General features: G+C 46.0%; 2 protein-coding genes across 4 annotated transcripts in view; both read left to right on the forward strand.

Moving 5' to 3' along the window:
* The first annotated feature begins 23,786 nt into the window (after positions 1–23,786).
* nolc1 (nucleolar and coiled-body phosphoprotein 1) lies at positions 23,787–49,917 on the forward strand. 3 transcript variants are annotated; one of them, XM_080215767.1, is made up of 14 exons: positions 23,787–23,956; positions 28,131–28,186; positions 30,285–30,418; positions 31,916–32,055; positions 33,410–33,620; positions 34,147–34,244; positions 36,088–36,274; positions 36,975–37,193; positions 38,067–38,168; positions 41,032–41,955; positions 43,960–44,096; positions 44,710–44,745; positions 45,682–45,771; positions 49,361–49,917. In XM_080215767.1, exons 1-14 carry the CDS (start codon positions 23,795–23,797, stop codon positions 49,517–49,519), a joined length of 2,655 nt encoding a protein of 884 aa, XP_080071893.1. In that variant the 5' UTR covers positions 23,787–23,794; the 3' UTR covers positions 49,520–49,917. The 3 variants fall into 3 exon arrangements, with proteins under 3 accessions (XP_080071893.1, XP_080071895.1, XP_080071894.1); XM_080215769.1 differs by having other exon boundaries at positions 45,711–45,771; positions 49,361–49,476; XM_080215768.1 differs by lacking the exon at positions 36,975–37,193.
* A 15,266-nt stretch (positions 49,918–65,183) lies between these two features.
* The window catches only part of LOC145360506 (2-hydroxyacylsphingosine 1-beta-galactosyltransferase-like), an 18,337-nt gene continuing 11,431 nt past the window's right edge, over positions 65,184–72,089 (forward strand). Inside the window, exon 1 of the mRNA XM_080215762.1 lies at positions 65,184–66,014. Within this exon, the coding sequence (XP_080071888.1) occupies positions 65,184–66,014 (831 nt within the window). The remainder of the gene's footprint in view (positions 66,015–72,089) is intronic.

The raw sequence follows: 72,089 nt of genomic DNA on the forward strand, positions 1-72,089 counted from the left end.
CCCAGAACAGATGTGTGGGTTAGGTGGATTGGCCATGCTAAATTGCCCTTTAGTGTCAGCAGGGCTAGCTAGGGTAATTGCATGGGGTTATGGGGATAGGCCCTGGGTGGAACTTGGTTGGCGCAGAATCAATAGGCCGAATGGCCTCCTTCTATGGTTAGCTGAGTTTCTGGATTAATAGTCCAGCGATAATACCATTAGGCCATTACCTCCACTAAGGATCCCATTAACCAGATGACATCAACTGCATAAATGCCGTGGCTATTAAACCAGGTGTGAGCTGGGTATTCTGTGACAAGTGGCCCACTTCCTAACACCCCAAAGCCTCTCCACTACCTGTAAAACAGACATCAAGAGTGTGACGGAATAACCTCCACTTGCTGAGATGGTGCAGATGCAACAACACTCAAAGAGCTCAACACAACAAAACAGCATCCATCCATCACCTTAAGCATCCACTCTGACACTACCACTGCTCTCCAGCTACAGTATCTGCTGTCTGCAGACTGCATTGCAGCCAAGGAGTCTTTGACAACAACCGTAAAACTGGCAACCCCTACAGCTGAAAGATCAAGGGAAGCAGGTGACAGGAACACTTTCACTTCCAGCTTCTCTTCCAAGTTATACAGCATCCTGACTTGGACATATACCACTGTCCTTCATTGTGGCTGATTTTAAAATTCTGAAACTCCCTATCTCCGCCATAAAAGTTCCTTCAGCACACTGCAAAGAACAAGGAAAATTACAGCACAGGCACAGGCCCTTCGGCCCTCCAAGCCTGCACTGACCATGCAGCCCGACTAACTAAAGCCCCCTACCCTTCCGGGGACCGTATCCCTCTATTCCCATCCTATTCATGTATTTACCCAGACACCCCTTAAAACGTGAGTTTTGCATCCACTACCTCCCCCGGCAGCGAGTTGCAGGCACCCACCACCCTCTGTGTAAAAAACGTGCCTTTAAACCTTACCCCTCGCACCCTGTGCCCCCTAATAATTGACTCTTCCACACTGGGAAAAAGCCTCTGACTCTCCATGTTCAAGATTAAGGTTTACCGCCACCTTCTCATTGAGACGGGCAGTAAATGCTTGGTAATAATTATATCCTGGTATGTATTTTCTTTAATATCCCTATATGTCAGTTCAGAGCAGCACTGGCACAGGTTCACTGTTTATCCTTTTGGTCACAGTTGACGTGCCTCTTGGGAAATCCAGAGGAAAGGCAAATTACTTCTAAGGGAGGAGGCACTTATCCAGTGTTTATGGATGCCTAGCATACGTAGAAATCCTCAGTTCAGAGGCCAGGCAGGAAAATTGATTTAAAGATATCTCCGATAAATCCATTGTTATCCCAAGCCAGAGGAAGGGACAAAAACACGTTCACTTGCCTGTGTGATCTCCCTCCAAAATACCCAGCAGTACTGAAGGATTTGTTTATTGTTCAGTACTGTGTGATCCTGTACATTCCTGTTCCAAGCTATTCATCTATGTTTAATTAAAGCATGGTATAATTGCTTAAGCTTATTTATTGATTTGTTGGCTTAGTTTACCAACAAATAACTCCTGAATACATCAATTACATGACGCTGGCAATTTAATATTTGAGAAGTCTCCATTTCAAACGTCCGTCATTGTGTGTCCTAACTCTCGCAAATTACATTTTCAGGTTTGGTCAGGTTCATCTATCACAGGTTGTGAAGGCTCCACGGTTGGTTTGTGCTTTTTTTATTGGTACATGGTACTGCACAGACGTGTTAGCTTCTGAAGGATTTATGTTAATGAAGTCTCCCTGCAATGTGCATCATCTAAATACACGGTGCAAAAAAAACATGGCATTTTGAGCCGCTGGTTAGATTCTTTTGAGGTTGACTTATTTGTTGCGTTGGTAAAACTGTGGAAAATGTAAATACCGCCATCTCATGGACAATGTGAGTCAGTGATTCCCTTGCTGAACTTAAAGCAAACAAGTAAGACAGATATTTACAAATCATAGAATCCCTACAGTGCAGAAAGAGGCCATTTGGCCCACTGAGTCTGCATCGACCACAATCCCACCCAGGCCCTATCCCTGTAGCCCCCCCTCCCCCCATACTTATCCCACTAATCTCCCTTGACACTCAGGTCAATTTAGCGTGGTCAATTCACCTAACCCGCACATGTTTGGACTGTGGGAGGAAACCGGAGCACCCGGAGGAAACCCACGCAGACACGGGATGAACGTGCAAGCTCCACACAGATGGTGACCCGAGGCTGGGAATCGAACCTGGGTCCCTGCCGTTGTGAGGCAGCAGTGCTAACCACTGTGCCACCATAAATGGCTCATTCCATTCACATGCTGCCATAATTATGCTTCAAAGACATGAGGAAGTAAGATAAGTTTATATAATTTTCCAATAGCCTTTATTTGTGTCCCCTAGGGCATTGAGATTATACAGTCACTGAATATACAGAATAGAATGTCCCTTCTGCCTCTTAACTGGAGCTTTTCAAAGTATTTACTCCAATCTAACATCCCTGTGCTCTTTTATGTATTTCCTTTATAAATGTCCTCAGTTCTCTATTTAAGAACAAAGAACAGGATAGCACAGGATCAGGCCCTTCGGCCCTCTAAGTTGCATTGATCATGATGCCCTAAGTAAACTGAAAAAAAAGTCTGCTGTTCCTTGGTCCGTATCCCTCCCTATTCATGAACCCATCCAGATGCCTCTTAAAAGTTGCTAATGTGCCTGCTTCCACCACCTCTTCTAGCAGTGCGTTCCAGGCACCCACCACTCTCTGCATGAAAAACTTTCCCTTGCACATCTCCCTCAAACTTTCCCTCTCTCACCTTAAATGATAGTGGTAGTCTGTAGGTGGTCTTGTGGTGAGACCCTGTCGCTAACTCAACCGAAAGCTTCTTCCGGAAAAAGTTCCGGTCCTTGATGACCAAGGAAAGTTTGTTCAAAATATGGCCAAGCAATTTGTATGTCAACCCGCAAATGTGGCCAACACCTGCCAATGGCAGACGGAAAAAGAGGATGAGATTCGTGGTCAGTCAAATGCTGGAAAGAACATTGGAGCCTCCAACATTAATATTCATGGCTCCAGGCAACAACTTGCACGTAAAACTACAGGTTGCCACAGCAACTCAGACTCACTGGGTGAGCGGTAACGCACCATCACGAGTCTCTACCCCAGTCAATAGATTTAACAATGGATTTTATGTCTTGATGAATAAAAACTTTCATCTAAGCTTCATTCTTATATGTCCCCTTCTAACTGACCCACAACCAGTGGGAACTAGTAAAGCCAGTTAAACATTATCCGATAGAGTTGATCACAGAATGTCAATAATGAAGGTAATTAAAGCTAACTCATTTAAATGCAGTTATTTATTCTTCAGATGTGGACTGCGCTTGGAAAGCCATGTTAATGCCCACCCTCACTTGTCCTGTAAAGGTGGCAGTGAGACTTCACCTGCAGCAATTACTTTTATAGCTGTGAGACCTGCTCGATCATGGCAGAGTGCAGCCAGAATCAAGTGCAAGATTAGAATTACTCGCAAGTCCAACTAGTTAAGGATAATTGGTTCCTTCCCCTCAAGGACATTGGAGAACATTTTGAGATTTAAACCATTTTAAGGTGAGAGGGGAGAAATAGAAAAGGGTCCAGAGGGACAAATTTTTTCACACAGAGGGTGGTGAGTGTCTGGAACGAGCTGCCAGAGGTAGTGGAAGAGGCGGGTACAATGCTATCTTTTAAAGAAACATTTAGACAGTTACATGGGTAAGATGGCTATAGAGGGATGTGGGCCAAACGCAGGCAATTGGGACTAGCTTAGGGATTTAAAAAAAAGGCGGCATGGACAAGTTGGGCTGAAGGGCCTGTTTCCATGCTGTAAATCTCTATGACTCTATGATAATCATAGAATCTCTACAGTGCAGAAGGAGGCCATCAGCCCATCGAGTCTGCACCCATTCTCTGACAGAGCCTTACCCAGGCCCTCTCCCCCACCCTATCCCCATAATCCCATACCATGGCTAATCCATTTAACCTAACCATCGTGGGACACTAAAGGGCAATTTGGCATAGCCAAACCAACCAACCAACCTGCACATCTTTGGACTGTGGGGTAAAACCACAGCACCTGGAGAAAACTACGGGGAGAACGTGCAAACTCCACCCAGACAATCACCCAAGGCCGGATTTGGACACGGGTCCCTGGTGAGGTAGCAGTGCTGACCACTGTGCCACCATGCTGCCCAATCAGTCCATAAAAGCTTGTATGGTCATCTTTCTCTGGTGCAGGCTCGTACTTTATCAGATATATTGACATCAGTTGCACAATTTACTGCAAGGTGAGCTGGTAACTACAACTCCGATTGAGTCCAATATCACAACCACAGCACTGTTGTACCTGCTGTTTAAATGTGAGATGTGACTTGTACTCAAATGTTCCTTTCTTTGTACAGTCTGTGTTCTTAAATCAAATCCCTTCATTGCAATGTTTGAAAACCTCTTTGTCTTTGTCTCAGGCAACCTTCATTTTCACCTTCAGGATGTTTTGTGCATATTATTTCATCATGTAATAGGGCCTTAAGTGAAGAAGACTGTTTTGTGTACATGAAGTAATTCTGGCCTGTATCTATTCATCCCCTGCAGCACCGATCTGCCTCAAATTGGCCAAATTAGCAAACTTACTCAGACACAATGGGATGGCTAAACAATGTTGGGGGAAGGGGGTTGGAGGCAACTTGAACACATGATCCAGGCTGCCACTCCACTAAGTACTGAGGGAGTGCTGCACTGTCTGAGGTGCTGTCTTTCAGCACCTGGGAGAGGGGCTTGTACCAGATGTAAGACACCAGGACCTGTGGGTCTGGGCTCATTGTCAGCACATCAGCAATGATTGGCCAAGTAAGTCGTGCCAGCTTCCCCAGGCCTTTAGAAGCAAATTACTGTGGATGCTGGAATCTGAAACCAAAAGGGAGAATGTTGTAAAATTTCGGAGGTCTGGCTGCATCTGTAAGGAGAGAAAAGAGCTGACATTTCGAATCATAGAATCCCTACAGTGCAGAAAGAGGCCATTCGGCTCATCAAATCTCCACCTACCACAATCCCATCGAGGTCCTATTCCCATAACCTCATGCATTTACCCTAGCTAATCCCCTTGACATTAATGGGTAATTTAGCATGGCCAATCCACCTAACAGGCACATCTTTGGAGTGTAGGAGGAAACTGGAGCACCCGGAGGAAACCCATGCAGACACGGGGAGAACATGCAGACTCCACACAGACAGTGACGCAAGCTGGGAATTGAACCCGGGTCCCCGTTGTTGTGAGGCAGCAGTGCTAACCACTGTGCCGCCTTGTTGAGTCCAGATAACCCTTTGTCATTGTAGCTTTGACAAAGCTCTGACAAAGGGTCATCTGGACTCGAAACGTCAGCTCTTTTCTCTCCTTACAGTTGCTGCCAGACCTGCTGAGACTTTCCAGCATTTTCTGTTTTGGTTCCCCAGGCCTTTTCTTGCTTGCCTCGCGTGAGGACAAGAGTTCTGTTTTCTGGGCGCTAGCGGCAAGTTCTAAAAAGATGCTGTAAAAGATGGAGGATGTGGAGGGTGCTTTCTTCAGATCTGGAGCACAAGGCAAACAAGGTAAAGCATTCATAAAATCTCAATCGTGGCCTTTAAGAAGCCATGGGGGATCACGATTGTATTCAAGTGTCATATGGGCTTACTTTTAAACATTGCCAGTGAGCTGGGTTACAAAGAGATTGTACAATTGGGTTACAAAGAGATTGCTCAACAGGCGGCCTCAGACACTGAGTTTGTAGCTCCAGCAGGGTGCATTTTTGTAACTCTCAACCTTTCTGACCCACTGATGGCCATATTAATACAAAGATGTACGAGTGGATCTTGCTGATGGAAAAAAAAACTCATAAAACTCAACAGATTATACCGTGCGCTAATAATTGAGACATTGTACCACACAACCCCAAATGTATTACTAGGGTTAGAGGAAAGTGATTTGAGTGCTGCAATGTCCGGTGATGATCACCACAGACTGCAAAACAGGAGCTCCACTAATCAGTGTTCTAACATTAATTCATGCTGTTTCAAAATGCCCATGTTCTTCTTCGTGACATCTTCTTAATCCGCTGGAAACGTCCTTCAATGTTTGAGAGGGGCAGAATGCAGACATTTTAAAACATGTTGCAAATTAAATGCGAACTGCAAACTAAAAGTGTAATTACACACAGAGGAAGAAAAAAAATAACCAAAACTCTTCCCGCTGGTAAAACCAATTCTTGGCAATGATGCAAGACTCTAATTATGAGGAATTTGGTGTAGGTAATCTCAACAATTATGAGTGGAAGTTCAGAGATGCAGACATTATTTTCCCAAGCCCTGTGCTAAGTATAGCTAGCTTTCAGGTTAAAGCAAATACTGTTGGAACACCAGAGGGTGATGAATGTGTGGAATTCACTACCACAGAATGTAGTTGAGGCCAAAATGTTGTCTGCTTTCACGAAGAAATTAGTTATAGCTCTTGGGGCTAAAAGGATCAAGGGATATGGGGAGAAAGGTGATGAGGATACTGAACTTGATGATCAGCTATGGTCAAAATGAATGGTTGAACGGGCTTGAAAGGCCAAATGGCCTCCTCCTGCTTCTGCACAGAGAATAGAGCCAACATTTCGAGCTTGAGTGACCCTTCATCAGAGCTGAGAGTACATTGGAGAGACCAAACACAGATTGGGTCACCGTTTTGCAAAACACCTTTGGTCCGTCCGCAAGCAGGACCCAGACCTGCCTGTCACTTGCCGTTTCAACACACCATTCTGTTCTTTTGAAAAAAAAAGCCCTGACAAAGGGTCACCCAGACTCAAAACGTTGGCTGTGCTCTTTCTCCACACATTCTGTCAGACCTGCTGAGATTTTTTAGCATTTTCTGTTTTTGTATAACTTTCAGCTTATTTTTCCCAGAAAGTAATACATCTGTTCATTTGAGTTCCTTGTTGATGCAACTAGATTTGAAGTTGGTGAAATGTTTATATTAGCTGTGTAATAACTCCACGGAGGCGAAAGTCCCATCACCAAGTTACTTTATTTACACCATACATCTATACACAGCCAGCTCTCTAGTTGCTCCCTGCTGAATGCAGACTGAGAGCGTGACACATCTGCTTTAAATAGGGAGCATGAGGCTCCCTGATTTAACCTTCAATTAGGACTCATCAGGTAGTTCTTTTTGTGTACCAACCAAATAAATAAAATCAAATTAATTCAGGGACAACTTAAAAACGGCAGCTCCCTAAAAGGAGGGGGAACTGCCTGAAACAAAAATCAAAGCAGAAAGAAAACTTAAAATATCAAATTAAAATGTGATTATTGGGGTCGATAATACACCGCAGTCCCTGTGGTGCCCAGCAGGTGCAGAAGCCGAGGGGCTCATCATGTATCTCTTTTAAGGTACCAACTAATTAAACAAAATCAAATTAACTTAGGGATAAATTAAAAGGAGCAGCTCCCCAAAAAGAAAGGGGAACAGCCGGAAACAAAAACAAATCACAAAGGAAACTTAAAACATTAAATCATAATGTGATTTTCGGGGTTTATAGTACACCCCAGCCCCTGCGGTGCCCAGTGGGCACGGAAAGCGAAGGACTTATCAGGTGGTTCATACTCTAGCAAGCCAATCTCATTAGTCTGGCTGAAATCATCACAGCCTGTTAGACCCTTGTCTTGCTTTTGTGTCCAGGTTTGTTCTGTAAAAAATTTAAATGGAAACAACTATGCATTTATTGAGTGCCTTTCACAAATGTGCCCTTCAGTTACTGGAGTACTTACTCAGTTAATACTGAAATGCAGGAAATTCCGACACCTAAGTTGCACTTAGCAAGACTCAGAAAGTTTTAAAAGTTTATTTATCAGTCACAAGTAGGCTTACATTAACACTGTAATGAAGTTACTGTGAAAATCCCCTGGTCGCCACATTCCAGCACCTGTTTGGGTACACTGAGGGAGAATCTAGCACGGCCAATCCACCTAACCTGCACATCTTTTGGGCTGTGCGAGGAAACCAGAGCACCCTAAGGAAAACCACACAGACACGGAGAAAATGTGCAAACATCATACAGACAGTGACCCAAGCCAGGAATCGAACTTGGGTCCCTGGCACTGTGAGGCAGCAGTGCTAACCATTCTGCCACCAAAGCACAGGGAATAGGAGAAGCATCAAGACCCATGATTTTTATCCTGGGCACTGTCCAACTGCCCTCTCAAGTGGACCTGAAACATCCCACGTCACTATTTTGCAGAAGAATAGAGGAGTCCTCCTTGGTGTCCTGGCCAATATTTATCCGTCAACCAATATCACTGAAAAACAAATTAAGGGGTGAATTTTCCTCTTCCACCCACCATGGAAGTCATAGTGGGCAAGGGCGGGCCATGGAAATGTCCGTTGACCTTGGATAGGATTTTCCAGTCTCGGGGCAAGCGTGGCTGGAAAATGCTGCCCTATATGTCATGTCATGCCCAGCAATGATATCATATCCCTCACTTTCAAGATACAGACTGCATGCAATTTGACATTTATATCTGAACAATACGTTCTTAAAGTGCTCGCTGGGAGTCAAGTGATTACTGTTTGCACAAAGAATAAGCCCGTTCTTCTGGAAAGTTCTCCACAGCAAATGGGTTTCCTGGGTGCAAACTCCCATACCAGCTCAAGAGATCTAAAGAACAATGGCTAGCAGACATGTCAGGGCTGTGAGGGTGAAATAGGAAAAAAAAGTCTTCCAGTCCGCTGAAGGTAGCTGGTATATTGATCAGGTATCCATCATTTCCCTTTTAGATATCAATTAATTATTCCCAGCTTCAACCCATTATGTGGGACAATGACCACTGATCAAAACTAACTTGGGATAACAGATCTTATTACTCCACCTGAGAGCCCCGCAAGTCAATCTGAATCCATCAGCAAAAAAGGAACAAGTGCTCCAGTCAGAAGAACAGAACCTGACTAAAGACCACTCGATCCAGGCAGTAAGTGGGGGTCTAATTTGAAAAGATTCACTTCTACAGAACTCTGGTCATCACCTCATTTGGAGATCCAAAGATTTTCAGCTTCCATCCATCTTCAAGAAACTATGAGAGAGGATCCATTCAGGCCTACGGTATTTGCCTCCTAAAGGAATGTTTATCCACGGAATTTATGTTTTTTTTTGGTTAATAACAAGTATATGCTTTGTCTTTAGAATCTATCTTTACTCATCTGAATGTCAGTGTGTAAGAGGCAGGGTGTTCCACTGCGTCCACATTTCAGGGTCTTCTGTGAATAAACGTTATCTATTTTTCTGATTTAAACTTAACTGAAAGTCTGCTCTGTGTCAACTGATAAAGGTGACAACTCTTAAAAGGTAAAACACTCCTTTTAAACACACATCTTGTTGTTGGCAACCCAGAGGTGAGGAGAAATGAGATAAATTATCCCTGATGTGGATGTGCTGGCTTTGGACTGGGGTAAACACAGTAAAAAGTCTGACAACACCAGGTTTAAGTCCAACCGATTTATTTGTTAGTAAACTCACTAGCTTTCGGGTTAGCCCCTTCGTCAGGTGAATGGAGAGCCCTGGCCCCAGACAGAGCATATAAAGCACAGACAGTTTACAGATTACTGATTAGAATGCGAATCTTTACACCTAACTTGCTGTTCAAGTCTTAAAGTGGCTGACAACGTGAGTGGAAGGAGCACTGATCACAGGTTACAGAGATGTGTATTGTCTCCAGACAGTACAGTAAGTGAGGTTTTGCAGACCCAGGCAAGTCATGGGGGTTACAGATAGTGCGACATGAACCCAAGATCCTTGTTGAGACCATCTTCATGTGTGTGGAACTTGGCTATCAGTCTCTGCTCAGCGACTCTGCGCTGTCGTGTGTCGTGAAGGCTGCCTTGGAGAACGCTTACCCGAAGGTCAGAGGCTGAATGCCCGTGACCACTGAAGTGTTCGCCAACAGGAAGGGAACAGTCTTGCCTGGTGATTGTCGATCAATGTTCATTCATCCATTGTCGTAGCGTCTGCATGGTCTCCCCAATGTACCATGCTTCGGGACATCCTTTCTTGCAATGTATCAGGTAGACAACGTTGGCCGAGTTGCAAGAGTATTTACTGTGTACCTGGTGAATGGTATTCTCACATGTGATGATGTCATCCGTGTCGATGATCCGACATGTCTCGCAGAGGTTGCTGTGGCAGGGTTGTGTGGTATTGTGGTCACTGTTCTCCTGAAGGCTGGGTAGTTTGCTGCGAACAATGGTTAAATTATCCCACCATCCAAGACCAAGACCACAAGAAAGGGTTGCGAACATAGCCCAGTCCTTCATGCAAACCAGCCTCCCATCCATTGACTCCGTCTGCACTTCCCATTGCCTCAGGAAAGCAGTCAACATAATGAAGGACTCCCTACACTCTCTCCCACCTTTTTCCGTTGGTAAAAAGATACAAAATTCTGAAATCATGGACCAATCGACTCAAGAACAGCTTCTTCCCTTTTACCATCAGATTTTTGAATGGACCTACCTTATATTAAACTAATCTTTCTCTACACCCTACCTATGACTGTAACACTACATTCTACTCCCTCTCCTTTCCTTTTCCCCTATGTACTCTATGAATGGTATGTTTTATCTGTATAGCAAGCAAGAACATAAGAACATAAGAAATAGGAGCAGGAGTAGGCCATCTGGCCCTTCGAGCCTGCCCCGCCATTCAATAAGATCATGGCTGATCTGTCGTGGCTCAGTTCCACTTTCCCGCCCTCTCCCCATAACCCTTAATCCCCTCTCTTATCAAAAACCCATCAACCCGCTTCTTAAAAATATTTAGCGAGGCAGCCTCCACCACTTCAACGGGCAGAGAATTCCAGAGATTCACCACCCTTTGAGTGAAGAAGTTCCTCCTCAACTCCGTTCTGAACTGCCCCCCCTTTATCTTGAGGCTGTGCCCCCGAGTCCTACTGTCTTTTTTGAGCGGGAAGAGTCTTTCCACCTCTATCCTATCCATCCCATTCATCATCTTATACGTCTCAATGAGATCTCCCCTCATTCTTCTAAACTCTAACGAGTACAAGCCTAGTTTATTCAGCCTCTCCTCATAGCTCAACCCCCTCAACTCCGGTATCAGCCTAGTAAACCTCCTCTGCACTCCCTCCAAGGCCAAAATATCCTTGCGCAGGTGCGGCGCCCAAAACTGCACACAGTACTCCAGCTGCGGCCTCACCAATGCCCTATACAGCTGCAGCAAGACCTCCCTACTTTTATATTCAATCCCCCTCGCTATGAAGGCCAGCATCCCATTCGCCTTCCTGACCACCTGCTGCACCTGCAGGCTGGGTTTTTGCGACTCATGCACAAGGACCCCGAGGTCCCTCTGCACCATCGCCTGCTGCAGTTTTTCGCCACGTAAGTAATAGTCCTTCCTACCATTCTTCCTACCAAAGTGGACCACCTCACACTTGCCAACATTAAATTCCATTTGCCATTTCCTGGCCCATTCACCCAGCCTATCTAGATCCTTCTGCAGACTCTCCACACCCTCCACACAATTTGCCTTTCCCCCAATCTTGGTGTCATCAGCAAATTTCGACACCCTACACTCGGTTCCCTCCTCCAGATCATCTATATAAATGGTAAATAGCTGAGGCCCCAGCACCGACCCCTGGGGCACCCCACTAGTCACCAACCGCCAATCCGAATAGCACCCATTGACCCCCACTCTCTGCCTCCTATTTGACAACCAATCCTCTATCCACGCTAACACCCTACCCCCAACTCCATGTCCTCTGACCTTCTGCAGTAACCTCTTGTGAGGTACCTTATCAAACGCCTTCTGAAAATCCAGAAAGACCACATCCACCGGCTCTCCTCTATCCACCGCCCTAGACACATCCTCATAGAACTCCAGTAAATTTGTCAGACACGACTTCCCTTTAATGAAACCGTGTTGCGTCTGCCCTATCAAGCAATTCCCTTCAAGATGCCTCGCAATTTCCTCCTTAATGACGGATTCTAACATTTTACCTACCACAGACGTTAAACTAACCGGCCTGTAATTCCCCGCCTTTTGCCTGGCACCCTTCTTAAACAACGGCGTAACATTAGCCGTTTTCCAATCCTCCGGCACTTCCCCGGAATCCAGCGACGTCTGGAAAATAACCACCAAGGCATCCACTATCACCTCCGCCATTTCTTTCAGAACCCTCGGATGCATTCCATCCGGTCCTGGGGACTTGTCCACAATCAGCCCCTCCAGTCTGTCGCGCACCACCTCTCTAGTAACAGTAATGTCATTAAGACCCTCCAGTCCTACCACCTTTCCATCGCTAACACCCGGCAAATTATTCACGTCCTCCTCCGTGAAGACAGAAACAAAAAAGTTATTCAAGACCTTAGCCATATCCCCATCCCCTACCACTAGGTCCCCTTTCTCATCCGCTAAGGGACCAACGTTCACCCTAGCCAGCCTCTTCCTTTTTATATATTTATAAAAACTCTTGCTATCCTTTTTTATATTAAGTGCTAGCCCAGCTTCATAGCTTCTTCTACCCTCCTTTATCAACTTTTTTGTCAATCTTTGTTGACATTTAAACCTTTCCCAATCCTCTTCTCGCCCACTGCTCTTAGCTACTCTAAATTCCTCCGCTTTTAATTTAACACTTTCCTTCACCTCCTTCGTTATCCACGGCTTATTACCTCTCTTCCTACTGTCCTTTTTAACCATCGGAATAAATTTCTGCTGAGCACCAAGAAAGATCTCCTTAAAGATCCTCCACTGCTCCTCAGCAGACCTACCTTCCAACGCGCTCCCCCAGTCCACATTCGCCAATTCTTCTCTCATCCTACCGTACTCCCCTCTATTCAAACAAAGGACACGTGTCCGGGAACCCACTTTCTCCTCCTCCATCTGCAACAGAAACTCCACCATACAATGATCACTCTCTCCAAGAGGATCCTTCACCTCAAGGTCCCTAATTCTACCCGCCTCATTACATAGCACCAGATCCAAGATAGCTCGCTCCCTCGTCGGCTCCAACACACACTGTTCCAGGAAACTATCCCGGCAGCATTCCAAGAACTCCTCCTCGAGCCCACCTCGTCCAACATGGGTCGACCAATCAATATGCAGATTGAAATCCCCCATAACTACTGCCGTCCCATTCCTGCACGCCGCACTTATTTGCGCGTTAACAGCCCGCCCCACCTCCAGATCATTATTCGGGGGCCTATAGACGACACCCACCAGCGTCTTCCTCCCTTTGCTGTTCCTAATCTCCACCCACAACGATTCCACTTTCTGCTCTTTGGCTCCGATATCATCCCTTGCTACCACCTTGATGCTGTCCTTAATCAGCAGAGCTACGCCACCCCCTCTTTCCTCCTGCCTATCCTTCCTAAACACTTGATAGCCCTGTACATTCATCTCCCAGTCCCTGTCACCTTGCAGCCACGTCTCTGTAATGGCCACCAGATCGTATCCATTTGTGTCGATCTGCGCCACCAGCTCATCCACTTTATTCCGAATGCTTCGTGCATTCAGATAAAGCGCTTTCATCCCAGCCTTCTTCTGGACCCTATTTGCCGTAACGCCACCACTTGGGACATCCTCAGCCTCTTCCCTTACCTGTACCCTATCCTTAACTGTAGACCTCCTAACATCTCGCACCCTCCCCCCCCCTAATTAGTTTAAAGCCCTGTCTACAGTTCTCTTTACTCGATTCGCCAGCACTCTGGTCCCAGCACAATTCAGACCAACCCCATCCCGCCCGAACAAGTCCCACCTACCCCAATACTGGTGCCAATGCCCCATAAATTCGATCCCATTCCTCCCACACCAATCTCTGAGCCACCCATTCACTTCCTTTATCCTGTCAACCCTACGCCCGTCTGCACTCAGTTCAGGCAGTAGCCCAGAGAAGACCACCTTGTCGGTTCTACTTTTTAATTCCATTCCCAGCTTCTCATACTCCCTCCCCAGATCCTCAGTCCGCACTTTGCCTACGTCGCTGGCACCCACATGTACCACCACAACTGGGTTCTCACCCTCCCACTCCAGATTCCTCTGCAGCCCAGCTGCGACATCCTGTACCCGAGCACCAGGCAGACAACACACCCTTCTGTGCACTTTGCCATTGTGACAAAGGACAGTGTCAATACCCTTCACCCCACTATCTCCAATCACTACTACGTTCCTTTTCCCCTTCTCTTTGCCTATGTCCTGCTGCATCACTGTACCGTGTGCAGTTTGCTCACCAACCTCACCTGCCTCGTCCTCTTCCAGACTGGAAGCAAGAACCTCAAACCTGTTATGCAGATTAAGAGGCTGAGGCCTCCGCTCCTCACCCCCCTTCCTCCTCCCAGCAGCCCCCTTTTGTTCCTGACCCTTAGATTTAGACAGTCTAGGGGGGGTGGATGTCACTTGCACCCCATTGACAATGACACCCTCTCTCCCCCTGGTGAGCCTCAGTGTCTGTAGCTCAGAGGCCAGCTCATCCACCTTGAGCTGGAGCTCCTCCAGCAACCTGCACTTACTGCAGACATGGCCACTGGGAAGGACCCTGGGGTCCACCAGTTCCCACATCATACAGGAACCGCACATCACATGCCCCTCCATTATTCAATATAATTTGTTGTGGGAAAAAATATTTTCCTTGTTTTTTGCTGTAGTAGTTTTGAAAAAAAAATTTTTTTTTTCCTTGTTCTTTCCACCTGGCCTTTTTACCTTCCAGCCCTTTTTGATATTAAGCCCTAATAGCTCACTCTGCTTCCCTCTCACTCCGCTGCCCGCTCCGACGCTGCCCGCTATCTACACCAGGCCTCCTTTTAAACTTGGCGCTGATTTAAAGCTGATGGGCCACAACTGCCTGATAATCACTCCCTCACAATTCTTAAAGCAGTAAATACAATAAGTAAATGCTTTAAACAGTTCTACAAAGAACAAAGTGCTTTAAACTTATTTTAAACAGGTTTTTAACAGGTAAAGTCTTAGCTTTCTCTCTGATGCTCCTTCCTCGTCTGCTCCAGCAAACAATGTAAGGCTTCACCGTGTGGACACTTGATAATTAAAGCTGATGGGCCACAACTGCCTGATAATCACTCCCTCACAATTCTTAAAGCAGTAAATACAATAAGTAAATGCTTTAAACAGTTCTACAAAGAACAAAGTGCTTTAAACTTATTTTAAACAGGTTTTTAACAGGTAAAGTCTTAGCTTTCTCTCTGATGCTCCTTCCTCGTCTGCTCCAGCAAACAATGAACTTTTCGCTGCATCCCAATACATGTGACAATAATAAGTCAAATCAAATCCCTCTCCCATCTATAACAGTTATCACATTGCTCTTTGTCGGAGTTTGCTGTGTGCAAATTGGTTGCTGCAGTTCCTACATTACAACAGTGATCTGTCCGCACTTCAATAGTACTTAAGTGACTGCAAAGCATATTGGGGTTGTTCTGAGGCTGTGGGAAATGCTATATAAATGCAACGTCTTTCTTAAAGATATGTCACACAGAAGCTTTTAAGGGAACGTTTATGGGAGGCACGGCTAAAGCGTTGTGTATTGGGAGGTATTTGCGGGTACAAAGATGTACCAAGATGGAAGGATTTGGGGAAGAGCACTCCACGGCTTGAGGCAAGATGACTAAAAACTGGAGGTTGAATCATACTTGCAGGCCTTGGTCCCTGACTGGTAACCTTGCTTTGCCTGACAGCTGCAATTAATCTTGACTGCTCATGTGCGCTAGCATGGTGGATCAGCTAATAAACAAAATAAGTAGACATTTGAAAAGATGATATTTGTGTAAATATTTATTAGATTCCATGAATACTGGTAAATGGTGTTTGAAAGACAAGGAGTAAGTTTCAGGTAGTTAATTTCAGGAATCTTTGCCCTGTTATCTACATGGATATGTGAAAATTCATTACAGTCCTTTTCAAAATAGTAACATAACATCATCGAACCATATTGATAAAGCTGCAGGCATACTTAATCAAATAATCCCTGCCTGTAACAAATCAGGTTCTTACTGGTGACAGGAAGAACTTGTTTCTTGCCTGTGTCGAGGAGCAGATGGTCCAATTAAGGCTGCAATATGCCATAAATGTCACATTTTACAACACAAATGTTTGAAAAGTGCTCACACATTTCAAGTTGCATTCCGACAGCTGAATGTTTTATTTTGTAATGAGAATACAGTGACTTTTCAAAGCTTTTTTTCCTGGTGGAACACTCCAAGTGTTTTGTGACTAAAAGGTTCCCTCCCGCCAACCTTACCTACCTTGCCGGCAATCAGGCATCTCAGGGTTTTGCACTGAATCAGCTGCCACTGTCGCCAAGAGTCAGTGTCTATCATCGGAGAGAAGGGCTCAGTTCACTTGAAAAGCAAGTTTCAAAGGGCATGGTTTATTTCTATTGACTTGTAAAAATAAAGTCAATATTTCCATATAACTTAGGTAAGTTTTACAGATCTATTGAGATAATTATAATAATTTGATTGTTAAAAATCCCAGCCTTTTAGATCTGCTCTGGGAAGAATAATTTTTTATCAACATATTGCTAGTAGAAACCTGGTCATCAGGGGTGAGGATTTCTCAGTGTTGATGTATGTGGTGTAGGTCTGGCCTATTCCTCACTCCTGCACTGTAGTGAACACCTGAGCCTTCTTCTGCTTTATCTGGAGGTCTGAAATTGTCGGTGTTGACAGACTCGATATAAAAACCTCAAAAGTGGGAAAAACATGAGTAAAATCACTCTCATTCTGATGGCCACTTTAACTGAGGCTTTAACATGCTTTGCGTAGACCTGTAGTGCACAAGTGCCAGGTGTCATTACGTGCTGAGATTCTACCTGATGTTGATTGGCCATAGTAAATTGCCCCTTAGTGTCAGGGGGACTAACAGGGTAAATAAATGGAGTTATGGGGATAGGGCTTGGGTGGGATTGTGGTCAGTGCAGACTTGATGGACCAAATGGCCTCTTTCTGCACTGTAGGGATTCTATGGATTCGATGATACCTGTCCCTGGTGTTACAAAGGATGGGTCTAGCCATGTTGAAGCAGTTGGGTCATGCCATACCACTTATCCCTAATGGAAAGGTTTATGCAGAAAAAACTTCTTTGATCACAAGTTCGTTAGGCAGTACTCTGCACGTAAAATTGTGGAGGCTCTGTGGGTAGATGGGTGGATTCTGTTGGATGGTTCCATGAGCAGACTGACAAAGTCATTTGGAAAAATGCCTCATTGCCAGAACTTTCAAACAAGCACCAAGACAAAGCTTGAGAGGTGTTGAGAAAGGACCACCCCATCAGATCTTTCCTACACACCTGGACTCCTCATCCCCTCTGCACGTTGTCCTCAAGGGAGCTCTGGTGGGGAAGAGACCATTGTACCCACCCTTCTGAAATATGCCTTTGCAAGGAAGGTCTGGAGAGGGAAGCAGTGTTTTTTGTCAAGGTTCATCCCGAGCAGGTCCGAGACACAGGGCTGTGTTCCCCAGGGCACATACTGAGGTGAACACCAACTGCGGCTGGAGGATCAATAACTTGGTGAAAGATGGGCTGCCTGAAACTTACTGGTCTTCCATTGCAATGAGTTGTCCTCAACCTAATGTTGCAGGCTGGACATTCCAAGTTCCAGGACTCCATGTAGAGGGAGGTGAAGCTTGAGGTAGTCACCGCAGAAAGGCAGCTTGCCTCCATCTTCCCAAGGGCAATGACAGATGAGCAATAAATATTGGCCCCATCGATGATGAACAAATGAATAATAAAAATAAAATGAAGCAGTTTTGCCTGTCAATGGAACTTGATTAGTTCTGTTTAATGCTGTGTATCCCATCCTTGTATTGTGACAGTCCGTTCGGCTAACACCCTGCTAGCGAAATGTGTGACCCAGTAATGAAAGGGCTATCGCTAGACCAGTTGCACTTTGCTCCTCTTCACGGCACACATTAAACTGTGTCTTTCAGCTTACTTACACAGGCTCAGTAATGGACACTGTAATTTGCTGACAGTATGAATGGAGTAGGAGGCAGATGGAAAATAAAAGAGTTTCCAAGAATTCAGAGTTGTTATCCGAAATGCACTGCCTGAAAGGATGGTGGACACAGTTCAATGGCAGCTGTTAAAAGGGGATTGAGTAAACGCTTGAAAATTAAAAATGCTGGGTTGTGGGGAAGGAACGGAGTACTGGAATGAATTGGACAGCTCTATCATGGAGCTAGCACAGGTGTGATGGACCAAATCATAGAATCCCTACGGTGCAGAAGGAGGCCATTTGGCCCATCGAATCTGCACCAACCACAATCCCATCCAGGCCCTATCCCCATAACCCTTCATATTTACCCTGCTAATCCCCCTGACACTATGGGGCTAATTTATCATGGCCAATCAACCTAACCCCCACATGTCTTTCGGACTGTGGGAGGAAACTGGAGCATCCAGAGGAGCCCCACATAGACACGGGAGAATGTGCAAACTCCACACAGGCAGTGACCCAAGGCCAGAATCGAACCGGGTCCCTGGCGCTGTGAGGCAGCAGTGCTAACCACTGTGCCATCGTGCCGTCATTGTAACTGTCTGGAAAAAGTAGCACAGCATTAGGTTCTACAAAAATATTAAAGAGGAATTGCTGGTAAAGATCACTCAGTCATCATAGCTGTTTTATCCAGTGTGTTATTTTGCTTCTTATTTTCTGATATTTTGTGTGGAGCATAAACTCTGGTATAAATTAGTTGGGTCAAATGACTATAAATTTTACGTATCAGTAAATCATAGATGATGCAATGCAGAAGGAGGCATAATGGTTGGCACTGCTGCCTCACAGCGCCAGGGGCTCACGTTCAATTCTGGCCTCAGGTCACTGTCTGTATGGAGTCTGCGCATTCTTGCCGTGTCTATGTGGATTTCCTTTGGGTGCTCTAGTTCCCTCCCACACTTCAAAAGACGTGCTGATTAGGTGAATTGACTAAATTCTCCCTCACGAACAGGCAGCGGATTTTGGCGAATAGGGGATTTTCACAGTAACTTCACTGCGGGTGATTAGCAGGTAAATATGTGGTGTTATGGGAATAGGGCTTGGGTGGATTGTGGTCAGTGCAGACACGGTGGGCCAAATGGCCTTCTCCTGCACAGTAGGGTTTCTGTGAGTCTATGAATCTTCAAACTGTTGTGTTGCAGCTGTGTAGTGTTCATATGAAAGCAGAAAACGCAGAAAATACTCAGCAGGCCAGTTAACATCTGTGACAAGATAAACAGTATCGACATTTCTGGTTGATGGACTTTTGTCCTGAAATGTTAATTTGTTGTTCTGTCCGCAGACCTGCCAAGTACATCTGGCAATTTCTGTTTTTATTAAAGATTTCCAGTATTCTCGGTGTTTTGCTTCCACATTGGGTTCAGTTCAGGCTGCACACTGATGGGCGTGTTCGGTTCCATTCACCTGAACAAAGTGGAAAATTCTCGCTGTGGATCTGGAGAAGGATTTGGAGGCCAATCCTGAAAAGCCTCAGCTCTGAATTATTAGGAAAGGTTATGAAATCTTGGGTTCTTCAGCTTTCTAATTGGAGCAAATTTCAAGAGATTTTGCAGGAGTATAAATGGCAGCGAATGCATTTCATGAAGTGGATCACTGTTTCGAGTTAAAACTCAACTACAAGTACAAGGAAATTTTGGTGCAATCTGGTAACCATTTACAAATGATATCAAAGAGTGATCATTAACTGCAGTGGTCTTATGGTAGGCCAATAGGTGCAAAAGCTAAACAAAGACATAATGAAGAAAGGATCAGAAAGATGTACTATCACAATTTATATTTATGTCACACCTTTACATAGAAGCCTTATTCCCATATAACCCACCTCTGGACACTAAGGGGCAATTTAGCATGGCCAATGCACCTAACCCACACATCTTTGGACTGTGGGAGAAAATCGGAGCACCCGGAGGAGGCCCACACAGACGCGGGGAGAATGTGCAGACTCTGCACAGACAGTGACCAAACTGGGAATCAAACCTGGGTTCCTGGCGCTGTGAGGCAGCAGTGCTAACCACTGTGCCACCCTCACGTGAGAACAAATCCCAAAGTTCTGTACATCAGCATTATGAAGCAAAATTTGACTCTGAGCTGCATAAAGCAATTTGTCAAAGAGGTAGGTTTTTGGGGAAAGCTCTAACAGAGATAGAGAGGTAGCAAAGTTTAGGGAGAGAATCCCAGAGCTCCATTATCCCTTATGAACCCCATTTACTCAGCCTATCATTATAGGACAATTGCCTCATCCTAGGGATCAATTTACTGTCCCTGCACCATGCCGCCTACAATGCAAGAATGTCCTTCCTTAAATATGGAGACTTAAATATTGGAAAGGGTGCAGAGGAGATTTACCAGGATGTTGCCTGGTTTGGTGAGAAGGTCTCATGAGGAAAAGCTGAGAAACTTGAGGATGTTTTCGTTAGAGAGAAGGTTAAGAGGTGACTTCATAGAGGCATATAAGATGATCAGAGGATTAGATAGGGTGAAACGTGTGAAGCTTTTTCCTCGGATGCAGATGGCCAGCACAAGGGGACATAGCTTTAAATTGAGGGGTGATAGATATAGGAAACATGTCAGAGGTAGGTTCTTTATTCAGAGAGTAGTGAGAGCTTGGAATGCCCCTACCTGCAACAGTAGTGGATTCGCCAATATTAAGGGCATTTAAATGGTCATTGGATAAACATATGGATGATATTGGAATAGTGTAGATTAGATGAGCTTTAGATTGGTTTCACAGGTCGGCGCAACATCAAGGGCCGAAGGGCCTGTACTGCGCTGTAACTTTCTATGTTCTAAACTGCGCACATACTATTGCAGATGTGATCTTTCCACAGTTCCATACAACTGTAGTGAAATTTCTGAATTCCTCTACTCTGATCCCTTCCAATAAAGGCTAACATGTCATTTGCCTTTCTAATTGCTTGCAGATACCTCAGAGGGGTGTTGGGGCTGGAAGAGATTAGAGAGAGACAGGGCAAAATCAAAGAGGAGCCAATGTAAGTCAGCAAGCTTCCCATTCCACGCACTACTGAACCAAATGGGATTTTATGACAATCAACAGTATTCGTAGTCACTATTAAGACTAGCTTTGGATTCCAGATTTATTAACAAAATTAAATTCCACCAGTTGTTCTTGAGAGTCCTGGAGGACAAGTCCACTGATTTCCACAGCTACCTTAACTGCAGCTCTTTGCACCCCACATCATAGAATCCCTACAGTGCAGAAGACGGTCACTTGGTCCATCAAGTCTGCACCAACTCAGCATTCTGCTCAGGCACACCCCCACATCCTATCCCTGCCATCTTGCACATGTACCATGGCCAATCTCCCTAACATATACATATTAGGACACTAAAGGGCAATTTAGCATGGTCAATCCACCTAACCTGCAGGGTGCAGAATAACACATTTCAAATCAAATATACCTATAGTTAAAAACAACTGCATATTTGTACATTACAATCTTTGGACTGTGGGAAGAAACTAGAGCACCCAGAGGAAATCCGCACAGACACAGGATTCCTTCCCATTCTCACAGTTCTTTCGCCTCCGTCACATCTGTGCCGACAATGCACTTTCCAAAACAGTGCTGCCAATATGTTTTCTGTCTTCCTTAATTGGGGTTTCCCACCCACTGTGGTTGACAGGGCTCTCAAACTCGTTGAACCATCTCCCGCACTACTGCACAATCTGTGCCCTCCCTCCCAGAACCAGGATAGGGTCCCCCTTGTCCTCCCTTTTCACCCTACCAGTCTCCGCATTCAAAGGATCATCCTCCGCCATTTCCGCCAACTCTGGCATGGTGCCACTATGCAAAACATCTTCCACTCACTCCCCCTGTCAGCATTCCACAGGTACTGTCCTCTCCGGGACACCCTGGTCCACTCCTCCATCACAACCAACACCTTACCCCTTGCCCATGGCGTCTTCCCATGCAATCATAGAAGGTGCAACACTTGCCCCTCTACCTGCTCCCTGCTCACCATCCCAGGGCTTGTTTCAGATGAAGCAGTGCTTCACGTGCACCTCTTATAATCTGGTCACAGTAGCACAGTGGTTAGCACTGCTGCCTCCCAATGCCAGGGACCCAGGTTCAATTCTGGCCTCAGGTGACTGTCTATGTGTTGTTTGCACACTCTCCCTGTGCCTGCATGGGTTTCCTTTGGGTGTTCCAGTTTTTTCCTTCAATCCAAAGAAGTGTGTGGGTTAGGTTGATTGGCTATGCTAAATACATGAGGTTATGGGGTTAGGGCCTAGGTGGGATTGTTGTCACTGCAGGCTCAATGGGCTGAATGGCCTCTTACTGCACTGTAGAGTTCTATGATTCTACTGCATTTGCTGCTGTCAACTGTACAGAACTCTGATGGAGGGGCCATCCTGATCTAAAACATTGGTTCTCTTCTCTTTCCACAGATGCTGTCAGGCCTACTGAGATTTTCAGAGAATCCTTACAGTGCAGAAAAAAGCCATTCGGTCCATCAAGTCTGCACCGACAACAATCCCACCCCTATACCTGTAACCTCACACATTTACCCTGCTAATCTTCCTGACACTCAGGGATAATTTAACCTGGCCAATCCACCTAACACACACACTTCTCAGAAGACTAAGGAAATTTGGCATGACTCTTGCCAACCTTTACAGATACACCATAGAAAGCATCCTTTCTGGTTGTATCACAGCTTGGTATGGCTTCTGCTCTGCCCAAGACCGCAATGAATTACAAAAGATCCTGAATGTAGCCCAATCCATCAGATAAATCAGCCTCCCATCCATTGACTCTGTCTAACTTCCTGCTGCCTCGGCAAAGCAGCCAGCATAATTAAGGACCTCATGCACCCCGGACATTCTCTCTTCCACCTTCTTCCAATGGGAAAAAGATACAAAAGTCTGAGGAAACTTACCGACGACAGCTTCTTCCCTGCTGCTGTCAGACTTTTGAATGGACCTACCTCGCATTAAGTTGATCTTTCTCTACACTTTAGCTATGAATGTAGCACTACATTCTGCACTCTCTTGTTTCCTTCTCTATGAACGGTATGCTTCATCTGTATAGCGCGCAAGAAACAATACTTTTCACTGTACATTAATACATGTGACTATATACTAATACATGTTACTACATGTTAGGTTGATTGACTATGCTAAAAATTGCCCTTACATGTGTAGGTTAGAGGGATTAGCGGGTAAATATGTAGGGATATGGGAGTAGGGCCTGGGTGGGATTGTGGTCGGTGCAGACTCGATGGCCTCCTTGTCTTGTAGGGATTCTACGAAACTATATGGAGGAATCCAAAACATGGACAAGAATTTTAAATTCTTCTCAGGTGTGTAGGGAGAGAACAGTCCTGAGCTGCGATAGTCATCTTGTCGTCGGTGCAGACTCGATGTGCTGAATGGCCTCTTTTTATATTGTGGGGATCCAATGATGTGACAACAATAAAGCAAATCAAAAATCACATCTTTGGATTTTTTACAGCATTTTCTGTTTTTCCATTGTTGCTCAGCATCAGACTGGGACTGAGGCATGCCTTGCCCAATGACACCACCACTGCCACTAAAGCTATGAAAAAAAATCCTGGAGTGCAAGTTGTTATTGTTGTTGTTGTAATGCTGCCGGCTCCTCCCCCTCCCGGGGGAAATTAGACTTTTCGCGCATGCGCGGGGATACCCGGACGACCTTCCGGTGATGTGCGGTAGCCCACTTCCGGCGGGGGGACCCCCGCGCAGGCGCATGAGAGCAGTGGAGAGGAAGAGGGGAAAGGCACCCGTTATCATCGTGAGCAAGATGGAGTCGCGTGTGGTGCCCAGCGACCTGTACCCGCAGATTTACGGCTTCTTGCTGCAGAACAAATTCGACAAGGCCGCCAAAGAATTCCTCAAGCAGTCCAACGCGGTGAGTGAGCCTTAAAAACCCAACCCCTGCCCTCCCCCGGCTCCACGTTGCTCTCCACTTAACCCGGCTCCACACGTGGGGCCTCCTCCAGCCCGGCTCCCCCTCTTTCACCTCAGCCAGCAGCCCAGGGAGGGGAAGGGGCATGCGCAAGAGCGAATGGAACGTTGCCCGGGAGCACGCGGCGCCGGGAATAGAACACGCGCCGCTCCAACGTTCCAAACCCCCGTGGCGCGAGCTCCCGGCGAACGTTTCATTCATCCCGGGCAACGTTCCATTCCCCCGCCCCTCCCCCCATTTGCCAGGACCTGGTGTTATACTTACCTCGAGGGAGTTGGGCAGTGGGTCACCTCACTGGGTTAGTAGCACGGGTTCGATTCCCAACAGGAAATTTAAATTTGACTGTCAAAGTTCGGATTTTTAAAAACTTTTTAAAAAAATTAATTTGTGGGCCGTGGGCTGGCCCAGCATTTATTGTAAAAAAAAGTCTCACAACACGCAGGTTACAGTCCAATTAATTTATTTAGTGCCACAAGCTTTTGGAGCATTGCCCCTTCATCCAGTAACGGTATCTCTATATCACTGCATTTATTGCCCATTCCTAGTTGCCCTTGTTGGTTGCTGGAATTATCTGTAGGCCAGCAGATTTCCTTCCCAATAGGACATTAGTGAACCAGATGGGTTTTTCCAACAATGATTTCAGTAGATTTTTAATTCCAGAATTTTCTTCTATTGAATTCGAATTCCACCATCTGCCGTGGTGGGATTTGAACCCAGAATATTAGCTGAGTTTCTGGATTAATAGTCTAACGATAACACCACTAAGCCATTGCCAATTTGTTATTGTCACATGTATTGGCATACAGGGAAAGGTATTATTGTTTTTTGTGCACTATATAGACAAAGCATACCATTCATGGAGTACGATGTGGAGATGCTGGTGTTGGACTAAGGTGGGTACAGTAAGAAGCCTTTCAATGCCAGGTTAAAGTCCAACAGGTTTATTTGAAATCAGGAGCACTGCCCCTTCATTAGGTGAGTGATGAAGGAACAGTGCTCCGAAAGCTTGTGATTCCAAACAAAACCCATTGGACTTTAACCTGGTGTTGTGAGACTTCTTACTGTTCATAGAGTACATGGGGAGAAGGAAAGGAGAGTGTGCAGAATGTAGTGTTACAGTCATAGGGTGTAGAGAAAGATCACCTTAAGGGGAGATAGGTCCATTCAATAAGTTGGAATATAAAAATATAATTAATTAAAATTTGGAATGTGAGAATGTTTAACTACAAAGATAGCGAAGCCCCAGCTGGTTCATTTTTGTCCCTTTGAGAAGGAAGTTCACCATTTTTAGAATCCCTACGGTGCAGGAGAGGCCATTCAGCCCATCGATCTGCACTCAAGCCCTCTTCCCCTACCCTATTCTTGTAACCCCATACATTTACCTTGGCTAATCCCATCTGAGCTACACATTTTGGGACACTAAGGAGTAATTTGACATGGCCAGTGCACCTAACCTAGGCACCTTTGGACTGTGGGAGAAAACTGGAGCACCTGATGGAAACCCACGCAGACATGGGGAGAACGTGCAAACTCCACACAGACAGTGACCCAAGGCTGAAATCGAACCTGGTTTCCTGGCGCTGTGCTGCCTAGATTTGGCCTATGTGACCACATGGTAATGTGGTTGGCTCTTAATCACCATCTGAAATGGCTGAACAAGCCACTCAGTTCAAGGGATGGGCAACAGGTGCTGGTCAGAATTGCCTATGTCTCATGAACGAACAAGGGGGGAGGTAGAATCTTGGCTCAGATAAATGAATCATGTACAATATACCTTCATCACGGGGGGGGGGGGGGGGGGGGGGGTGTGACGGTTTAGAACGGAGTTGAAGAGGAACTTCTTCACTCAAAGGGTGGTGAATCTCTGGAATTCTCTGCCCGTTGAAGTGGTGGAGGCTGCCTCGCTCAATATTTTTAAGACGTGGGTTGATAGGTTTTTGATAGGCAAAGGGATTAAGGGTTATGGGGAGAGGGTGGGAATGTGGAGCTGAGCCACAACAGATCAGCCATGATCTTATTGAATGGAGGGGCAGGCTCAAGGGGCTAGATGGCCTACTCCTGCTCCTATTTCTTATGTTCTTATGAGTAATACCATACTCCTTTATCATATGTGCACTTGTTAGTCATAAGTTGTTTAAGTTTTGGGGGCGAGGGGATTTTTTTTACACAAACTGGGACTGACTTGATTTTGCTGTCTATAAAGGTAGTGGAAGTAAAAAAAATCAGTTTCGCAAGGATGCTGGTTGGGCTCGTGTGAGAATGGGACTGACTGGATTGTGCTTCATGTGTAATAATTAGCCCATCTCTACACCAAGGCAGTAAGGTTCAGCAGAATAAGATTGTTTAGTGCACTTATGCCGTTTGTTCTGCGTGCAGAGGGGCCACCGCACAGCAAGGAAAGATGGGCAGCTGGGAGTTTGGGGGATGGTGACATAGTCAAAGGAGAGAGGTGAATAGGGCAATGGTAATCAAGTCAACAATTGAGGCACCATTGGTGAAAAAAATCTAGTTTGACTTCAGCATTGGCGGGACAAATATTCAAATCTCTAGTAACTCCTGCAACCATCTCAATTTATCAACCCTCCTGGCTTACCCTTAAGAATAATTGAAACTGTCGGATCATAGAATCCCTACAGTGCAGCAAGAGGCCATTTGCCTCATCAAACCTGCACCGACAACAATCCTACCCTGTCCCTGTTATTCTACATATTTACCCTGCTAATCCCCCTGACACTGAGGGGCAATTTAGCATAGCCAATCTACCTGCACATCTTTATAGTGTGGGAGAAAACCAGAGCACCTGGAGGGGAACTCAGAGTTGCAGGAAGATCTAATGTGTGTGTTTCAGATCACTTACTGTCTCTGTGTGGTTCTGATTTCCGTCATCCCTTCAAATGTTTGATGTTTACTTTTGGACTGTGTTGTTCTGCCTTTTCCTTACAACTCTTATTGACTACGGGGCAAATTATGGAAACAGGGAAAGCAGTTTTCACAATCAGTCTATGAGTTGAAGCCACCATGTGCAGTGATTGCAAAGGGCTGGAAGTAAGTGGTAGTGCAGATATTAACTGTAAGCTTGTTATTGGGGGGAAAATATAGAAAGGAAGGATGCCATTTGGCCTATCATTCCTATGCCAGCCAACAGGGAACCATCCAGTCTAATCCCAACTTTCCAGATTTTGGTCTGTGGGTGACAGCATCTCAAGTGCATATCCAGTTACCTTTTCAGTATGAGGGTTTCTGCAATCTGTCGCCCATGCAGGCGGTTGGTTTCAGATCCCAACCACTTTCTATTTCTGAATCCTTTCTAAACCGAACTAGGGACTTCCCAATTGCTCTATTTTAATCCCTTCTCATTTTGTACATTTTTTTGGACGACACAGTGGTTAGCACTAGGAACTTGGGTTCAATTCCAGCTTTGGGTGACTGTCTTTATGGAGTTTGCACGTTCTGCCCCGTGTCTGCTTGGTGTACTCCGGACGCTCCGGTTTCCTCCCACGGTCCAAAGTTGTGCCAGATAGATGCATTGGCCATACTAAATTCCTCTTTAGTGTCCCAAGGTCAAAGGGTAGGTGGGTTAGCCATGATAAATTGTCCCTTAGTGTCTTGATATGTAGGTTAGGGGGATTAGCAGGATAAATACACGGGGTTATGAGGTGTTCTCATGCAGAGTCGGTGCAAACTCAATGGTCCAAATGGCCTCCTCCTACCCTGTCGGGATTGTGTGATTCCAAAATGGTCTCTCTTCAGCCTCCTCTGTTCCAAAGAAAACAACCCTATTCTATCTAGTTTTTCCTCTTAACGAAAGTTCCGCCGTCCAGGCAACATGCATGCAAATCTCCTCTGTACCTAGGGCACCTGTGGTATTGATCTGACAATTACTGCACACCAGTTTTTCTCAGGATTGAGCCTTTTTAAACTAAAGAAATACTGGCAATACTGACCACTTAAATCTAACACACACACATTACCTTATGTCACTGACTGCAGTTTCTACAAAGCAGTCTTAAATGTTGTATGACCAGTTCTACAATCAGATGAATATTTTGTCATTTCTCTGTAAATTTTAATGTTGAAATTTGTTCATTTAATTCTTTATTTCTCTTTGTCTTTGTAGAAAGTTCCAGATCTAAAGTCGCCATCTCTTGTGGAGATCTATGACTTCTGGGTGAAGTAAGTGCTCAATTATGGTGTTCAATTTGTTTTGGGTTCGACCTCCTGAGGCTGCAGTGTGGCAATGCTGCATTGTTGGAGGAATCGTAGAATCTCTAAGTGCTGAAGGAGGCCATTCGACCCATCAAGACTGCATTGACAGCAATCCCACCCGGGCTCTATCCCCCATAACCTCACACATTTTCCCCCTAATCCCGCAAACTTGGGTCACTCGGGCAATTTAGCATGGCTAGTCAACCTAACCCACACATCTTGGGACTGTGGGAGGAAACCCACGCAGACACGGGGAGAACATGCAAACTCCACACTGACAGTGACCCAAGCCAGGAATCGAATCCGGGTCCCTGGAGCTGTGAGGCAGCAGTGCTAACCACTGTGCTAAGCTCGAGTTTTACCTTTCCATTGCTACAATGAGCTGCAGTCTTAGTGGGTGTGTATGAACTGCAGCTGTTTTCAAAGTGATGGGCAGAAATGCCTTCACAAGTTAGTGCGTATCACAGTAATTCACTGTGACCTGAATATCGCAATCAGCAACAAAGTGATGGTGCTCACTGCTGACCACAAACAAAGCTACTTGCGTCTGGCAATCTCTGGCATGAATTTCACCATCCCTGATATTACTTTAATTCCAGCATCAGCTCAAGGGGACCTCTGGTACCTGATGTTATCAAGCAGGGTAGGCAACCAGTCACAATGAAGAATTCTTACAGACTGCAAACTCGGTTTTAAAAACTACCGACTGTCCTTTGCAAACAGCAAAATAAAGATTGGGGTATATGTAGGGCAGAAACTAAAGTATCATAGACTTTATTTTTAAATGCTTTAAAGAAGCTACAAATTTTTCTTTTGTAATAAATGTGCATGACATTCCACAGATAGAACACTTCATTTTTAAGGGTAGCTTAGGTTGTGAAGAGTTAATGATGAACTTAGTATCTGTTACAAAACACAGTTTCACCTCATCCTTCAAGGCACAACAGACTCGTGGGAATTTAAAACAAGAATGATGGCATAGTTGCAGTCGTTTAGATCAGTTCAGAAGGTCGTCAATTCTATGGAGGGTGGCAGTAACTGTAGACATCCAGCAGTTGCTGCGTAAGTGTGTTTGCCTGAAGCTGCCGTTAGTTTCTGTACTGTAACGATGCCGAAAGCTGACAATTTTGCTGTCATTACAACTGTACAATCACAGGCCACATGAAATACTCTGTGGTACGTGGGAAATGTGATAAGATGATATAATCTTCCACTATTCATGGGCCCGAGACTTTTGCTTAATGGTCTGGAAGTGATGCAAAAAAAAATTGCTTTACAACCTAATAACTATGAAAGCAAAGTTTAATGCAACAGTTAACTTGCTATTGCTGTTGCATTTCGATGACCTAGAAGATGGTGTTTTATGTTGCATTTACTGCTGGGGCCAGGTTTCCACCTTTTGAATGGAAAAAAAATATTTTAAATCTTCTGTAAAAAGAAAATATACCATTCTTGAAAATTGATCGAAATGTGAGTTGCATTGCATTCTCAACTAAACGGTAAATCTTGTCAGGGTAGATCATAGGATGGCACAGTGCTTAGCACTGCTGCCTAACAGCGCCAGGGATCTGGGTTCAATTCCAGCCTCAGGTCACTATCTGTGTGGAGTTTGCAGGTTCTCCCCGTGTCTGTGAGTTTCCTCCTGGTGCTCTGATTTCCTCCCACGGTCCAAAAGTGTGCGAGTTAGGTTTATTGGCTAAATTGACCCTAACTTCAAGGGATTAGTGGAGTAAATATGTGGGGTTACGGGAATAGGGTCTGGGTGGGATTGTAGTCGGTGTAGACTAGTTGGGCCGAATAGCTTCCTTTGCCCTGTAGGGAATCTGATCTGGGGGCATTTTTCTCGACTGGAAGATCGTTCAACAGAAGCGCTATTGGAGAGTTAGGCACTGGTGTCTGGGTGTCTAATTTATAGGGCTTCTGATTTTTAGTTGGATCATCTTAATGTTTAGAAAATTTGGGGGAGTTTTGAGCTCTTCAATATCCACCCTGAACTGCCAGCAGTGGAACAGTTTGGTCTTCAGTACGCTGGATTGTTAATCTTTCTTTTAATTAATCACAATAGGTCATCTGACGTAGCAAAGAAAAGGAAGTCTGCCCTCGACGGCCCTCCTGCAAAAAGGGCAAAGAAAGATGAAACCTCCAGTAGCTCTGAGAGCTCAGACAGTTCGGAAGAAGAAAGCACGACTAAGAGCCCAGGTATATCTAAATATGCCAAACTTTATCAGAAAAGCAGTGTTGCAGACTCGAGAACAAAACAAATTTATAGCTGACTACTTTGTGGTCAACTGTTGGGTGTGATTTCACAATGGGGCAGCACTTGGTGAACAAGCCTGAGTGTGCTAAACACCAGTTAACCAGTTTAAGATACTTTTACGTTTGCTGGAAGCAACATACACAGGAACCTGTTCTCTGCTGACAACAGGAATATGTTCAAGTCTTTTTGAATTATCCAGGAGCTTGGGAATGCTGTCGTTCGTCCTTGCTTTCTCCATGGCAACACCTTGGTCAATCAAAGTTGACTTGCCACCCTGTCAGCGTCCTTTTGCTCCTATGGTGTATGTTGCAGTGATCATTACAGTTGCCATTCTTTTCTTTGTCCTGATGAGTGCAAGATAAGAATCTTCAACAAGATGTCTATTTTCATCCAAATTCACAGTTAACCTATTGCTAGTGCACTTTTGAGCAGTGTTTCTTAGAATGGGGTGCCAAACCTCTTTTTGCTTATTTTTTTTACACAGCCAGTTTCAAGTTTCAAGCCCCCAGCCCCCCTCATTAATGGATGTTGCGGTTCACACATGAGACACTGTGTGGTTGTTTGAGCCACTTTTGAATGTGCTTTTGTATTAATGGAAGAGCTGTTGGTTTCCCTGCTTTCCTGGCCAACATTCTTCTTAGCAGCTGACTGTTTGTGTAACTGCTTCCAGGATAAGGCTGGTGAATGGTACCTGTATGCGAAATGGTTACCTTTAGGTCCATTGTACAAATCTCTGCTTCTTTGCCATAAGATAGCATATTAGTATATGTCTACTAGGCTGCCAAATACTTCATGAGTACATGATCGGGCAAATTAGAGGATATGTAATAGGTTGCTTAATCCATATCCTGGTAACTGAAATATTTTGCACCAAGTTAACTGATGTCTGGAGCAAGGTAATAGTGCTGTTATCTATCCCTGTGGCCATAGGATAGGAATGGGGAATCATAAGAACTAGCAGCAGGAGTAGGCCATTTGGCTCCTTGAGCCTGCTCCGCCATTCAATAAGATCTTTTCATGGACTCAGCTCCACTCACCGTAACCCTTAATTCCTTTACTGTTCAAAAATCTATCTATCCTTGCCTTAAAAATTACCAGGGCTTTTTGATTATAAGAGCGGACCTCACTGTGGTGTACACCATAGTTCCTGCCAACAGTATGTATAGGTGGTCACTTATGAATAAAAGGGAACCCACATGAGTGCGGGGAGGGGAGGGTTGCTTGTTGATTGTCCAAGACCTACAGAACGTGCTGAAATTGAGATTTCCCGTCTAGTGGTAGATGCAACAGTAAAACACAAATTGCTTCCTGGCAAAAGTTTCAACAAATTGCATTTGTATAGCACCATATGTCACAAAGTGCTTTATAGCCAATGAGATACTTTTTGCATTGCCACCCTGTTTGGCTGACAGTTTTAATATTGCTCTTTCCTCTTCTAGTGAAAAAGCTGCCCACACCTGCAGTAACCAAACCTGCAGCTAAAAAGGCTGCTCCGAAGAAGGAGAGTAGCAGCAGTGAAGAATCAAGTTCTTCGGATTCCGAGGAAGAGCAGAAACCAGCGCAGATGGGAGCACAAAAAGTAATTAGAACATTGCTTCTTTATGGGGCAGGTGACAGATCTTTTGGTCAAAGTTGACTGGCTGATGAGCCGTGCAGTAAACGTCATGGTTTTTCCTGTCTGGTAGCGCCACTGGTGAAATATGTCTTAAAACCATAACCTGCATGTCTCTAGAGTAAACAGCAAAAATAGATCTTGCGTATAAATTGTGTCTTTCTTTTGGCTTAATTTCTTCCTTTCTGCAACTGGTTGTGCGATCATCTTGTCGAAGGACAAATGTGTGGATGCTGGTTATCCCTTGTGATGTTTTTCCAAAATGTTGAATGTTAGGGAATGCTTCACTCCCATTCCTATCCTTGTCTAGTGTCCAAAATAAGTTCAACACAAATCACCAGCTTTTTTCTGTTTGTTCTTAGATAGCAGTGGCGCCGGCAAGGGGCGGCACAGTGGTTAGCACCGCTGCCTCTCAGCGCCAGGGATCCGGGTTTAATTCCCGGCTTGGGCCACTATCTGTGCGGAGTCTGCACGTTCTCCACGTGCCTGCCTAGGTTTCTTCCGGGTGTTCTGGTTTCCTCCCACACTCCAAAGCTCTGCTGGTTAGGTGGATTGGCCATGGTGGATTCTCCTTCAGTGTACCTGAACAGGCGTTGTTGGACTGTGGCAACTAGGGGATTTTCACGGTAATTTCATTGCAGTGTTAATGTAAGCCTACTTGGACGCAAAATCATAAAGCTTGGGTGGAGGAGAGGGGGCGTTAAGTTTCAGCTTAAATAGTCCATGATTTGACAAAAAAAAATTATTATTGTGAACAGCTAGGAGGCTGTGTTGATAGGGAGATGAAGTAAGGTGAGGGAGGCATGTGTAGTGTGTAAACACCGGCATAGACCATTTGGACTGAAAAGCCTGTTTCTGTGCTGTAAATTCTATGTAGCAATTAGATCATACAGAATCTTGTTAGAACGGGGTTTATTTTGTCATTTATTCCCTATTCTTGATAGGGGCGGGGGGAATCAAACATCCTGAGATGAATCATAAGATGATTGGTTTTTTAACCAGATCCTTGGGATGGCGATAGTTCCCTATTACTTTCTCCATGGCAACACCTCAGCCAAAGTTGACTTGCCATCCAATCAGCAACCTTTTCTCCTCTAGTAGAAGTTATAATGATCAGTAGAAATTTGACATTCTTGTCTTTGTCCTGATGAGTGCACATTGAAAATCTTTGCCAAAAATGTCTCTTTTCATCAATATTCTTAAGTTAACCTATCGCCCATGCACTTTTCAGCAGTGTTCATTAGGTACCTTGTGAACATCTTGTAACTTTTCAGTGCAGGGGATTATTTCACTGTTATCTCTTCTTCACTCACTCCATCAGAAGGCCATCCCTGCCAAGCATCCAGCTCCTGTTACTAAAGCACCTGAAGTTGTCAAGCCAGCTGCCAGAAAGAAAGATGCGAGTTCCAGCAGTGAAGATTCAGACAGCTCAGAGGATTCAAAACCAGCTGCAAAGGCCCCCGTAAAACCAGCTGCAAAGGCCCCCGTAAAACCAGCTATAAAGGCCCCCGTGAAACCTGCTGTGAAACCAGGTAGAAGCAACAGTTGATTGTTGATTGCCAAGGCTGGAATAAGGCAGTTGGAATCTAATCGGGTTAGGTTAATTGGTCAGCGCGATGGCACAGTGGTTAGCACTGCTGCCTCACAACGCCAGTGGCACGGGTTCAATTCCTGGCTTGGGTCACTGTCTGTGTGGAGTTTGCACGTTCTCCTCGTGTCTGTGTGGGTTTCCTCCGAGTGCTCCGGTTTCCTCCCGCACTCCAAAGATGTGCAGGTTACAGTGATTGGCCGTGCTAAATTGCCTCCGGTGTTAGGGGATTAACGGTAAATATATGGGGTTACAGGGGTAGAGTCTGGGTGGGATTGTGGTCGATGTGCTGAAAGGCCTCCTTCTGTACTGTAGGGATTGTGTGTTACTGTCCCTGTAAATGCATGTTAAGTAACTAGCGTAATTCGCCTTTAGATGCCCAAAACTTGGATTGTAATAAATTATGTTTTTCTTTTACAAGCAGCAATTGTATTGCACTTTCTCAATCATTCCCTGTCTTCTACTTTCAGCTTTAAAAAGTACTAACCAGGCAGCCGAGGAGAGTAGCGAGGATGATTCCGGTGATGACTCTTCTGATTCTGACTCTGCGCAGAAACCCCCTGCACAAGTACGTCATTTTATATTGGTCATAATGATCTATGATACTGATTACTGTCAGAGTGCCATATATAACATTTACACCTCAATCAAGAGATCTGATTGCCGGTATTGTTAGTAGCTGCTGTCGGTGCACTCTATCATCTTTATTAGCCCTCTTCCCTATCTTTTCACTCCGTTCCCTCTTCCCTCTCCCACGTTACGTAGACTTAGAAGGTGATTACAGATAGATAGAAAACAAGTTAACTTACACTCACGGAAATCAGTTACTGTATCACTAAAGTTTTGTATAGTGTACACATCTTAAATATATTTAAGTTCTTGGGATTTAAATGGCACCATGTTTATTGCCCGTAGCTAGTTAGTCTGAGAAGGTCAGAGAAGAACAAAGGAGGAAGCAGTGTGGCCCATCCTGTCCATACTAGCTTTTTGAAAGAACTCTCCAGTTAATCCAAATCCACTGAAAATCACCAAGGCTTCTTCAAAGCAATGCAAACCCCTGACCTCAAAGGACAAGGGAGCAGTCACATGGGAACACTTTCAGCTGCAAGCTTCTCTCCAAGCCCCACACATCAGTCTGACTTGGAAATATATTGACTGTTCAGTGGCATAGTGGTTAGCACTGCTGTCTTGCAGTGCTAGGGACTTGGGTTCAGTTCCAGCCTTGGGTGACTCTTGGTGCAGAGTTTGCACCTTCTTCCCATGTCTGTGTGCTCTAGTTTCCTCCCACAGTCCAAAGATGTTCAGATTAGGTTGATTGACCGTCTTAAATTTCCCCTTATTCAAAATGTCTGGGTGAGGGGAATTAGCATGGTAAATGCATCGGGTTATGGTGATATGGTGAGGGATGAAACTGGAAAAGACGCCCTGTCGGAGAGTTGGTGCAGACTTGATGGGCCGAATGGCCCCTTACACTCTGTGTTTCTTCACAATTGCTGGGTCACAGGTCCTGGACCTTTCTCCATGACAGCACTCTGGTTTACCTATACCACGTGGACTGCAGTGGTTCAAGAGGGCAGCTCACCCCTTCCCTCGTCCAGGGCAATTAGGGATGGATGGGCAATATGAATGCTGGCCTATCCAACAAATGCCCATGTCACGTGAAAGAATGAAGAAAAGTATCCTTTCACAAGTTAGGCTGTGCATTCCAGAGCACATGTTGCTGTGTCTTTTTTTAAAAAACACAATTGAGATGTAACCACTAATTTGTCAAGGTTTATCATAACTTGATTTATTATTGTCGAGTGTATTGTATACAATAAGTATTGTTTCTTACGTGCTATACAGACATACCATTCATAGAGGAGGAAAGGAGAGAGTGCAGAATGTAGTGTTACAATCATAGCTAGGGTGTAGAGAAAGATCAGCTTAATATAAGGTTGGTCCATTCAAAAGTCTGATAGCAGGGAAGAGACTATTCTTATGTCAGTTGGTACATGACCTTGACTTTTGTATCTTTTTCCTGACGGAAGAATGTGGAAGAGAGAATGTCCAGGGTGTGTGGGGGTCCTTGATTGTGCTGGCTGCTTTGCTGAGGCAGCGGGAAGTGTAGTAACTTCCCTAAAGATGAGGGTGATAGGCTGCTGCATCCCACAGTGGTGTTAACTGTGGCATTCCAGGAATTGGTGCTAATGAATGAACAGTGATTGAACTCTCAGGTCAGGGTGTCGCGCTTTGAAGCAGTGACGCTCCTGTGACTATGCTGCCCTTGTTCAACTCAGTGGAGTGGCAAAGCTTTGAGATGGAGCTGGGGCATTGCACTGGCTTCAAGGGCAACACCTCAGGAGAGGTGGCATTGCAAAATATTTCTTTCCTAATTGCAGCCGCTCGTTTTTCTCCTCCATCCTGTGTAGAAAGTGGTGCCCAAGGCGGCTGCGCCTGTGCCTGTCAAGCCAGTGCCGGCTGCAGGAAAAGCAAAGAATGCGACACCAACGACTCCCACTAAAGCAGCAGCAGCCAGTGCAAAGAAGTCAAGCCGTGAAGAGGAATCTGACAGCTCAGTTGATAAGGCACCGCCTGCAAGAACAAAAGCAAAGCCAGGTGAGCAGGAGCACTGCGTTACACAGGTTATAGTAAGCTGTTCCCTTTATAATTACTGTGTTAATGACAGGGTTGCATCTGGAATTGGCATGGGTGTTGATAACATGAGAAACAGACGTTTCGGCATTCCACTGAAGGGTCGGTCTTTAAAAATGTGTAAATATCAGAGTAAAGCAGAGTGGTTAGCACTGCTGCCTCACAGTGCCAGGGACCCGGGTTCAATTCTGGCCGTGTGTCACCATCTGTGCAGAGTTTGCACATTCTCCCTGCGTCTGCGTGAGTTTCCTCCCACCGTTTGAAAGACATACTGGTTAGGTGCATTGTCCGTGCTAAATTGCCCCTCAGTGTAACCTGAACAGGCACTGGAGTGGGGCAACTAGGAGATTTTCACAGTAATTTCATTGGGGTGTTAATTTAAGCCTACTTGTGACACTAATAAATCTTAAAGTGAGTTGTCATTTACGATGTAGCGGAGTGATCAGTGCATGGAAATTGATAAGGACAAGCTGTGGCTCAGTGGTGAATCATTTTTCCCATTCGCACACCTTTTCCTTCATGATTGAATAGCCTGCCAGAACTCGCTGAATGTTGGACACTTGGATAGATGACAGGAGTTGTCCAGCAGGAATTTGGCATTTTTCAGAGAGGGAGAAAACTCGTGCAAAAATGTTGACAGGTAGCTCGATCTCCCCCCTCATAGGTATTTACAGTGCAGTACCACCTCCGCTGCTATTTGAGAGAGCAGCTAGGTTCAGGAGGACACCACGGGCGTACGCAATCAGAAAGACGCCTGTGGCGGCAGTGGCGCCGGCGGCTACAAGCAAGAATATACCGGTGGCACCGGCTAAGAAGGAAAGCAGTGAGTCATCGGACGACAGTTCGGCTAGCGGTACTGAGGTGGCACCCATGAAGCCAGCCAGTAAGTGTCATATAGATTGTTTCGCGCTGTAAGCAAGAGTTGTCTTAATTTTGAAGATTATTGTCCAGCCTGTTTACTTTTCAAAAAAGAAGATTTCCTCCGCCTAACCTTCCCCTGTAAAAGTTGAAGTGAAGTTTTTGATCAGCTTAATCCCTTTCTGGTTGCAGTTAAAAGCTGGTGGTCAGGGAATGAGGAATTTGTTCTGATTTTGACCGGCCTTGACAAGGCTGCATTTATTATCCATCCTTCTCAGTTTAAAAAGCAAAAGTTTATTCATTAATGTCACACGTCGGGTTACATTAACACTGCAATGAAATTACTGTGAAAATCCTCTAGTTGCCACAGTCCGATGCCTGTTCGGGTACACAGAGGGAGAATTTAACATGGCCAATGCACCTAACCAGCACGTCTTTCAGACTGTGGGAGGAAATTGGAGCACCCAGAGGAAACCCACGCAGAGACAGGGAGAATGTGCAAACCCCACACAAACCATCATCCAAGCAGGGAATTGAACCTGGCTCCCTGGCGCTGTGAGGTAGCAGTGTCAACCACTGTCCCATCGTGCTGCCTGTTGGTGAGCTGCCTTGAGTAATAATTTTTTTGCAACTGTTAGGTTCATTTACAGGATATTGATTCAGCTGTGTAGCCTGGACTGGAGTTAAGTGCAGACCTAGCAAGTTTCACTCCCTGAAGGACATACATGAAAGTTCCCCTTCATGGATCCTTTTCCTGCTGCCATTCTCTGAGTTAACAGAATTATCAAATGTAGCGTGATATGCTACGGCCACTGCTTAACATGCTTAAGAAGGAGATCGAGTTTTGTGTGCCTTGCTTGGTCTCTGACTGTCCTTTGATTTTTTTTTCCACTTACAGCTAAAATTACACCGGCAAAACCTCCTGTGCCACCCAAAAAAGCAGCTGCTGCTCAGAAAACCGCAGCCAAGAAAGAAGATTCCAGTTCTGAAAGTGATTCTGGTAAGAAAATGCCATTGCATCAGTCAGAGAAGCTAGCTGGCATTCTGGTGCTGTTGTTAAAACAAAGTGGGAAGTCTGATCTCCCAGGAGAGGAGATGGGAGCTCTTCTCATTTGCACCCTGCAGATTTGTCATTTAGTTAAATGCTGATGCTGTCACTTAAACACGGAAACGAATTGATGATGTCCCTAAATGTTAGGGTTTGTGTAATATAATGCTGCAATCACACAGAAGGAGTGAGATGGCAGTTGGGGCTGTTTCTCCATTGAGTCCTGAAGCCTCTGATGCGTTGAAGATGCAGTAAAATGGAGAGGTGGGAGCATGTCACTGGATTGGCCACCCAGAGGCCCAAGCTAATCCAACCACAGCAACTGCTGGCATTTCACTCAGTTAATAAATCTGGAATTAACTCACCTAATGGTGAGTGTAAAAAAACATTGTCTGTTGTAATAAGAAGGTGATTTATTAATCAACCTTACCTGGTCTGGCTCCAAATCGATGGCAACGTGGTTGACTCTGATCTGCCCTCTGGCTAGCCATTCAGTTGTATCAAACGACTGGCGCCTGAAGAAAAGAATGAAAATGGACAGACCTAGGCACCAGTAAAGGCAATGGCACACCCTAAACTCTGAACCCTGCAAATTCCTCCTTAATCAAATCTGAGGGCTTGCGCCAAAATCGGGCGATCCATAGATTAGTCGAGCAACAGCCAGCCGTAGTTAAATTCGGGAATGCATACTTAACAGACAAAGTTCCAGACACCACCATCCCTGGGTATATTCTGGCCCACTAGTACAACAGACCCACCAGAGATGGCAAGTGGCGGGGTAGGATACATTTCAGGAGGGAATTGCCCTTGGTGTCCTCAATGTTTGACTCTGCACCCCCACAAAGTCTCTAAACCATCAGATCAAACATGGACCAGGAAAGCTCCTGTGGGTTACCATCAACCCTCATCCCTCAGCTAATGAATCAGTGTTCCAAGTTGAACACTGAGCATGGTATGGCCATGCGTGGGAGACTTCATTGCCAACCAACAAGAGTGGCTTGGTAAAAACACTACTGACCAAGCTGGTCGAATCTAAAGGGTATAGTTGCTAAAGTGAGTCTTCAGCAGCTGGTGAGGGGACCACCTTAATTGACCTCATCCTTATCGATCTACTCGTTGCAAAGACAACATGATCTGTCCGTGACACTACTGGTAGGAGAGACCACAGCACAGTCCTTGTGGAGATGAAGTCCCATCTTCACATTGAGGATTCCTTCCATTGTGTTGTGTGCCATGACCACTGGGGTAAATTTCAAACACATCTGGCAACTCAAAACTGCATCTGTGAGGCGCTATCAGCAGCATTGTATAAAATCGCAATCTATAACCTCATGATTAGCATAATCTCCAGTCACCCATAGAACTAGGGGTTCAGCCCTGGTTCAGTGAAGAGTGCAGGAGGGCATGCCAGGAGCATACCATTGAATTGTCAGCCTGATGATGCTACATCAAAGGATTGCTTACATGCCAAACAATGCAAGCAGCGTGCAATAGAGGGTGGCATGGTGGTTAGCACTGCCGCCTCACAGCGCTGAAGACCTGGGTTCATTTCCAGCCTCAGGTCACTGTCTGTGTGGAATCTGCACAGTCTCCCCGTGTGTGCGTGTGTTTCCTCCAGGTGCTCCGGTTTCCTTCTACAGTCCAGAGGTGTGCGGATTAGATGGATTGGCCTTGCTAAATTGCTCCTTAATGTCAAGGGAACGAACAGGGTAAATACATGGAGTTACTGTATACAGAATATATGCAGGAATGGAATGGGACCTGGTTGGGATTTTTGTCAGTGCAGGCTCAATGGGCTGATTGGCCTCCTGCACTGTTGGGTTTCTAGAAAGATCCCACTACCAGCATGCGGGCAGTTTCATTCAGTGTAGAGTCATAGAATCCATCGTATAGGGTGAAGCCATTTGGGCCATTGATACTGCACTGACCACAATCCCACCCAGGTCCTATCCCCATAACCCCATATATTTACCCTAGCTAGTCCCTCTGACGCTAAGGGGCAATTTAACATTTCCATTCCATCTAGCCACACGTCTTTGGAGTATGGGAAGAAACCGGAGCACCTGGAGGAAGGCCACACTGACATGGGGAGAACTCCACACAGACAGTCACCCAAGCCAGGAATCGAACCCGGGTCCCTGGCACTGTGAGGCAGCAGTGCTAACCACTGTGCCACCGTGCCATCCTTTTTAAATTGTTCTGTGTGGCCGCACATATGTGATGATTAAAATGAGTCACCATGTCTTGGTCTTCGCGGGAACTGGCCAGTTACAGTGCAAGGGGTGATGAGAAGAGTTAATTTTTTTAATCTCTTGCTGTGGATTTCAGCACTGAAGAGAAAACCCATCCAATAACTAGGGGAGCCAATTGTGTGTGTCCCCCAGCGTAGTCTGTTCCACAGAGCCTGGTTTCCGCAATGTCTGAGCACATTCACTCCAAAATGTATATTGTGCTAACTCTGTTTTCACGCTGTCACAACCAATAATATACAGTTAAAGTAACCCAGACAATATTCGCCCAGTGTCACTTCCATGGACAGTACCATTCTTATTTTTATTTATAAAGGAACATTGTAGCTAACAGACTGGGCTCAGAGGTAGCATTGTCTTTGAGTCAGCAAGTTGTGACTCCTAGAAACCAGAGTTACGCGATGTAGTGTGTCAGTTCCCTCTGAGTGGTGAGTCTTGGTTTCTCGTTTGTTGCTGTTTAGGGGGTGGCATGTGTGTGCGTGTGTTTACCAGCATATCAGCTTGTTGTAATTCCTTGTTACTTTGTGAATTTGTTGGATTAATAGCCGTGTCTGTAACCTCCCCAGATTCTGAAAGTCCTGATGAAGAACTTAGAGAAAAGGTTTTGGCAGAATTGGCGCGGAAAGCTAACGCGAAGACTGCGCCGAAACCTGACGCAAAGTCCACACCCAAGTCTACACCAAAATCTGCAGCCAAGTCGACACCGAAATCTGCAGCCAAATCCACACCGAAATCTGCAGCCAAATCCACACCAAAACCTGCTGCAAAGTCCACACCCAAGCCTGCACCAAAAGCAGTCGCGAAACCTCCAGCTCAAGCAGAGAGCAGTTCCGAAAGTGACAGCTCCAGTGATTCTGACGAGCAGACTGTGGCTACTCCGGTCATCAATCCAGCTGCTAAATCGGCCGCTGTGCCTGTGAAACCAGGGAAGCAAAATACTCTGGCGGCCAAAGCGGCCGCTGCTGACCAGAGCAGCAGCTCTGATTCCGATGACTCCAGCAGCGAGGAGGAGGCGAAACCTGCTGCTGCCAAGGTGCAGCCTCCCGCCAAAGGAAAGTCACCCGCGAAAGCGAAACCACCGGCGGCTACAGTGAAAGCGAAATCCCCTGCGGTGACCGGTAAAGGAAAGACGCTGGCGGTGACCAATAAAAATGAAACTGAAAGTTCGGACGAATCTTCCAGCGACGAAGAGCCCCAGCCGAAAACTCCGGCCAGCCAGCTCAAGAAAGCTGCCGCTACCCCGTCTCCACGTTCAGCAAACTCCACGGCCAAGAAAGCCACTGCTCTGACTCAGCATTTAGTGAACTCGGCGACCAAGAAAGCCGAAAGCAGCAGCTCGGAAAGTTCAGAGGACGAGGAGGAGAATTCCAAAGGAAAGCCAAACAATATGAGAACACCAACGCTGCCTCCTGCCAAGAAGGCAGCTGAGAGCAGCTCTGAAGATAGCTCCTCTGAAGAGGATGAGAAAAGCAATGACAAGTCTGTAAATGGTGAGTTTTGGTTATCACCTTTTAATCCATTTGAGAAGCTCGGGGTGAGTGGAGGGGGAGGTCGACAGTTGAGTGAAGCCAAAGTTGGGCTTAGATGGCTTCCCATCTGAAATTCTTAGGGCGGCACCGTGGTTGGCACTGCTGGCTCACAGCGTCAAGGACCTGGGTTCGATTCCCGGCTCGGGTCACTGTGCGGAGTCTGCACCTTCTCCCCCGTGTCTACGTGGGTTTCCTCTGGGTGCTCCTGTTTCCTCCCACAGTCCATAGATGCGCAGGTTAGGTTGATTGGCTGTGCTAAATTGCCCCTTAGTGGCAGGGTAAATACGTGGGATTGCGGGGATAGGGCGGGATGGTGCTAGTGCAAGCTCGATGGGCCAAATGGTCTCTCGTGCTGTCGGGATTCAATGATATTCCACTGACTCCAGGGTGCTTTTGCGGTGGGCATATCTTCTGGTTCTTACTGGCACTCGTCAGACATGTCCCGTGGCCGATAGAAGGAAAATGTTAGGCTAGTGGAATTCTATAGATGTGCTCCCCATGTTGCACCAGTGCTGCACTGCACATTTCACCTGCTTGCTGCTCTAGTGAACAACAGCGTCAGACTCTGCACAGGAGTGTCGCACAGTAACCCTCGCGAGTATCGGTAATTTATTGTCCCACGGTTTTAAACACAACGCTGAAAGATATAGTCGCCGCAATTCCAAATGACCAAAGGCTGCTCCCTCCTTTGAGGGGGAGAGCTGACTGGTGGTGATTCAACCTGAAGACCACCACACCTCAGGCGAGGGGCAAGGTTGAGAAGGTGGGGTCTTTGTGAATAACTTCGGTCGGTACAAGAACTGAACCCACGCTTTTGGCATCGTTGTGCATCATAAACCAATCATCCAGCCTCCCTGTCCACTATTTAAATACTTAGAATCCTTACGGTGCTGAAAGAGGCCATACGGCCCATCGAATCTACACTGACCACAATCCTACCCAGGACCTATTCCCATTACCCCCTATTTTTACCCTGCTAGTCCCCCTGACACTAGGGTCAATGTAAGATGGCCAATCAACCTAACCTGCACATCTTTCGGACTGTGGGAGGAAACCGGAGCACCCGGAGGAAACCCACGCAGGCACAGGGAGAATGCGCAACCTCCACACAGACAGTGACCCAAGCCAGGAATTGAACCCTGGTCCCTGGCGCTGTGAGGCTGCAGAGCTACTCACCATGCCACCTGCTTCTAGCTTAGAACATAAGAAATAGGAGCAGGAGTAGGCCATCTGGCCCTTCGAGCCTGCCCCGCCATTCAATAAGATCATGGCTGATCTGTCGTGGCTCAGTTCCACTTTCCCGCCCTCTCCCCATAACCCTTAATCCCCTCTCTTATCAAAAACCCATCAACCCGCTTCTTAAAAATATTTAGCGAGGCAGCCTCCACCACTTCAACGGGCAGAGAATTCCAGATATTCACCACCCTTTGAGTGAAGAAGTTCCTCCTCAACTCCGTTCTAAACCGCCCCCCCTTTATCTTGAGGCTGTGCCCCCTAGTCCTACTGTCCTTTCTGAGCGGGAAGAGTCTCTCCACCTCTATCCTATCCATCGCATTCATCATCTTATACGTCTCAATGAGATCTCCCCTCATTCTTCTAAACTCTAACGAGTACAAGCCTAGTTTATTCAGCCTCTCCTCATAGCTCAACCCCCTCAACTCCGGTATCAGCCTAGTAAACCTCCTCTGCACTCCCTCCAAGGCCAAAATATCCTTGATTTGTTTGATTTAGTAATATCCTCATATCAGTTTATATAACACAAGGATAGTTCTAATGTGTCTTTATCCATCCCATGACTATGCTTACTGGATAATAAACTGCTGGTTTTATCATGGGGCTCCACACAGTGCTCTTGAGTCAATTTAGTCTGAGCCCGTTGCGAATTGTGAGCTGGGAGGTCAGCGCCAGCCACGTGCAGATTTCGCGAATGATTCTAACGATGCTTGTGATTGCTTGTCACCTCAGGTACAGTAAATACTAAGAGGAAACGGGAAAGCTCCTCCTCATCCTCCTCTGAATCCGAAGACAACAAAGGCAGTTCGACCCCGGCAAACCAGAAACCGCAAGTGAAAACTCCAAACACCTTTCCAAAAACTAAAAAGGTGAGGGCATGTTGGACGAGACAATAGCATCTCTTTTAAAAAAAGTGATGTGGAGTTGCTGGCGTTGGACTGGGGTGGGCACAGTAAGAAGCCTCGCAACATCAGGTTAAAGTCCAACAGGTTTATTTGGAATCACGAGCTTTCAGAGTGCCACTCCTCCGTCATGCACCACTAACCCCCGCCATTTGGCCTGGGCTTGCAAAGTCCTGGTTTGAGACAATTGACATCTCTTTAACATGTGATCATTCCCCTCTCCACTTGCAACCTTCTGTACCTATGAAGACTTGTTTACCTGACAAGACACTCATTCCGACAATCATTTTGTAATGGTGTCCTTGTCTCTATATGCCATGTTTGTGAAACCTACCTCTCCACTCAGCTGATGAAGGAGCAATGCACCGAAAGCTCGTGATTCTAAATAAACCCTGTTGGACTTTAACCAAGTTTTGTGAGACTTCACACTTATTAAAAAGTGTAATTGTAGTTTTGCTGTGTCTTGAGGTGTGTTTAATCATTTAACGTGGAGATTGTTGCTTGTGTGAAGATGGTTCAGTTCTCTTCCAGGATTTAAACTGTCGTGCTCCATGTAACTCTAATTTATTCTCTGTTTCAGCAAACTGCACAGTCCAAGCTGACACCTGGAATTAAGGTAGCATTTCGTGACCCATTAATGTTTATTTTGCTATTTTTTTGCCTCATGATTTGGGCTGGACCATCATCCTGCTTTATCCTTGCTTAGAACATCATTTTACATGGTTAAGCCCAGTTGTCAAAAGTGCCTGTTTTTTACCTGGCGTTCCCCCCCATAGCAGCCTGCCCCAGGCCACACATTGAGTGGCAGCTTCAAAGGCTCTGCCAGGGTTCATGAGTATGGTGCCTTGGCATCATCTCTGCCCACATACATCTCCAGCAGCACCATGAAGGGGAGCCTCTTTCCCCTTCCAATTTACACTATCCCCATCCTAGCACCTCAATATCCTGCTGTCCCCGTCCTTGTCACTAACCGTGTATATTTCAATCAGGCTTTGTGCGAATGAATTTGGATAGAAACCTGTAAGTGCTGAGTGCGAACTCCAGACCATGGTGTTTTAAATGTTTTTGTTTGTGAATGCCCTTTTTTCAACCGAGTGACCAGAATATAGGCTGTTGATGCATTATTACCGTCATTTAGTTTAGAAGATTTGAACTCGGCCTGGTTAGTGTGAAGCAAGCCCATTGCTTTGGTATTAATCTCGTTATCATCAGTGCATTGCTGTGTATCTGCAAAGCACGCACACAAGGGGATATATGAGGGGAACTCTACACGGTGCTACTTTTTCTTTCGATTTGCCTCCTTAAGTGCAACATTGATCTTGCAATGATGTACGGTCGAGCGTTCTCTTGAATGTGTGGATCTTGTCATTCGAAAAGCAACTGCAAACATTCAGCGAGGCCACCGAGCATTGGCACCAGCTGCTCTTGCTGAGCTAAGGCTCTCTGTTTGTAGAGTTCGTAGTGGAAGGTGGAATCAGATCTTCATGGCTGCCCTTAGTGTAATGTGTCATGTGTTAATGTGCTTTGTTTCCTGTTTTTCTTTTGTGTAAAGAGCCCTCATCCTAATACTCCTTTCCGTAGAGTAAGAGAAGATGAAATTGAAATTGATCCACGCTTTTCAAACAATTCATTCAACGCAAAGGTAAGGCTGGATTCAGTCAAATGTCTTCATGCTACTAATGAACAATGTTGTGTATTTTAAAGCTAATACATTTTAGTAACGGCACAAATAAGCAATTATATCCTTAGTGGATGGTACATCTATCAACACAGCAGTAATAACCTGACATGCTGTTTCCAGATTGTGGGTTGATGTTTGGAATGACGATTACCTGAGAGGAGTGACTATTCTATCAGGTAATCACTGATCGTGTGAGAGAAAGCACCGTATAAAATAGAATCCGACAGGGCAGAAGGAGGCCGTTGAGCTCATTGGGTTTGCACCGATCACAATCCCCACCGGGCCCGATCCCCAGAACTCCACCCTTGCTAATCCCCCAACGCGAATTTAGCACAGCCAATCCACCTAAGCCTCACGGCTCTGGAGCGTGGGAAGAAACCAGAGCATCTGGGTGAAACCCACGTAGACATGGGGAGAACATGCAGACTCCAGACAGTCGCCCAAGGCCCGGAATTGAACCCGGGTCCCTGACGCTGTGAGGCAGCAGTGCTAACCACTGTGCTGCCCAAAGGGCCCATGAGGTGGTGTGCTGATTGGGGGGCGGTGGGGATTGTAATTACCTGGGGCTGCTACCCCATTCAATCTGCACAGGTATGCAAGTATGTGGTTGTCCACTAAGGGAGAGTAACATCAGGCCTGGCTTAACTACACTCCACAATTACCTGATGCCCAGGAGTTTAGCAGTGTGGTTGTAGCTATACAGCATGACCAACAAAGGGTTACATAAGACCATAAGAAATAGGAGCAGGAGTAGGCCATCTAGCCCTTCGAGCCTGCCCTGCCATTCAATAAGATCATGGCTGATCTGTCGTGGCTCAGTTCCACATTCCCGCCCTCTCCCCATAACCCTTAATTCCCTCTCTTATCAAAAACCCATCAACCCGCGTCTTAAAAATATTTAGCGAGGTAGCCTCCACCACCTCAACGGGCAGAGAATTCCAGAGATTCACCACCCTTTGAGTGAAGAAGTTCTTCCTCAACTCCGTTCTAAACTGCCTCCCCTTTATCTTGAGGCTGTGCCCCCTAATCCTACTGTCCTTTCTGAGCGGGAAGAGTCTCTCCACCTCTATCCTATCCATCCCATTCATCATCTTATATGTCTCAATGAGATCTCCCCTCATTCTTCTAAACTCTAACGAGTACAAGCCTAGTTTATTCAGCCTCTCCTCATAGCTCAACCCCCTCAACTCCGACATCAGCCTAGTAGACCTCCTTTGCACTCCCTCCAAGGCCAAAATATCCTTGCGTAAGTACGGTGCCCAAAACTGCACACAGTACTCCAGCTGCAGCCTCACCAATGCCCTATATAGCCACAGCAAGACCTCCCTACTATTATATTCAATCCCCCTCGCTATGAAGGCCAGCATCCCATTCGCCTTCCTGATCACCTGCTGCACCTGCAAGCTGGGTTTTTGTGACTCAAGCACCGTCGCCTGCTGCAGTTTTTCGCCATGTAAGTAATAATCCTTCCTACCATTATTCCTACCAAAGTGGACCACCTCGCACTTGCCAACATTAAATTCCATTTGCCAGTTCCTGGCCCATTCACCCAGCCTAGCTAGATCCTTCTGTAGACTCTCCACACCCTCCGCGCAATTTGCCGTTCCACCAATCTTGGTGTCATCAGCAAATTTCGACACCATACACTCGGTTCCCTCCTCCAGATCATCTATATAAATGGTAAATAGCTGAGGCCCCAGCACCGACCCCTGGGGCACTCCACTAGTCACCAACCGCCAATCCAAATAGCACCCATTAACCCCCACTCTCTACCTCCTATTTGACAACCAATCCTCTATCCACGCTAACACCCTACCCCCAACTCCATGTCCCCTGACCTTCTGCAATAACCTCTTGTGAGGTACCTTGTCAAACGCCTTCTGAAAATCAAGAAAGACCACATCCACCGGCTCTCCTCTATCCACCGCCCTAGACACATCCTCATAGAACTCCAGTAAATTTGTCAGACACGACTTCCCCTTAACGAAACCGTGCCGTGTCTGCTCTATCAAGCAATTCCCCTCAAGGTGCCTCGCTATTTCCTCCTTGATGACGGATTCTAACATTTTACCTACAACAGACGTTAAACTAACCGGCCTATAATTCCCTGCCTTTTGCCTGGCACCCTTCTTAAACAACGGCGTAACATTAGCCGTTTTCCAATCTTCCGGCACTTCCCCAGAATCCAGCAATGTCTGGAAAATAACCACCAAGGCATCCACTATCACCTCCGCCATTTCTTTCAGAACCCTCGGATGCATTCCATCCGGTCCTGGGGACTTGTCCACAATCAGTCCCTCCAGTCTGTCGAGCACCGCCTCTCTAGTAACAATAATGTCATCGAGACCCTCCAGTCCTACCACCTTTCCATCTCTAACACCTGGCAAATTATTCACGTCCTCCTCCGTGAAGACCGAAACAACAAAGTTATTCAAGACCTCAGCCATTTCCCCATCCCCTACCACTAAGTCCCCCTTCTCATCCTCTAAGGGTCCAACGTTCACCCTAGCCAGCCTCTTCCTTTTTATATATTTATAAAAACTCTTGCTATCCTTTTTTATATTAAGCGCTAGCCCAGCTTCATAGTTTCTCCTACCCTTCTTTATCAACTTCTTTGTCAATCTTTGTTTACATTTAAACCTCTCCCAATCCTCTTCTCGCCCACTACTCTTAGCTACTCTAAACGCCTCCGCTTTTAATTTAACACTTCCCTTCACCTCCTTCGTTATCCGCGGCTTATTACCTCTCCTCCTACGGTCCTTTTTGACCATCGGAATAAATTTCTGCTGAGCACCAAGAAAGATCTCCTTAAAGATCCTCCATTGCTCCTCAGCAGACCTACCTTCCAACGCGCTCCCCCAGTCCACATTCGCCAATTCTTCTCTCATCCTACCGTACTCCCCTCTGTTCAAACAAAGGACGCGTGTCCGGGAACCCACTTTCTCCTCCTCCATCTGCACCAGAAACTCCACCATACAATGATCACTCTCCCCAAGAGGATCCTTCACTGCCAGGTCCCTAATTCTACCCGCCTCATTACATAACACCAGATCCAAGATATCTCGCTCCCTCGTCGGCTCCAACGCACACTGTTCAAGGAAACTATCCCGGCAGCATTCCAAGAACTCCTCCTCGAGCCCACCGCGTCCAACATGGGTCGACCAATCAATATGTAGATTTTGTACAATAACTTACCATTCTGTCCATCCAGGTGGCATTAGAATGGTAGCCAAGCTCATAAAGTTCTGTAATTATTATCTCTTACTTCTGCTAAATTGGTCACCTGTAGAGGCACCTGGACTGTGAACTTGTTTTGAAAAATGATTTACGAACTCGTCTGAATCCCGATACCATGAGCTACAGTTTAATTTGCTGCCTTAACAGCTCTTCGATCTCTTTCAGCAAGATTCTCTGAATTGACCACATTGACCTTTCTGAAGTTTTTCAAGAGGTCGGTGGCTCGTGCTCGCTCGCTCTCTCTGTTTCTCTCCTGCCCTCGAGCCCTCGCTGTGTATGTTGTGCCTTAAGCGTTGATAATCCTGTGTTACAGAAAGGAGCGGTTGGAGACTGGGGAGAAAAGGCCGATCATGATTTAAAATTCACGAAAGGGAAATCCTTCAGGCATGAGAAAACGAAGAAAAAGCGGGGGAACTATCGAGGTGGAACCATCGGCATGTCTGTGAATTCCGTCAAATTCGACAGTGAATGAGTGTAAACCATTGCAGCAGTCTATTGTAAAATTATAGAATTTAAATCTTTATATATGGTTAAGACTTGGAGTGTACGGCTCCAGCATCTTTTTTTTTTAAATCCTTCTTTAATCCTCTGAAAGTCTGATTGTTCTTTGCAGGGGAACACTGCTTGTATTTAAAATGAAGAGTTTTTTTTTGATGGAAATGTTTGTTTTAAGTACGATGTTAACTTCGTCTTGAACAGTGAACATCAAAGCAAATACCAGAAATGCAGCTTTTTAAAAAAGGAGCTGGCAGTACGATCCTTTCTCAATGTCGGCTTTGTAATGTTTGTTCTTCATTACACTTAGAGGAGCAAAAAATTATGGAAATTTTCTCTGTAGAGATAACATTTAATAAACAACGTCCAAGCTAAGTTTTCTAAAAAAAATCCTCTGCCTTTTATTAATTCGATTGCTGTACAGTTGGGTTGTGAGAAAGTAAAGGTTTAGAATTCACAAGTAAGGCTTACATTAACACTGCAAGGAAGTTACTGTGAAATTCCCCTGTTCGACACACTCCGGCGCCTTTGGAGGAAACTGGAGCTCGCGGAGGAAACCCACACAGACACAGGAAGAATGTACAAACTCCACACAGTGTGCGCAAAATGCCCTCCGACTGGAGAATTTCCAAGCCTGGCAGATCATCCAAGTGATTATAGCTGGGTTAGCACTTTAGGAGAATTGTTACATAGTTGGATCTCAGAGATGCAGAAATGTCTAACATCATTGTGGGAAAATAATCTGCGCAAAGTTTGTCCATTTTTCTTTTTATTCATTCACGGCACTTGGCCATCGTTGGCTGGCTAGAGTTTATTGCCCACCCCTGTTGTCTCTTGAGAACGTGGTGGTGAGCTGCCTTTTTGAAATGCTGATACAACTGAATTCCATTGCTAGGCCATTTCAGAGGACAGTTAAGAGTCAACCACATTGTTGTGACCATGCTAAATTCTCCCTCAGTGTACCTGAACAGGTGCCGGAGTGTGACTACTAGGAGATTTTCATCACAATGGTGTTGAAGGTTGAAGATAGAGTGGGAGCAAGGCCTAGAAATTTAGGGAGATGCTTGCGGACTGAGCAGGAAATGATTGACAAAGTGGTCACCCAATCTGTATCTGACACCCACAGGAGTTGCATCTCTGAATCAACCATCGCAGCAAGGCAAAAATCCATTAAACCATTGAACGGATCTTTGGATTCCCCTCAGGGATATTCCTTTTGTCTATATGACAGCAGTATTGGAGTTTTACAGCTCCACTCTCCCCTCCCCTCCCCTCCCCACCCCACCCAACCCCTGCTGGATTTAACAGGCTATTTAAATTGACAAAAGCAAAATACTGTGGGTGTTGGAATCTGAAACAAAAACAGAAAATGCTCTAAAATCTCAGCAGGTCTGACAGCATCTGTGGAGAGAGAATAGAACCAGTGTTTCGAGTCTGGATGTTGTCCAGACTCTTTGACTCTCCCTCCAAGATGCTGTCAGACCTGCTGAGATTTTTCTAGCATCTTTTGTTTTTGTGTCAACTAAATTGACGTTTATTTTGGCTAAAGGATTGTACCTAAAGAATCCGAAGATCTGTCCAATGGTTTATTTACTGGATATTTGTACTGCTGCAATGGTCAATTAAGACATGCAACTCCCATTGCCGTCAAGAAGGCGAATGGAATGTTGGCCTTTATAGTGAGGGGGGATAGAATATAAAAGCAAGGAGGTCTTGCTGCAACTGTACAGGGCACTGGTGAGGCCGCAGCTGGAGTACTGTGTGCAGTTTTGGTCACCGCACTTGCACAAGGATATATTGGCCTTAGAGGGAGTGCAGAGGAGGTTCACTAAGCTGATACTGGAGATGAGGGGGTTGGACTATGAAGAGACACTAAAGAGACTGGGTCTGTACTCGGAGTTTAGAAGGATGAGGGGGGATCTTATAGAGACGTATAAGATAATGAAAGGGATGGATAGGGTAGAGGTAGAGAGATTCTTTCTGCTCAGAAAGGACAGCAGGACTAGAGGGCACAGCCTCAAGATGGGGGGGGGGGCGGGCAATTTAGAACGGAGTTGAGGAGGAACGTCTTCACTCGAAGGGCGGTGAATCTCTGGAATTCTCTGCCCGTTGAAGTGGTGGAGGCTGCCTCGCTAAATATATTTAAGTCACGGGTAGATAGGTTTTTGACAGACAAGGGGATTAAGGGTTATGGGGAGAAAGCAGGAAAGTGGAACTGATCCACTTCAGATCAGCCATGATCTTATTGAATGGTGGGGCAGGCTAGATGGCCTACTCCTGCTCCTATTTCTTATGTTAGATACAGATTGGGTGACCACTTCGCCGATCACCTCCTGCTCAGTCTGCAAGCATCTCCCTAAATTTCAGGGTGCCTGTCAGGTTTATTTGTAGGCCTCGCTCCCACTCTTCAACCTTCAACACCGTTGTATGAAGCGCAATGCAGGTTTGACGAACAGCAGCTTAGCTTTCGATTTGCAATGTTAACGTTGCGTTGGAACAATTTCACCTTGTGACTTCTGTACCATTCTTTGGGGGCAGCAGATGTTGAGTATCTTCCTACTGTTACCATTCACATCTCCCCATGAGCCATCTTGTCCCATCCCCAGCTTGTCCTGCTTTACACCATCATCCCTTTTGTCATAGAATCCCTACCATGCAGAAGGAGGTCATTTGGCCTACAGACTCTGATTTGCACCCAGGCTTAGTGGCACAGGGGTTAGCACTGCTGTCTCTCAGCGTCAGAAACCTGGGTTTGATTCCCGGCTTGGGTTACTGTGTGAAGGTTGCACGTTCTCCTCATGTCTGCATGGGTTTCCTCCAGTTGCTCCGGTTTCCTCCCACAGTCCGAAAGATGTGCTGGTTAGGTGCATTGACCATGCTAAATTCTCAGTGTGCATGAACAGGTGCCAGAGTGTGTCGACTAGGGGAATTAACTTCATTGCAGTGTTAATGTAAGCCTACTTGTAACACTAATAAACTGTAAACTTTCCCCAACTCTATCTGTGTAACCCCACATGTTTCCCACGGCTAATTCCCCTGATCTACACCTCTTGGAACACCAAGGGGCAATTTAGCATGGCCAGTCCCCCTAATCTGCACATCTTTGGACTGTGGGAGGACCTGGAGAAACCCATGCAGACACGGGGAGACCCATGCAGACACGGGGAGAATGTGCAAATTCTACACAGACGCTGACCCAAGCTGAGAGTTGAACCTAGATCCCTGGTGCTGTGAGACAGCAGTGCTAACCACTGTGCCAAATTATTTGTTGATTTATCTATTCTGATTTTCACTCTTCAGATCTGTCCAACTTTCACCTTCTTCCCCCTATCTCCACTTTCTTATAACCTGATCAACTTCACAACATTTGAGGCCTAATAAAAGGTCATTGGCCTGAAAGGTTGATGGAGTTTCTCTACAGTGCTGGCCCACTCACTCAGTACTTCATGCCTTTGTTCTTTTCTCCTGTGTCTAGTGATGCACGATGCAGATAAAGCACGTACTTGTCTGTTCCCATAGCTAGTTCTCCCTGGAATAGTTCTGCAGAGACTACATAACTTGAGGGGCGCCATTCTGCTTAACCAGGAAATGCCTACCTGCCATTGGCGTATTGGAAGGAGTTACAGCTTGGTAGTCAATCTGCATGATTGCTACAAAAACGCTTTTCAGGTCCAGAACTCGGAGCTTCTGACGCAGAAGTAGTAACACTCACTGAGCTGCTCTGCATTTTTGTTCTACGTAAATGCAAATCGTTGTAATGCCTTCCTAGGTTGTAATTTTCCATCCTTGAGCTCAGGTGAAGTGGTTGGTGCTTAGATAGACAGACCTGCCACACCTTGTGACTCAGTCTCGTGTCATTTGTACTGGCAATTCTAATGTCTCTTGCTTCTATTCCCAGTTCCACAATGTGGCAGCATTTGTTAACTCACAAGGGAGTCTTCCTATAACTGACATGGACAAAAGCCAATGAACAGCAACCAAGAGACTCACAAAGGACAAATCAGTAATTGAGGCTTCGACCAGATAATGAAAATTTAGCCTCAGGCTCCTGGCGCAGAAGTAGGCCTCATCGGGAAAGAACGCTTCGGGCTCTTATAGCATTGAATAAAACTAGTGTTACTGAGTAACGTACAACGACAAATATTTGAGCATGGATCAAAGTAATCTCAAATTTATTTCAGTAATTTTATTGATTGATTTATTGTCACATTTATTGCGATACAGTGGAAGTATTGTTTTTTGCATGCTATACAGACACAGTATATCATTCATAGACTATCATAGAATGCTACAATACAGAGAGAGACCATTTAGCCCATTGAGTCTGCACTGACCACAATCCCACCCAGATCATAACCCCGTGCGTTTACCCTAGTTAGTTCCCCGACACCTGGAGGGGAATTTAGCACAGCCAATCCACTTAACCCGCACATCTTTGGACTGTGGGAGGAAACCAGAGCACCTAGTGGAAACCCACACAGACACGGGGACAATGTGCAAATTCCACACAGACAGTGACCCAAACCAGGAATTGAACCCGGGTCCCTGGTGGTGTGAGGCAGTAGTGCTAACCACTGTCACCATGCCGCTCCATACATAGGGGAGAAGGAAAAGATAGGGTGCACAATATAATGTTGCAGCCACAGAGTGAAGAGACAGATCAGCTTAATATTGGGTAGATCCATTCAGAAGTCCAATGACAGCAGGGAAGAGCTTCTGATTGGTTTTTGGTACATTCTTCTGAGACTTAACAACTTTTGGTTTTATTTCATATTTTGTCGATCAGGTACATTATCTTTGAAAAAATAATTTCTGGTTTCAGCTACAGTCAGCAATGTATTGCCTGGCTGGTAAGATGCTGTGATGGGTGCACTGCGCAATCCAATCTTTTTGAGATATTAAGACCATAAGACATTGTTGCAGAATTAGGCCACTCAGCCCATCTAGTCTGCTGTGCCATTCAATCATGGTTGATATTTTTCTCATCCCCATTCTACTGCCTTCTCCCCATAACCTCATCTCCTTATTAATTAAGAACCTATCTATCTCTATCTTAAAGACACTCAATGACCTGGCCTCCACAGCCTTTTGTGGCAAAGAGTTCCACAGATTCACTGCTCTGACTGAAGAAATTCCTCCCATCTCTGTTTCAAAGGAGCATCCCTTCAGTCTGATGTTGTGTCCTTTGGTTGTAGTTTTTTCCTACTAGTGGAAACATCCTTTCCATGTCCACTCCATCCATGCCTCGCAGTATCGTGTAAGTTTCAATAGAATCCCCCTCATCCTAAACTCCCAACGAGTACAGACCCAGAGTTCTCAACCATTCCTCATATCACAAGCTCTTCATTCCAGGGATCTTGTGAACCTCGTCTGGATCCTTTCCAAGGCTAGCACATCCTTCCTTGGATATAGGGCCCAAAACTGCTCACAATACTCAAAATGGGGTCTGACCAGAGCCTTATAGAGCCTCAGAAGTACATCCCTGATCTTGTATTCTAGCCCACTCAACATGAATGCTAACATTGCATTTGCCTTCCTAACTGCTGACTGAACCTGCATGTTGAGAATCTTGAAGAAGGACTCCCAAGTCTCTTTGTGCTTTTGATTCCTTAAGCACTTTCCCATTTAGAAAATAGTCTATACCTCCATTCCTCCTTCCAAAGTGCACAACCTCACATTTTTCCACATTGTATTCCATCTGCCACTTTGCCCACTCTCCTAGCCTGTCCAAGTCCGGCAATCCTCTGCTTCCTCAATACTACCTGTCCCTTTACATATCTTTGGATCATCTGCAAACTTAGCAACAGTGACTTCAGTTCCTTCTTCCAAATCATTGATGCATATTGTGAAAAGTGATCCCAGCACCGACTCCTGAGGCAGAGCACTAGTCACCAGCTGCCATCCTGAAAAAGACCTCTTTATCTGCATTCTCTGCCTTCTGCCAGTCATCCAATCCTTTATCCAGTCCAGGATCTTACCCTTAACATTATGGGCACTTATTTAAGTCTCCTATACGACATCTTGTCAAAGGTCTTCTGGAAATCTAAATAAATCATGTCAAACCTAGATCCCTGGCACTGTGAGGAAACACTGCTAACCACTGGGCCACCATGCCACCCAATCATCGTACGTGGTCTACCTCTTCAAGTGAGTTGTGCTGGAACTTACCAGCTTTCTCTACATTGCCCAAATGGTAGTGACAGTCTTTCATAGCTTTGCTCGAGGAAGCCTTAAAATTTGAGTCTAAATTGCTTATTCACCTCTGAAAGTTGAGAATTGTTCTTAGTGTAGGATAAAACAATGTCTGATATTGAGCCATAAAAGTCAGCAAAACCCCTCCTTCCGTCTCTGGGTCAAAAATCCAGAATTCCCTCTCAAATGGCATGTAACAATATTGACTGCAATGGTTGCAGAAGGCAGCTCACCACCACCTTCTTAAAGGCAATTATTAGTTTAAGTTTATTTATGTTAGTGTCACAAGTAAGCTTGTATGTTGTGAAGGCTGCCTTTGAAGAACACTTACCTGAAGATCAGAGTGCCTGTGACTGCTGAAGTCTTCCCTGACAGAAAGAAAACACTCCTGCCTGGTAATTGTCGAACAGCGTTCATTCAGTCATGATGTGGGAATGCCGGCGTTGGACTGGCGTAAACACAGTAAAAAGTCTGACAACACCAGGTTTAAGTCCAACCGATTTATTTGATAATACAATACTCAGTCATTGTCATAGCTTCTTCACGGTCTCCCCAATGTACCATGTCTTGGGACATCCCTGCAGACAACATTGGCCGAGTCACAAGAGTACGTACTGTATACCTGGTGGATGGTGTTCTCATGTGAGCTGTTGGCATCTGTGTCGATGATCTGGCATGTCTTCCAGAGGTTGCTGTGTCAGGGTTGTGTGGTGTCGTGGTCGCTGTTCTCCTGAAGGCCTGGTAGTTTGCTGCAGACAGTGGTCTGTTTGAGGTTGTGCAGTTGTTTGAAGGCAAGAAGTGGGGGTGTGGGGATGGTCTCGGCAAAAAGTTCGTCTTCATCAACGGCATGTTGAAGGCTCTGGAGAAGATGTAAGTTGTCCGCTCTGGGGAAGTACTGGACGACAAAGGATACTCTGTCTGCCATGTCCAGTGTTTGTCTTCTGAGGAGGTTGGTACGGTTATTCACTACGGTGCGTCGGAACTATCGATTGATGAGCCGAGCGCCATATCCTGTTCTTATGAGGGTGTCTTTAGGTGTCTGTTGCAATCCTCCTCATCTGAGCAGATCCTGAGTATATGGAGGGCTTGTCCGTAGAACAACTGCTGCGAGACAGCAGTTCTAACCACTGTGCCATCATGCCGCCCATCTTGTTAACTGCTGGAGATTAGAGGGGCTGAATGGCCAGTTTCTGTTCCTCATTGGTATTTTGGTAATAAATAGTGAAAGGAACAAATGCTGACCTTGAATGAATGATGTGGAGCTGCTGGCGTTGGACTGGGGTAAGCACAGTAAGCAGTCCCACAACACAAGGTTGAAATCCAACAGGTTTATTTGGTAGCACGAGCTTTTGGACTGCGGCTCCTTGACTCACCTGATGAAGGAGCAGCGCTCCAAAAGCTCGTGCTACCAAATAAATCTGTTGGACTTTAACCTGGTGTTGTGAGACTTCTTACTCTTGAGTGAATGAATATATATATATATATATTTTAAAAAGTCGATGTGCAAGAGTTACTGATGTGGAGATGTCAGCGTTGGACTGGGGTAAAACAGAAAGAAATCCCACAACATCAGTTTAAAGTCCAAACAAGGTCGTTGTGTCCTTTTTATGATCAGAACTCCTAGCCACCTGACGAAGGGACAGGCTGTCTCGAAAGCTTGCGGCTTTTGCTGCAAATAAACCTGTTTGGGCTTTAAACTGGTGTTGTGGGATTTCTCTCTGTTCAGAATTACTGATGATGTGGGTATGCCGGCGTTGGACTGGCGTAAACACAGTAAAAAGTCTGACAACACCTAAAACCTGGTGTTGTCAGACTTTTTACAAGAATTACTGACACAGGGGACTTTGTCAGCAGGGGTTAATCCAGTTCAGGAGGTGAGGTTATGGGGCGGTGGGGGGAGGGAAGGGAGAGGAATAATGAACCATGTGGAATCTGCAGGCTCCTAAGTGCATTGTCCAAAGGTGGAAACAAAAGAAAAGGCGGGGCAAATGATTCACAGCCAAACCATCCTGCTGTGAAAGAGAGGAATAGAGCATTGTGAAAGGTGCACTTTGGCAACCTCACTGGGAGAAGTGTTTTTCCTGTTGGACTGGTTGTGAATTAGGGCGGAGCGATTAGGTAGGAAGTAAGAACCCGAGTCGCACACGCCTTTTCTAAAGAAAGATTTCGCCAAGGAGGCACAGGGGCAATAGAACTGAGAAAGCTTAATGAGAGAGATCTGTCTGCCTTCCAGAGTCCGCAGGTAAGAGGGGAGAGAGAACTTTGGGGAGGCGACAGACAACAGCGTTTGCAACCTGTGGCTTTTAAACGGCGGGGTCGCTGCAACAATAATAACTCAAAAGGCAGGAAACGGGTGAGAAATCTTGTATCATGTGCATGTGATACGAAAGCAATTACTCAGCAGAGACTGGCTGTGCTGGATCATTGTGACTGCATCCAGCTGATTTCGGTCAGAAACTGACTTCCAATCTAAGTTCAACTTTGCTTTCCAATCTGTGTCAGAGGCCGTTCAGTCCAAGCTGAGAAATTAAAAGGGTTCCAGTCATTGAAACCCCTTTGATTTGCTGCCCAAAGGTGGGGGAGTTGGGATGATATATACACGGGGAGAGTTGTGTGTAAATGTGTACATTATTTTACCAATTAGATGCTACATTTTTTCATGCCCCAGAGCGTTTCACATCACAGTGAGGTACCTGGAAATGCAGGGGGGCACCCCAATCTACACATAGCAAGATCCCATAACCTGATGCAATGAATTAATCTCTCACCTTTGAAAATAATGCAATGTGGCCATTCATTTGGAGTTTGGCAGTCTCCTGAGATTGTACTATTTTATTACAGACGGGATAAATATAATAAATGTCATAATTTTGAATTGAATGTTTGAATATCTCTGGCAATGTATTTTTTTTCTTGCAATTTTGAATTTTTGTTACTAAGGGAAAGGGATGTCTCTTTTTGGGGTGGACGTTTTAGACCCATTTCCCCAGCTGGGAAGATTGGGTTGTAGTTCCTTTTTACTGTTATGTGAGGACACTACTGCTACTTGACTCACCTCAGCAAGGCAATTTGCCCACGCGGGAATGATGAGTTTCAGTGTCAATGACCCACGGGGTAAGGTGTGGAAATGTGGGTGGGGTGTTTTTTTTTGCTACTATTGAGTCATGGGTTAGGAAGAGGGAGGAAACATATCCTTTCCTTCCGTGCAGGAATTATTGGTGAAGCATTGGTGAAGTGAGGTAATGCACTTTGGAATACAGATGGGAAATGTACCATAAATGGCAGAACCCTTAAGAGTATTGATAGGTAGAGGGATCCGGGTGTACAGGTACACAGGTGGAGAAGATAGTCAAGAAGGTATACGGCACGCTTGCCTTCATCGGCCGGGGCATTGAATTTAAAAATTGGCAAGTCATGTTGCAGCTTTATAGAACCTTAGTTAGGCTGCACTTAGCATGGTGACCAGAATTGAACACTATATTCTATCAGTTGGATGTGGAGGCTTTGGAGAGGGTACAGAAAAGATTTACCAGGATGTTGCCTGATATGGAGGGCATTAATTATGAGGAAATATTGGAGAAACTTGATTTGTTCTCGCTGGAATGACGGAGGTTGAGGGGCAACCTGATAGAAGTCTACAAGATTATGAGGGGAATGGACAGAGTGAATAGTCAGAAACTTTTTCCCAGGGTGGAAGAGTCAATTACTAGTGTGCATAAATTTAAGATGCAAGATGCAAGGGGCAAGGTTTAAAGGAGATATACAAGGCAAGTTTTTTTACACAGAGGATGGTGGGTGCTGGAACTCACTGCCGGGGGAGGTAATGGAAGCGGATACATAAGAACATAAGAAATAGGAGCAGGAGTAGGCCATCTAGCCCTTCGAGCCTGCCCCGCCATTCAATAAGATCATGGCTGATCTGTCGTGGCTCAGTTCCACATTCCCGCCCTCTCCCCATAACCCTTAATCCCCTTGCCTATCAAAAACCCATCAACCCGCGTCTTAAATATATTTAGCGAGGCAGCCTCCACCACTTCAATGGGCAGAGAATTCCAGAGATTCACCACCCTTTGAGTGAAGAAGTTCCTCCTCAACTCCGTTCTAAACCGCCCCCCCTTTATCTTGAGGCTGTGCCCCCTAGTCCTACTGTCCTTTCTGAGCGGGAAGAGTCTCTCCACCTCTATCCTATCCATCCCATTCATCATCTTATATGTCTCAATGAGATCTCCCCTCATTCTTCTAAACTCTAACGAGTACAAGCCTAGTTTATTCAGCCTCTCCTCATAGTTCAATCCCCTCAACTCCAGTATCAGCCTAGTAAACCTCCTCTGCACTCCCTCCAAGGCCAAAATATCCTTGCGTAAGTACGGCGACCAAAACTGCACACAGTACTCCAGCTGCGGCCTCACCAATGCCCTGTACAGCCGCAGCAAGACCTCCCTACTTTTATATTCAATCCCCCTTGCTATGAAGGCCAGCATCCCATTCGCCTTCCTGACCACCTGCTGCACCTGCAGGCTGGGTTTTTGCGACTCATGCACAGGACCCCGAGGTCCCTCTGCACCGTCACCTGCTGCAGTTTTTCGCCACGTAAGAAATAGTCCTTCCTACCATTATTCCTACCAAAGTGGACCACCTCGCACTTGCCAACATTAAATTCCATTTGCCATTTCCTGGCCCATTCACCCAGCCTATCTAGATCCTTCTGCAGACTCTCCACACCCTCTGCGCAATTTGCCGTTCCCCCAATCTTGGTGTCATCAGCAAATTTCGACACCATACACTCGGTTCCCTCCTCCAGATCATCTATATAAATGGTAAATAGCTGAGGCCCCAGCACCGACCCCTGGGGCACTCCACTAGTCACCATCCGCCAATCCGAATAGCACCCATTGACCTCCACTCTCTGCCTCCTATTTGACAACCAATCCTCTATCCACGCTAACACCCTACCCCCAACTCCATGCCGCCTTACCTTCTGCAATAACCTCTTGTGAGGTACCTTGTCAAACGCCTTCTGAAAATCAAGAAAGACCACATCCACCGGCTCTCCTCTATCCACCGCCCTAGACACATCCTCATAGAACTCCAGTAAATTTGTCAGACACGACTTCCCCTTAACGAAATCGTGCCACATCTGCTCTATCAAGCAATTCCCCTCAAGATGCCTCGCTATTTCCTCCTTGATGACGGATTCTAACATTTTACCTACAACAGACATTAAACTAACTGGCCTATAATTCCCTGCCTTTTGCCTGGCACCCTTCTTAAACAACGGCGTAACGTTAGCCGTTTTCCAATCTTCCGGCACTTCCCCAGAATCCAGCGACGTCTGGAAAATAACCACCAAGGCATCCACTATCACCTCCGCCATTTCTTTCAGAACCCTCGGATGCATTCCATCCGGTCCTGGGGACTTGTCCACAATCAGTCCCTCCAGTCTGTCGAGCACCGCCTCTCTAGTAACAATAATGTCATCGAGACCCTCCAGTCCTACCACCTTTCCATCTCTAACACCTGGCAAATTATTCACGTCTTCCTCCGTGAAGACCGAAACAAAAAAGTTATTCAAGACCTCAGCCATTTCCCCATCCCCTACCACTAAGTCCCCCCTCTCATCCTCTAAGGGTCCAACGTTCACCCTAGCCAGCCTCTTCCTTTTTATATATTTATAAAAACTCTTGCTATCCTTTTTTATATTAAGTGCTAGCCCAGCTTCATAGTTTCTCCTACCCTTCTTTATCAACTTCTTTGTCAATCTTTGTTGACATTTAAACCTCTCCCAATCCTCTTCTCGCCCACTACTCTTAGCTACTCTAAACGCCTCCGCTTTCAATTTAACACTTTCCTTCACCTCCTTCATTATCCACGGCTTATTACCTCTCCTCCTACGGTCCTTTTTAACCATCGGAATAAATTTCTGCTGAGCACCAAGAAAGATCTCCTTAAAGATCCTCCACTGCTCCTCAGCAGACCTACCTTCCAACGCGCTCCCCCAGTCCACATTCGCCAATTCTTCTCTCATCCTACCGTACTCCCCTCTGTTCAAACAAAGGACGCGTGTCCGGGAACCCACTTTCTCCTCCTCCATCTGCACCAGAAACTCCACCATACAATGATCACTCTCCCCAAGAGGATCCTTCACCGCAAGGTCCCTAATTCTACCCACCTCATTACATAACACCAGATCCATGATATCTCGCTCCCTCATCAGCTCCAACGCACACTGTTCGAGGAAACTATCCCGGCAGCATTCCAAGAACTCCTCCTCGAGTCCACTGCGTCCAACATGGGTCGACCAATCAATATGTAGATTGAAATCTCGATAGTGACTGTTAAGGGGCATCTTGACAAATACATGGATAAGATGGGAATAGAGGGATATGGTCCCTGGAAGGGTAAGGGGTTTAGTTCAGAGGGCAGCATGGTCGGTGCAGGCCTGGAGGGCTGGAGGGCCTGTTCCTGTGCTGTAATTTTCTTTGTTCTTTGTTCATGGCCTAGTTCTTGGCAATTTCTCCAAGGGTGGAACCTAAAGCAGGTGTCACATAGCTGTCTGCAGTTATGTGTTGTCTTGAACCTATCTTCTGTGGTGTTGTGTTTGATGCTGCTTTTAGAATTATCCAATTACTTCTGTAAATTTTTAAAACATTATTATGGCATGTGACCTTTAAGGGCCAATTATTGCCCTTGATCTGAGTGGACAGAAGGCTTCCTAAGGACCCAGATTTTCAAGTGTTTTCTGTTTGTGTTGTTGAATCAATTGTGTCATTAATTCCAGATTTTTACTGAATTCAGATTTTGCTGTCTGCTGTGGTGGGGTTTGAACCCAGGTCCCCAGAGCATTAGCCTGGGTCTCTGGATTACTCATCCAGTGACAACACCATAACACCATTGTTGCCTTCCTTTTAATCGTTGAGGTGTAAGCAAAGTCATGTTTCCTCACTTAGTGGAGTGCACTGGGTCACTGGCTCTGAAGAGTGCCCCGTGCCTCAGTAAAGCAGCCAGCATAATTAAGGACCCCACCCACCCCAGACACACACTCTTCCACCTTCTTCCGTTGGGAAAAGGACACAAAAGTCTGAGGACGCGTACCAACCAATTCAAGAACAGCTTCTTCCCTGATGCCATCAGCCTTTTGAATGGATCTACCTCGCACTAAATTGATCTTTCCTAGCTATGACTGTGACACTACATTCTCCATCCTCTCCTTCTCTATATACAGTATGCTCTGTCTGTACAGCACACAAAAAACAATGCTTTTCACTGTATACTAATACACGTGACAATAATAAATCAAGTCAAAGGATTCTGCCCCAATTCTATTCCACCCTGCAATGGGAGTGTATTCTGTGATGTATATATGTCTTGTATTCCAGTGTACACTCTCAGCTCAGTATACCAAGGCTTTGTGCAAAGTCTGACTTGCACCAAAACATTTATAATCCGGCTGATTTAAAACTGGGTACACCTGTGTCAGGTAGTACCGGAACCATCCACAAAATGTTGGATGGAGGTAACAAGATAAGATAATGTTGGAATTTTGAGGACAAAGAACAGTACAGCACAGGAACAGGCCCTTTGGCCCTCCAAGCCCGTGCCAATCAAGATACCTGTCCAACTAAAACAGTACAGAGTCCATATCCTTCCATTCCCATCCTATTCATCTATTGGTATAGATGCCCCTTAAATGCCGGTATTGTACTTGTTCCTCCAGCAGCACGTTCCAGATATTCATTACCCTTTTTGCCAAAAAAAACTCCTCTGAACTTTTCCCCACGCACCTTAAACCTATGTCCTCTGGTACGTAACTTTTCTATCCTAGGAAAGAGTGTCTGACTATCCACTCTCTCTATGCCCCTCATAATCTTACAGATCTCTATCAAGTCACCCCTCAATCTCCGTCACACCGGTGAGAAACAAACCAAGGTTATCCAACCTCTCCTCGTAGCCAGTACCCTCCAGACCGTGCAACATCCTGGCAAACCCCTTCTGTACCCTCTCCAAAGCATCCACATCCTTCTGATAATGTGACGACCAGAACTTTACACAATATTCTAAATGAGGCCGAACTAAAGTTCTGTACAGCTGCAGCATGACCTGCCAATTTTTACACTCAACGCCCTGACTGACGAAGGCAAGCGTGTCGTGTGTTTGAAGGTTTGTTCCGTCAGCCCGGGATTTCCACAGCCTGATGAGTTGTGATGCTCCTGATTTCATTTTGAAATGTTCCCCTGTCTGTTCCTTCACCTTGAGCTTGTGCTGTAATGAGTTCTTCCAGTGTGAGCCAGCTAATGGTTGCTTTGCAAGTAGGGTTTGAGGACAGTCAGTAATAACGCTCGGGCTCACACCTACACACAATGTGAGGCCTGTTGGCTAGTGCCCTCCCTGGGAGGGGTTGCCGGCACTTTAACTCCTATCTCTCTGTCCTTGGAGTGTGGCGCGAAAAGCAAATGATATCAAAGGCATTATTGGTTTGCTTTGCTTATTTCCCAAATACAAAACTTCCCTTGAGCAGTTGTGCCTCTCTTTAATTCATTTGTGGGAATCTGTGGCAAGACTGACACTGAAAAGGCATTGGTGGAAAAGCTTCTCCAATTCACAATTTGGTGGTTTCTGTACAACTGCATAGCTTGCTTGGCCAATACAGAAGATAATTAGGCCAAATTGATATGGGACCACAAGTTTCATGTAAGCCCTGAAGGAGACTTGAAACATTAACTATTTCTCTCTCCACAGGTTCTGCCAGACCCTGCTGAACTTTTCCAACATTTGCTGTCTCTAGTGGTCAGCATTGCTGCCTGACAGCGCTAGGGACCCGGATTCAAATTCTGGCCCTGGGCGAAACCTCATGTCTGCGGGGGTTTCCTCTAGGTTTTCCAGTCTCCACCCACAGTCCAAAGATGTGCAAGTTTAAGCGGATTGGCCATGGGGGTGGCACAGTGGTTAGCACAGCTGGTTCACTGCGCCAGGGACCCGGACTCGATTCCCGGCTTGGATCACTGTCTGTGTGGAGATTGCACGTTCTCCCTGTGTCTGCGTGGGTCGGGTGCTCCAGTTTCCTCCCACAGTCCAAAGGTGTGCGGGCTAGATGGATTGGCCATGCTAAAAATACCCTTTAGTGTCAAGGGGACTAGCTAGGATAAATACATGGAGTTATGGGGATAGGGCCTGGATGGGATTGTGCTAGGTGTGGACTTGATGGGCCAAGTGGCCTCCTTCCGCACTGTAGGGATTCTATGGTAAATTGCCACATGGTGTCCCAAGATGTGTAGGTCAGATGGATCTATTATTTAGCATTAATAGTCCGTTCAATCTGATAGAGTTAATGCTTGCAAGGTGTAAGCACATTCTGCATTAATATATATTCGATTCAATGTCAAATTAGTGTTGGATATTTGTACTAGAATAAGTCTGCAGTGACATAAGGTCTTCGTTTCCTTGTTCTCAGGATGAAACTATTGTTCCTCGCCCTTCCGCTCTTCATACTGACTTCGGCCATCTGGAAATCGTCCATGGCGGCCAAGATAATGGTAATCCCACCAATCATGTTCGAGAGCCACTTGCAGATCTTTAAAACGCTGGCAAAGGCGTTACACGAGCAGGGACACGAGGTGGTCTTCGTGGCATCGGAAGGCCGGGAGATTGCGGAATCTCCTCACTACAGGTTCCAGCGCTATCCCGGCATGTTCACCAGCCAGACGGCCGACGACTTCCTGCAGGAGAGGATGAAGAACATCTTCTCGGGGAGGTTGACGGCGCTGGAGCTCTTTGGGATTTTGGACAGCTACGCCGCCAACTGCGATCAGATGGTGGGCAACCGAGACCTGGAGGAGCGGCTGAGGGGAGAGAACTTTGACCTGCTTCTGGTCGACCCCAATGAAATGTGTGGCTACGTATTTGCCGAAATCCTGGGCGTCAAACACGTCACGTTCTCCACCGGGCTGTGGTTCCCGGCAGAGCTCGGCGCTCCTTCCCCAGTCTCGTACGTTCCGGAATTTAACTCCTTGATGACTGACCGGATGAGTTTCTGGGAGCGCGCTTGGAACACTTTGATCTACGTTGTCAGCAGGATAGGCACCAGGTGTGCCATCCTTCCAAAGTATGATGCAATTCTGGCGAAACACAGCGCGAGGGCCCACAGATCCACGTTGGAGGTAGTCCAGGGTTCCAGCATGTTTCTGCTCTGCACGGATGTGGCGCTGGAATTTCCCAGGCCGAGTCTACCGAGCATTGTTTTTGTGGGAGGGATCCTCACCAGACGCGCAAACCCACTGCCAGAGGTAAGTCCGCCTTTTAGCCAGAAGTAGCCTTCTTGTGATTGACGTCAGAAACCATTGAATCCAATTGCTAAGGGGGTTAAACTGCTTCAAGTAAATCTTCAAGGAGTACAAATGGGATTGGGGAGCCTGGAGAAACCAGACCAGGGAAGGGTTGAGAACACTGGATAAAAGCAAATTACTGCAGATGCTGGGAGTGGAATCCAAAATGCTGGAAAATCTCAGCGGGTCTGGCAGCATCTGTGAGGAGAGAAAAGGGCTGATGTTTCAAATCCAGATGACCCTTTGTCAAATCTCCTTCTCATCTCAGCTTCGACAAAAGGGTCATCTGGACTCGAAACGTCAGCCCTTTTCTCTCTGCTTACGGATGCTGCCAAGGGTTGAAAGCAATTTAGTAGAAAAAGTAAAGTCGCCCAGATGACCATGGGCTGCCCTGCCCTTTGAGGGAGAGAGCTGACGGGTGGTGAATGAACCTGAGTGTCACCACTCCTTCAGGTGAAGTTTCAGCAGGCGGGGCCTTTGTGAATCACCTCAGCCGCTCCAGGAACCGAAGCCCCCAACCATAGGTTGAGAGGCAGTAGATTTAACACTGAGATGAGGAGGAACTCAGAGGGGGGGTGAATTTGTGGAACTCGCTGCCCCCTTGCGTGGTGGAGTCTGAATCATTGAGTGGTTTCAAGAAGGAGGTAGATATATTTTCTAATTAAAAAAAGGGCTAAGGGAATCTGGGGAGGTGGATTTGAGACCAGGGAGAGATCAGCCATGATCTGATTGAATGGCGGAGCGAGCTCGAAGGGCTGAATTCTGCTCCTAATTCCTGGGTTCCTATCCTGCCAGCTGAGCTAACCAACTCCCCAGTGGGAAAACGAACAGAAAACAAACGTGGCCTAATGTCGGAAACTTTCAGCAGGTCAGAGAGATAGTGTTTGAGATTGATGGATGTGTCCTGGGCGGCACAGTGGCACAGCGCTTAGCACTGCTGCCCCGCAGCATCAGGGTCCCAGGTTCGATTCCTGGCTTGGGTCATTGTCTGTGCGGAGCCTCCCCGTGTCTGCGTGGGTCTCCTCTGAATGCTCCAGTTTCCTCCCACAATCTGAAAGACGTGCTGGTTAGGGTGCATTGGCCGTGCTACATTCTCCCTCAGTGTACCTGAACAGGCGCCGGAGTGTGGTGACGAGGGGATTTTCACAGTAACTTCATTGCAGTGTTAATGGAAACGTAATTGTGGACTAATAAATATTGGGAGATAATACAGCTTCAGAGCAACTACAGAGTCAGGGAAAAAGTGTTGGGTGGGAGGGTAAGTGGATGAGAGTGATTAAATAGCAAAAAAAAAAAGTGATGGTGGGAAAAGAGACAAAAGATGCATCAAGAAGGTGTAAAGGTGCTGGTGAGGCCACACCTGGAGTACTGGTGTACAGTTTTGGTCTCCTTACTTGAGAAAGGATATACTGGCACTGGAAGGGGTGTAGAAGAGAGTTACTCAGTTGGTTCTGGAGTTGAGAGGATTGGCTTATGAGGAGAGACTGAGTAGACTGGGGCTATACTCATTGGAATTCAGAAGAATGAGGGGAGATCTTATAGAAACATATCAGATTATGAAGGGAACAGATAAAGTAGAAGCAGGGAGGTTGTTTCCACTGGTGGGTGAAACTAGAACTAGGAGGCATAGCCTCAAAATAAGGGAGCACAGATTTAGGACTGAGTCAAGGAGGAACTTCTTCACACAAAGGGTTGTGAATCTGTGGAATTCCCTGCCCAGTGAAGCAGTTGAGGCTACCTCATTGAATGTTTTAAGGCAAGTATAGATAGATTTTTGAACAATAAAGGAATTAAGGGTTATGATGAGCAGGTGGGTAAGTGGGGCTGAGTCCACAAAAAGATCAGCCATGATCTTATTGAATGGCAGAGCAGGCTTGAGGGGCCAGATGGCCTACTCCTGCTCCTAGTTCTTATGTTTTAAATGGTCACAGAATGTTCATGACAAAATGGGAAAGTTAGTTCACAACTAAAGTTGTTGAACTTGACGTTACAGCTGTACGTCAGGTCTTGCGGTGAGCCTAGGACTCTTGACTCTGGAGAAGGTGCGTCTGAGATTCAATTCTTGAGGTTCCTCACAAGAATAGGTACTCCGAAGCTTGACGTGTTCACAAACTCCAGCCAACTCTCCCAAGCCCAAGTTGCCAGATTCTAAAGCAGGAAAGTGAAGGTGCATGGAGTGTTGGAAAAGCAGCATTGCATGAGAGCGTAGACACAAAAAAGAGGCAGGTGGTGTTTACAAGGGGTGTGCACTGATGACACTCCTGTTTACTGGATCCACGAGCAGTCTGAATGTTCCATCAGTTTGTACAATGTGAAAAATGATTACATTAGAGGGGCCTTGGTAACGCAGGACAACAAAAGCAGAAAATGCTGGAAAATCTCAGCAGGTCTGACAGCATCAGCGGAGAGAGAATAGAGCCAGCATTTCATCAGAGCTCTGACAAAGGGTCATCCAGAGTTGAAATGTTGGCTCCATTCTCTCCCCATAGACGCTGTCAAAATGCTGGAAAATCTCAGCAGATCTGTTTCTGTTTCACGTTCCAGCATCCGCAGTATTTTGCCTGTCTCGCAGTACTGGATTGTGAAAGATTGGATGGCAGTAAAGACAATAGAAAGCAGGCTGGGCTGTTTCTGTGGGTGGCACGGTGGCACAGTGGTTAGCGCTGCTGCCTCACAGCGCCAGGGACCCAGGTTCAATTCCGGCCTCGGGTGACTGTATGGAGTTTGCACGTTCTCCCTGTATCTGCGTGTGTTGCCTCGGGTGCTCCAGTTTCCTCCCACAGTCCAAAGATATGCAGGTTAGGTGGATTGGCCTTGCTAAATTGCCCCTCGGTGTCAGGGGATTAGCTTATATGGGGTTACGGGGATAGGGCCTGGGTGGGATTGTGGTTGGTGCAGACTCGATGGGCCGAATGGCCCCCTTCTGCACTGTTGGGATTCTGTTCTATGGATAAACAGAGTTAATGCTTCTTCGGAACTGGGAAAGTTAGAGTTGTACGAGTGATAGTTGTGTCCCTAAAAATTGTAACAATGCGAAACAACTTTGAGTGAATCTGTTAAGTTCTGAGTTGGGTTTGTGCTGACATTTTTGTGCTAATTCCTAAATTAGTTTGCAACGTAAAATAGAATCTACTTTTGAAGTTTACTGATTGGTGTCTCAAGTAGGCTAACATTAACACTGCAAAGAAGTTACTGAGAAAATCCCCCAGTCATCACACTGTGGCGCCTGTTCGAGTCAATGCACCCTAACCCGCACATCTTTGGACGGTGGGACGAAAGTTGGAGCACCTGGAGGAAACCCACACAGACACAGGGAGAACATGCAGTCTCCACACAGACAGTGACCCAAGCCGGGAATCGAATCCGGATCCCTGGTGCTGTGAGGCAGCAGTGCTAACCACTGTGCTGCCAAATACAGGAAGTATAGTCAGGGGTACTTTAGGACCTTTCTCAGCAGAGAGAAAACTAATAAATCATAGAACCTTACGGTGCAGAAAGGCCATTCGGTCCATCAAATCTGCACGGACAACAATCCCATCCAGGCCCCATCCCCATAACCCTCTGTATTTACCCTGCTAATCCCTTTGACACTAAGGGGCAATTTAGCTTGGCCAATGCACCTAACCTGCACATCTTTGGACTGTGGGAGGAAACTGGAGCACCCGGAGGAAACCCACGCAGACACGGTGAGAACACACAGACTCCGCATAGACAGTCACCCATGCTGGAATCGAACCCGGGTCCCTGAGGCAGCAGTGCTAAACATTGTGTCACTGTGCTGCCCTTACATTACAATTTGAAATTCTGTACATTCCTAAATTTAAAAAAGAAATACAATATCGGGTAAAGGTAATAAATCAAATTGTTCCCACTTTGTTCTGGATTGATTGTGCCCCATCTGGTGGCAGAGGTTGGTCAGTGCAGGTGGCAACTGAAGTCTCAGGGATTCACCTTAGAGCAAGAAAGGGGAGAAGAACAGCAATGGTGGCAACCAACACCCAGGGAGTTCCAAAGTAAGGACGGAGGGTGGAAACAGGAGCTGAGTGGGGAAGAGGGACTTCGGCATTTTAAGGAGGAGAGTGGGGAAAGGAAGAGGAAGGGATATATTAGTAACTACTTCATCAGTGGTATTAGAGTAAAACAACAGTGGGTCAACATTAGACTTACAGTAATGGCTTTTGAACAAGAGGTGGGACAAGGACAAAAAGAGCCCTGTGATAAAGTGGAAGAAGAGAGGGTTTGAAGAACCGAAGAGGCCAAAGGGGACTGGGGGGGGGGCGTAGGGAACAGCTCGTGGCCTGAATGAGCTTTTCCATAAACCTGTCACCAAATCTGCGTTTAGTTTCTCCAGGTGTAGAGGGGACGACATTGTGAGCAGCGAGTGCAGTGGACTGGATTGAAAGAAATGCAAGTATATCACTTCAGGAGCCTTCGATGAAGGGAAGGGAAAGGAGAGAGGAGGGAGAAGGGCCACTGCATTTGCCTGGAGAGGTGCAATAGGAAGGGGATGGGGTGTTGGGGGTTGTTGAAGAGTGGACCAGGTTCTGGGATATGGAATGACAACATAAGTACAAGAAATGCAGCAGACACAGGTGAGGGTCCTGTCAACCACCTGGGCGTGAGTTATCTTTTTTTCTCAACATGGTTGACGGGTGACTTTAAAAATAGAATCTTTGGCTCAATAATGATACACAGCAAACAAACAAACGCTAAACAAAGCTTCAGGTCACCAGTCACGGTGGGTGCCATTCATAGACCATAAAAATAACAAGATACAGCCTTAAATAAAACTATTGCGAATGTTGGAATCTGAATCCAAAAGAGAAAACGCTGGAAAATCTCAGCAGGTCTGGCAGCATCTGTAAGGAGAGAAAAGAGCTGACGTTTTGAGTCCAGATGACCCTTTAGTCAACGCTAAAAGGCAGATAAAGGGGGAGATATTTATACTGCAGAGGGAGGGAATGAAAGATGAGTCACAGCCACCAAAACCAGGGGAAAGGCTGCTAATGGCAGCCTGTAGAGAGAATAAAGGGAAGCCAGAGAAGCTAAAATGAAGATGGTGGGGGAGGGGTGGGAATGGATGGGACGGGGGAAGATTTAGAAAAGGAGAAGCAAAAGCAAATTACAGCCTTGATTCACTCAGTGTCTGGAGAAGTTTGGACTTCTGCCTCTGGAATTGAGTAGGTAACCCAGAAGAGGCTTTTGGGATTAGGTTTATAAAAGGGTAAATGATGATGGATTGTTTCCACTCATCACGAGAGAAATAAAACGGGACTCTGGGAAAATGGGATTCCCTGTGGCCGTGAGCTGTTGTTGAAATGGGGTCCGGAGTTGTTTTGGGACGACTGCTAGCGTCGACCCCAATAACTGTGTTCTCCAGTGGTGCGGCTGCTTTTTTGGCTGGCGGACATACAAGTTGGGACAGGGGATTCCCTGCATTGTATTGGAATGTGGAAGGAATGCTTGAGCTGGATGTCAGTGTTGGTATGAAGTCCAGTAAGAATACCAGGTTAAAGTCCAACAGGTTTATTTGGTATTGCAAGTTTTTGGAATGCTGCTCCTTCATCAGTGGCTGACAAACCCAGATCACGGGGATGAGGTCTGGCACACAAAACCAGCTTGGGAAAATGTTGCAAGGTTATGTAATTAATACAATGATCACAGCTGATTAACACTGCCCGCTCACACACACACACAGCATCAAGATCATTAAAGTAGACCCAGAGAAGGAAACCTTTGCTAACGCTCCCAACCTCTTTACAATGCTTGGATTTTTTGAGCCCATCCAACTTTTAATGATGAAGAAATCATTCCCGCTTGATCTTCCGTCAACTTGTGGTTATCCACATCTTGTAGCCCTTACTCTCACTTGCTTATTCCTGAGCATCCCTGTGCTCTCAGACCCAAACTGCATCCTTGTTAGCAACGCTTCGATTTTGAAAATTCTCACCACTGTTCTCAAATTGCTGCATTTTCTCACCCTATCTCTATCACTTCCTATCTCTGGTCTCTTCCCTCAACCCTTGTTTAAGTGTC

This window comes from Carcharhinus amblyrhynchos, chromosome 31 (assembly GCF_965287045.1).
Source record: "Carcharhinus amblyrhynchos chromosome 31, sCarAmb.v2.hapA, whole genome shotgun sequence".
In the NCBI taxonomy this organism is placed as follows: Eukaryota; Metazoa; Chordata; class Chondrichthyes; order Carcharhiniformes; family Carcharhinidae; genus Carcharhinus; species Carcharhinus amblyrhynchos.

What these genes read in the sequence shown, in the direction of transcription:
- nolc1 (XM_080215767.1), top strand. Translation starts at nt 23,795, where the DNA reads ATGAGAGCAGTGGAGAGGAAGAGGGGAAAGGCACCCGTTATCATCGTG. An exon ending in CGCAGATGGGAGCACAAAAA is followed by an intron (nt 32,056 to 33,409) that starts GTAATTAGAACA and finishes TCACTCCATCAG; the next exon opens with AAGGCCATCCCTGCCAAGCA. An exon ending in CAGTTCTGAAAGTGATTCTG is followed by an intron (nt 38,169 to 41,031) that starts GTAAGAAAATGC and finishes TAACCTCCCCAG; the next exon opens with ATTCTGAAAGTCCTGATGAA.